Genomic DNA, 71,036 nt, shown 5'->3' on the forward strand with positions numbered 1-71,036 from the left:
TTTATCCTACTCCCTCTAGCCTCCATCTCTCTATTCACTCCCTATCTAAATGTCTCTGTTTAAACCCTTTAACGATCCTCTCCTCTCTCTATTCTCTCCTCCCTCCATCTTCTAGACTCTCCACCTGCCTGTCTCTCTCTCTCTCTCTCTTCACTTGCATGATCCTCTGTCTCGCTCCCTCTATATTCACCTCCCTGGTATCTCTGTGTCTCTCTCCCCCTCTATCCACTTGCCCGTCCGTCTGTCTCTCCCTACCCACCTGTCTCTCTCTCTCTCTCTCTTTCTTCCTCCCTCCCTCTGTCTACCTCCCTAGGACACCGCCTCCCTTTCCGACACGTGTTGCCAATGCAGTGGGAGAGACTGCATTTACCTGGGCGGTGCTTGACTTCGTGAGAAAAGAATGTATCTGTGTGTTGGGTAAGGGAGGTTGATGTGGTGGTGGGTGGGTGGGGGGCGGGGGGATTGGGGTCGGGGTGGGGGGGGGTGAGAGAGAGAGAAAGAGAGAGAGAGAAACTATTGAACGTCTCAGAAGTACCGAGCAATGGGAAGGCTGCAATTAATCAGACTCCAGCTACAGAACGGAGATTTCAAAGCACCTCCCTCTCTACCTGAGGAACTAATCTGTTAATCTGATTATTGGTTAACTCTGAGGTGAGGCTTTCTTTCTAACTGTGACAAATGTTTTGCTTTTGCTCTCTCTGGTCAACGTGGAGGCAGGTAAAAGCTCCAAAAGTATTTGCACAATGAAAGCTTGACTCGTTTTTCTCTCTCTCTCTCTCTCTGTGTCGAGGTAAAGCAATTCTGAAGAAATCTGCGAAAGAGAAATTTGTATCAGAACTTCCTCCTCCTGTTTGCTGTCAGTGATCTTGAACTGGTCGGTGTTTCGTTCAGCAAAACCTTGAAGGAAAAGATATTTCTTTCTTTCTCCTCTGACTATTTGGAGGACTCCTTTTTTTCCCTTGGGGGTAAAAAAAAACCAGATTCCTCCCACAGAAATCAGGAAGAGAAACTGGTTTCTGTGCAGTGTGTGCGTTCTCTACCCCAAGTTCAGACATGCACCTGCAGAAGACAGTGGAAATCAGAAATGCCAGTGCTACCTGCCTCGACTGCCTAAGCTTGGATTGGAAAACCTTCTAACCAGTGCCAGGGAATCTTTGCGACCTGCCAAGACTCCTTGACAGCGCCCAGGAGGCTGAGAGAGTTTCTTCATCGGCTCTGGAATTGTTTGAACCCTGCACCTCTCCTAGTTGGAAAAAAGAGGGGAGAATCTATGCTTGCATGAAGGCTCAGTCAGTCTGTGATCTGGTTCACGTCTACACACACAGCTCCCTGCAAACATCCATGCAGGGATCGACAGCATGGAGTTGAGGCTGAATCCAGGAATGTACAACACTCTCCTCTGCATTGGGATGGTCTATTTAGGAGCTGGGTAAGTCTCTCTCGCAGTCTTTTGTCAGTCATTTATCTGGGCAGCTCTGAGGACCATGTCCTTAATGTTAAAACAACCTCAAGAGAAAATAAAACACAGAGCTCCTTTTAAACTGACCCCATCAAACACTCCCAAGTCAGGGACAGAACAGGGTTAGATACAGAGTAAAGCTCCCTCTACACAATCCCCCATCAAACACTCCCAGGACATGCACAGCACATGTTAGACACATAGTAAAGCTCCCTCTACACTGTCCCCTAACAAACTGTCCCAAGACAAGGACAGCATGGGGTTAGATAGAGAGTGAAGCTCCCTCTACACTGTCCCCCATCAAACCCACATGGTTAGATATAAAGTAAAGCTCCTGCAGGATTTTGAAAAGGTGGTGTTGAAGGGCTAAGGAAATATGTGTGTCAGTGAGCAGAAAAGGGTGAACGGTTTTCAGTGAGAGTTAGGACACCAGTGAACAGAAGTAGTAGGGTTTGGGATGAGAAGAAGATTCCAGATGCTGGAATGTGCAAAATCAGCCCAGAGTAATTTGGAAAAGTTGCGTTTGGAGGAAACAAAGGCACAGACGAGGGGTTGAGCTGAGAGAAAGGCAGAGACAGATGGTATTAGAAAAGTGGAAATGTGTGATCTTATTGACGGTGGGGGTGTGAGTTCAGAAACTGGAAGTCAGTGCCAGAGCAAGCTGGTGACAGTAACTTCACTCCCTTATCGGACAGCGCAAGGGGACCATTGCTTGTGAATACAGGTTGGAGTAGAGCTTCAGCCTTCCATATATTTCACTGGAGGAATTTTCCTCAGTACTGGACATGAGAGAAGAAGGTGACCAGCTAGACATTGTAGAGAGGTAGAGGTAGCTTTACTCTCTATCTAACCCCATGCTGTCCATGTCCTGTAAGTGTTTGATAGAGACAGAGTAGAGGTAGCTTTACTCTCTATCTAACCCCATGCTGTCCATGTCCTGTAAGGGTTTGATAGGGGACAGAGTAGGGGGAGCTTTACTCTCTATCTAACCCCAAGCTGTCCATGTCCTGTGAGAGTTTGATAGAGACAGTGTAGAGGTAGCTTTACTGTAGATCTAACCCTGTGCCGTCTCTGTCCTGAGAGGGTTTGATAGGGGACAGAGTAGGGGAGCTTTACTCTGCATCTAACCCCATTCTGTCCCTGTCCCGTGAGTGTATGATCGGGGAGAGAATACGTTTCAATCTTTACCCCCTTGTCCAGAACAGGACCATCTAGCCTTTGTACTGAGTGACGTTAATCTGAACTCGCTAGTTGGCAGAGGAGGTTTTACATTTTTGCGTTCTCCGGCAGCTGCTGTCTAATTTATGGGTCTAGGATGTGGTAATTTTTTTTATTAAAAAAATCCCATGCAGCCTGTCAGGATTGGTTCCTGTGGGTGTACAGTGCCTGATACAAGGAGCTCGCCCACACATGCACTGTGTGAGCTACTGGTTCACATAGCTCACCCTTAACCACTGCCACAAGTGAATTCCTGAGCCCAGCGCCTTCTGTCCTATCTGACAGATTCTTCCTGCTTTCAAAGGGGGCATGAGGGTGGGAACCTGTGTTTGCTTGTTCACACAGACGTTTCAAGGACCTTTTACTCTTCATATTTGATCACCAAAAAATAGAATTCCTACAGTATGGAAGCAGGCCAGTGGCCCATCGAATCTACACCCACACCTCTACTCTATAACTCTGCATTCCCCATGGCTAATACACCTAACCTGCACATCCCTGGACACTTTTGGCAATTTAGCATGGCCAATCCACCCTAATCTGTATATCTCTGGACAATATGGGACAATTTAGCACGGCCAATCCACCCTAACCTGCACATCCCTGGGCACTACGGGACAATTTAGCACGGCCAATCCACCCTAACCTGCATTTCCCTGGACACTACGGGACAATTTAGCACGGCCAATCCACCCTAACCTGCACATCCCTTGGCACTATTGACAATTTAGGACGGTCAATCCACTCTAACCTGCACATCCCTGGACACTATGGGCAATTTAGCACGGGCAATGCACCTAACCTGCACATCCCTGGACATTATGGGACAATTTAGCTTGGCCAAACCACCCTAACCTGCACATCTCTGGACACTATGGGCAATTTAGCATGGCCAATCCACCCTAACCTGCACATCCCTGGACACTATGGGCAATTTAGCACGGCCAATGCACCTAACCTGCACATCCCTGGACAGTACAGGCAATTTAGCACAGCCATCCACCCTAGCCTGCAAATCTCTGGAAGAGGAGGGACAGGTTTGGAGGGGAATTGGCTCAGGTGTAGAGAGCTGCTTTGTCCTCAGTCTCTGCACTGGGTGCATTTTAGTGCTATAGAACATAGAACATTACAGCTCAGTACAAGTCCTTCGGCCCTCGATGTGAGGGCTGCCCTGTAAAACCAATCTGAAGCTCATCTAACTTACACTATTTCATTATCATCCATATGCCTTTCCAATGACCATTTAAATATCTGTAATGTTGGTGAGTCTATAACTGTTGCAGGCAGTACATTCCATACCCCAACTATTGAGTAAAAAAACTACCTGACACCTGTCCTACATCAATCACCCCTCAATTTGAAGCGAAGCCCCCTCATGCTAGCCATCACCATCCTCGTAAAAAAGGCTCTAACTGTCTACTTGATCTAACCCTCTGATTATCTTATATATCTCAATTAAGATCTTCCCTCCATTCCAGGCAACATCCTACTATCCTCCCTTTCCAAAGCCTCCACATCCGTCCTATGATGCAGTGATCAGAACTGCATGTAATACTCCAAGTGCAGCTGCACCAGAGTTTTGTACAGCTGCAGCGTGACCTCATGGTTCCAAAACTTGATCCCTGTACTAATAAAAGCTAACACACCATATGTCTTCTTAACAACCCTATCAGCCTGGGTGGCAATTTTGAGGGATCTATGTATATGGATACCAAGATCTCTCTGCTCATCCACACTACCAAGAATCTTACCATTCGCCCAGTACTCTGCATTCCTGTTACTCCTTCCAAAGTGAATCACATCACACTTTTCAGCATTAAACTCCATTTGCCACCTCTCAGCACAGCTCTGCAGCTTATCTATGTCCCTCTGTAACCTACAATATCCTTCAGCACTATCCACAACTATACCGACCTTAGTGTCGTCCACAAACGTATTAATGCATCCTTGTACGCCCTCATCCTGGGCAGTTATAAATTTGCATATAATAAACAGCAGTGGACCCAAATCAGATCCTTGCAGTACATCACTAGTAACTGAACTCCAGGATGAACATTTCCCATCAACCACCACTCTCTGTCTTCTTTCAGCTAGCCAATTTCTGGTCCAAACCACTAAATCGCCCTCAATCCCATGCATCTGCATTTTGTGCAGTAGCCTAATGTGGGGAACATTATCAAACGCCTTATTGAAATCCATATCCACCACATCAACCACTTTACCCTCATCCACCTGTTTGGTCATCTTCTCAAAGAACTCAATAAGGTTGGTGAGGCTCGACCTACCCTTCACAAAACTGTGTTGACTATCCCGAATCAACTTATTCCTCTTTAGATGATTATAACCTTTTCTAACACTTTACCCACAACCGAATTAAGGCTCACCAGTCTATAATTACTAGGGTTGTCTCTACTCCCCTTCTTGAACAAGGGGACAACATTTGCTATCCTCCAGTCTTCTGGCACTATTCCTGTAGACAATGATGACATAAAGATCAAAGCCAAAGGCTCAGCAATCTCCTCCCTGGCTTCACAAAGAATCCAAGGGATAAATCCCATCCAGCCCAGGGGATTTATCTATTTTCACACTTTTCAGAATTCCTAACACATCCTCCTTGTGAACCTCAACCCCATCTAGTCTAGTAGCCTGTTTCTCAGTATTCTCCTTGACAACATTGTCTTTTTCCAGTGTTAATACTGATGAAAAATATTCATTTCGCTCTTGCCCTATCTCCTCTGACTCTACGCACAACTTCCCACTACTGTCCTTGATCGGACCTAATCTTATTCTAGTCATTCTTTTATTCCTAATATACCTGTAGAAAGCTTTAGGGATATCACTGATCCTATCTGCCAAAGACTTCTCATGTTCCCTGCTTGGCTGTCTTAGCTCTCTCTTTAGACCTTGCCTGGCTTCCTTGTAACTCTCAATCGCCCTGAGCATTCACATCTCATTCTAACATAAGCCATCTTCTTCCTCTTGACAAGAGATTCAACTTCCTTAGTAAACCACAACTCCTGCACTTGACAGTTTCCTCACTGTCTGAGAGATACATACTTATCAAGGACATACAGTAACTGTTCCTTGAATAAGCTCCACATTTCTATTATGCTCATCCCCTGCAGTTTCCTTCCCCTATACACCCTGGAATTATGCCAACAATACCTCTACTGTTCTGAGCTGAATAAACCAATATCAAGGCAAGGGGCAGGAGGAAGCCCTTCAAGCCTGCTCTGCCATTCAATACAAATATTGGCTAATCCTCTAACTCAATCCCTAATTTCTCTTCCTGCTCCTTGATGCCTTTAAAATCTATAAATTTATCAATCTGTTTCTTGAGCTTTCTTAGTTACCTGGTCTCCACAGCTGTCTGTGTTAGAGGATCCTGTGGGTTACTACTCTTTGGGTGAAGAATATTTCCACACCTCAATCTTAAATGGTCAGCCCCATATCCTGGGACTGTGCCCCCTGGTTTTAGAGTCCTCAAACCAGATGAAACATACTCTCAGATGGTATGGTCCTGCTAGAACTGTATACGTTTCAATCAGCTCCTCCTCCCATCCCTAGCAATTCTAGTGAGTACAGGCCCAGTGGAACCAATGTCTCCTCATAAGATGGATCTGCCATTCCTGATGAAGGACTCCGGCCTGAAATGTTGATTTTCCTGCTCCTTGGATGCTGCCTGAGCTGCTGTGTTTTTCCAGCAACATACTCTCAACTGTCTCCATTCCCAGTACCAGCCTAGTGAACCTCCATTATACTTCCTTGGTGGCAAGGACATCTTTCTTAAGTAGCAAGCTGGAACCTGCACACACTTCTCCCGGAGTGCTCTCACTGAGGCCTGGCATAACTGCAGTGAGACATTCTAACTCCTGGACTCAAATCGAGTTGCAATGGAAGCTAATATATCATTTGCCTTCCTAACTGCATGTTGCACCTACCTTCATCGTATTAGGATATCCCTTTATACATCCACAATTCCCAAATATCACCGTTTAAATAATACACTATCTTTCTGTTTTTCACACCAAAGTCTGGAACATCCTCCACAAAAACAGAAATTGCTAGAAAAGCTCAGCAGGTCTGGCAGCATCTGTGGAGAGAAATCAGAGTTAACATTTTGAGTTGAGTGACCCTTTCTCAGAACTGGACCCGAAATGTTACCTTCCGATTTGTCTCCACAGATGCTGCCAGACCTGCTGAGCTTTTCCAGCAATTTCTGTTTTTGTTTCTGATTTACAGCATCCACAGTTCTGTTGGGTTTTATATAGAATTTCCTAATTAGCCACATTGTACAGCATCTGCCATGTGTTTGCCTACTCTCATAGCCTGTCTCAAACACTTTGAAGACTCCTGCATCTTCCAAGTCACAATCCCACCCAGTTATGTGTCGTTCAGAAATCTCTTCAACGTTTGCCAATGGTCTACTCATTCTCCACCCCCAACCCCAACTCACAGACACATTTTTGATCCATTCCCTGGCCTAAGCACCAGCCACACAGTCACCGATGAAAAAGCGAGAATTGTGGCAGTCTTTACAACTTGAGATACATAGAGGATAGACCTCCTCTATCCTTGTAAACTGAAATAAAGTTCCTGCTGCACTGTCTCCATCAAATATTCCCAGGACAGGGACAGCACAGAGTTAAATACAAAGTAAAGAATCCTCTACACTGTCCCCAACAAATACCCTCAGGACAGTGACGACACAGGGTTAGATACAGAATAAACCTTCACCATTAAACATTCCCAGGAGAGGGACAGCACAGGGTTAGATACAGAGTAAAGCTTCCTCCACACTATACATTGGGACTCCTGAACTCTGGTTAACACAATTTATTGGTAGGATATTGAATGAATTCAGGTGCAGTACAGTTCGCGTCAGACTGATAGAGATCCCAAATCTTACAGCAGAGTGGCTGGATTGCAGCTATTATCACCCTTTGGTGTGCACTGCTCAGTCGGCAATGTTATTTGAGGTTCATGTTTGTGACTTCGAGACTCCAACATGAGAAACTTAAACCCCATAATTTTGGGGCAAATCAGGTGCAGTATCAGTGCTGATGGACTGCCACACTGCTGAAGGATCAGCATTAAAGGAGCACTGAGGGAATGCTGCAATGTCAGACAGTCAGCGCTGAGGGACTGCCGCACTGTCGGACTGTCAGCGCTGAGGGAGTGCCGCACAGTGGGAGAGTCAGCGCTGAGGGAGTGCCGCACAGTGGGACAGTCAGTGCTGAGTGAGTGCTGCACTGTCAGACAGTCAGCGCTGAGGGACTGCCGCACTGTCGGACTGTCAGCGCTGAGGGAGTGCCGCACAGTGGGAGAGTCAGCGCTGAGGGAGTGCCGCACAGTGGGACAGTCAGTGCTGAGTGAGTGCTGCACTGTCAGACAGTCAGCGCTGAGGGACTGCCGCACTGTCGGACTGTCAGCGCTGAGGGAGTGCCGCACAGTGGGAGAGTCAGCGCTGAGGGAGTGCCGCACAGTGGGACAGTCAGTGCTGAGAAAGTGCCGCACTGTGGGAGAGTCAGCGCTGAGGGAGTGCTGCACAGTGGGACAGTCAGCGCTGAGGGAGTGCCGCACTGTGGGAAGGTCAGTGCTGAGGGACTGCCGCACTGTGGGAGGGTCAGTGCTGAGGGACTGCCGCACTGTGGGAGGGTCAGTGCTGAGGGACTGCCGCACTGTCAGATAGTCAGCGCTGAGGAACTGCCGCACTGTCGGACTGTCAGCGCTGAGGGAGTGCCGCACAGTGGGAGAGTCAGCGCTGAGGGAGTGCCGCACAGTGGGACAGTCAGTGCTGAGAAAGTGCCGCACTGTGGGAAGGTCAGTGCTGAGGGAGTGCCGCACTGTGGGAAGGTCAGTGCTGAGGGAGTGCCGCACAGTGGGAGAGTCAGCGCTGAGGGAGTGCCGCACTGTGGGAAGGTCAGTGCTGAGGGAGTGCCGCACAGTGGGAGGGTCATCGCTGCAGGAGTGGGCATTGTCAGAGGATCTGCACTGAGGGAGTGTCTCACTGTCGGAGGATCTGCGCTGAGGGGGCAATGCAATGTCAGAGGGTCAATGCTGAAGGAGTGGGCATTGTGAGGGTCAGTGTCAAGAATGTGGTGCTGGAAAAGCACAGCAGGGTCAGGCAGCATCCGAGGAGCTGCCTGACTTGCTGTGCTTTTCGTGCACCACATTCTCAACTCTAATCTCCAGCATCTGCAGTACTCACTTTCGCCCCATTTTGAAAGTCAGTGCTGACGGAATGTCACACTGCCGGATGGTCATCGCTGAGGGAGCGGGCACTGTCAAGGGTCTGCACTGATGGAGTGCCATGCTGTCAGAGAGTCTGTGCTGAGGGAGTGCCGCACTGTTGGAGGGTCAGTGCCGAGGAAGCATTACACTGTTGCATGCACCATCTCCTTAGAAGAGGCACTAAGCCTTGTTTACCCTCTCAGGCAGAGGCAAAAGGTCTCATGGCCATTACTGGTAGGAAAGGTAGGGTGGGAGGTAACAGAAGAACATTCGCATCTCTGTTATGGGTGGAGCTGTATCTCTCAACTCCACCAGCACCTGCCTGGACCTTTACAGGATGTCTCTGTCTATCTATCAAAGTGGTTAGGTTTGTGTTGGGTCATCAAGAGGATATTTAACAATAGAGAGGTCACAGTGAGATCCCATCAATCACACTAGCATGCAGCTCCCTTTGTGGTCAGGAATACTGAATGCCTTTCGCGCCAGAGGGGGAGTGCAGAGTTAATGCCCATCGACTGTACTTCAGCAGGGGGCAATGCTTTCTGGGATGGCACTGGAGAAACACAGGAGATGTTTGAATGGTTACAAACAATGCAACTCTGTGTTGCTCACCTCTTTGCCAGCAGTGAGGTGACAGTACGTTCACTCTACATCTGGGCCTTTAGGCACATTCATTCAGAATTTCCTCACCTCTATGTGTGCTCTACTCTGTCTCCCCTTGTCCTTGCTTCTCACTCTACCCTCACTGTGTCTGCCTTTCTCTCTTACACTGCCTCCCTATCCAGTACACTGACCTTCACATAGCCTCTCCATCGCTCTGTATCACTCCTTCTCGCCTTCTCGTTCTATGCCAGCTCTCCTTCACACCAATTCATCCATCTCTCCTCCACTCCCTCCTTCCCTGCCAATCCCCTCTCACTTGCCCCCATCCCCCTCCTTCCCCCCGTCTTTCTCCCACTCTCCCCATTTCTCCTCTCTTTCTCCCACTCTCTCTCCTTCCTCTCTCTCCCTCCTTCCCCCACTCTCCAGTTTCTCCCTCTCCTTCCCCCTCTCTCCCTCCTTCCCCCCTCCTTCCCCCACACTGAATCCTTACCCCCTTAACTCTTCCCCTCATCTCTCTCTACTTCCCCTTTTTCTCATTCCCCAATTCTCCCCATTCCGCCACCCTTCCTCCTCTCTCACAGAAACCCAGAACATTCTAACAGGACTAGACAGTGTAAACACAGGAAAGATATTCCTGATGACTGAGGAGTCCAGAACTAGGGTCTCATAGTCTAAGGATATGGGGCAGACCACTTAGGACTGAGCTGAGGAGAAATATTTTCACTCAGAGAGCGGAATCCTTTGCCATTGAAAGTGGTCGAGGCCAAAACATTGAATGTTTTTGAGGAGTTGAATATAGTTCTTGGGGCTAAAGGGATCAAAGGTTATGGGGTGGGGGCTAATGGGCTGAGCTGGGGGATGGTCACCAGGAATGGAGCAGGCTAGAAGGGCTGAATGGCCTACTGTCTCCCGAAGTTCTATGTTTCTGTCACATTCCCTCCTTTCTTTACACATAATTTTCTCTATCCAATCTCTCTCACTCTCAAGCAATTTTTCTTGTCTCCTCCATTTCTCTCTCTCTCTCCTTCTCTCCCAATCCACCCTTCTCCCTCTCCTTCCAGTTGCCTCACTAACTTTTCTCCTCCCTCCCTCGCTTTCCCTCTCTCGTTGTGTCCCATTTTCACTGTCTTGCTCTCTTGCCAACAGTGGTTTCCCGTCAGTGGTGGCTCTGGGTGCCAGCATCATTTGTAATAAGATGCCTGGCCTAGCCCCACGCCAGCGAGCCCTCTGCCAGAGTCGCCCAGATGCCATGATTGTGATTGGAGAGGGAGCACAGATGGGGCTCGATGAGTGTCAGCACCAGTTCAGGTACAACCGCTGGAACTGCACTTCGCTGGGCGAGAAGACAGTCTTCGGACATGAGATGAAAATAGGTGGGTGAGCGATCACATGCATGCATCCTGCAGTTGTGTGCCTCAGTCCAGAGACTGGGGCCGCAGAATCTACACCCGCCATGTCCACCACTGCCAGTACTGAGGGAGTGGTACCGTCAGAAGGTCAGCATTGAGACAATGCTGCACTGTTGAAGGGTTAACGCTGAGGGAGCACCACACTGTCGGAGGGTCAGTGCTGAAGGAGTGCTGCATTGTCAGAGGGTCGCTGTTAAGGGAGAGCTGCTCTGTTTGAGTGTCAGTGCCAAGGCAGCACTGCACTGTCGGAGGGTCAGCGCTAAGAGAGTTTGAACCATTACTATGGGGCCTGGAGTTACCTGTAGGCCAAGCCAGGGTAATGACAGCTGATTTCCCTTCTTGAAGGACATTAGTGAACCAGACAGGTTTATACAACAATCAATTACACAGCCAGGAGACTTAACAGGAGAAGGAAGCCATTCAGCCTATTGAGTTCATTCCGCCATTCAATTAGGTCATAGTTGATTTGATGATCCTCAACTCCACCTTCCTGCCTCTTTCCCATAACCCTTGAATCCCCCTTACTGATTAAAAATCTCCCGACCTCACCCTTTAATATACTCAATCACCCATTCCTCTTAGCCCTTTGCAGAAAAGAATTCCATAGGTTCACTCCCTTCCGACAGAAAAAATTGATCCTCATCTCTATCTTCAATGGACGACCCCCTATTCTGAGATGATGCCCCTCTGGTCTGAAGCTCTCCCACAAGGGGAAACAACCACTGCACAACTCTCTATCAAGCTCCCTGAGAATCCCAGCTCTTTCAATAAGGTAACCTCTTATGTATGATGGGAGCTGGCAGGTGAGATCAAGAGAACTGTTTCCCTCTGTTTTTTGGAGGGTTGAGGTGTGGGTGGAATGATGCCTTTTATCACCTTAAACCCCTTGAATAGATTGGCCCTTCATCCTCGATATGTGAGGAAAGACAAGCCCAGTCTATGTGACCTAACCTTGTAGGTTTAGCAGTGTGTGGCGTGCTGGTCAGTCAACAGTGCCTTCTCCAAAGTTGATACATTCCACTAGAAGGGACTGTCACTGAGTGCAGATGCCTAGGGTTTGGACAGGTTTAACCAGACTCTAAGCAGAGTTTTTGTAACAGGGCTATGTTTACAAACCCTGATCTTAGTCACTGCTCAGCATCATGCCTGTCAGCTCAACTGAGGCCCAGGGGGAGGCAGAGCCCACCTCTCAAATCCAAGAAGGTGAGCATTTACATCTCCAACTTCACACCAATACGCCATTTGGCCCCTCTAGCCTGCTCCTCCATTCGGTACAATCGTGGCTGATCCTGGACTCTGACTCCAACTTCCCTCTCGCTCTCCTTGATTTCCCGAAAGACCAAAACTCCATCGATCCCAGCCCAACGGTGGAACTTCCATAACCTTGGGGCTGCAGAATTCCAAAGATTCACAAGCCTCTGAGTGAAAAAACTTCTCTCCAGCTCACTCCTAATTTGCTGATCCCCTCATCCTGAGACTGTGTTCCCCTGAATCCCACGTTTTAGATTTCCCACCCAGTGAGTACAAGTCTGTCAGCCTTCCTCTCTCCGAGCCACTTCAGAATCTTCTGCGATGAGATTCCCCTTTCGTTCTTCTACCATCCAAAGAACATCAGCTCAAGTTACCCAGGCCCTTGGGGACCATGGGAACTATCACTGCGTCACCTGCAACACAAGGATATCCTTCCTGAAGATAGAAAAGGCACCCCATGTCCCGGCTGTGGTCTCACCGAAACTCTGTGCAAATGCAGTCCCATTTCTTTATTCCTGTCCCCCAGACCCTTAGCAATCAAGGCAAATGTGACATCTACCTTCTCAACAACTACATGCCAACCTTTGGTGCTCCATGCCCAGACATACAAACTCTCAATGAACACTTGCAAGTGTCATGTTTTTACAAAAGCATTCTGCCCATCTCATACAGCATGGAAAAAGACCCTTTGGTCCAACCAGTCCACGCCAACCATGTTTGCAACCTGAACTAGTCCCACTTGCCTGCAATTGGCCCACATTCTTCCAAACTTTCCTATTCATGTACTTATCCAAATGTCGTTTAAACATTGTAACTGTACCCGCATCGACCATTGCCACTGGCAGTTCATTCCACACATGAACCACTCTCTATGTAAAAACGTTGCCCCATGCCCTTTATAAATCTTTCTCTTCTCACTTTAAAAATATGCCCCCCCCCAGTTTTAAAGTCACCCAGCCTCGGGAAAAGACCCTTGCTATTCACCTTACTTATGCCCATGATTTTATAAATCTCTCTCAGGTCATCCCTCAACCTCCTACGGTCCAGTGAAAAATATCACAGCCTATTCAACCTCTCCTTAAAGCTCAAACCCACCATTCCTGGCAAATCTTTTCTGAGCTGAAAATGTGTTGCTGGAAAAGCGCAGCAGGTCAGGCAGCATCCAAGGAACAGGAGAATCAACGTTTCGGGCATAAGCCCTTCTTCAGGAACCCTCTTCACTTTAATAATTGACTTCCTAAAGCAGGGCCAACAAATTCAAGAACAGCTTCTTCCCCGTTTTATTAGACTTTGGAATAGACCTCTCAAATTTTAAATCTAATGGTGATCCCACTCTTTGTGCACATTCTCTGCAGCTGTCACTGTGTATTCCTCACTCTGTTCAATCACCCTGTAATCTTTGTATAATCTGCCTGAAATGCACACAAAACAAAACATTTCACTGTACCTAGGTACACGTGACAATCATAAATCAAAGCAAATTAAAGACCAAACTTGATGAGTAATGTCCTGGACAACAGGGAGAACCTCCCAGCTCTTCCTTGTATATCCACCTGAGTGGGGAGCGGACCCATGCTTACAACATTGCATCCAAAGGGGCACTACAGCAACATTTCATTAAAGTGATCCCTGGGATGGGGAAGTTATTCCACAAATAATTGGGTCTATTCCTACACAGAAGCGAATACAGTCACTCCACTACCCTTCTGCCAGTGCTTCTGGGAAATAGTACAGAAGAAAGACACTTACCTGAGGTACTTCTGGCCCTCTCTCTGTGTTGCTTCTAGCAAGTGTAAATGGGCCACATCTTGAGCTCAGCAAGTTGCCTCCAATCAGATTTGTTTTGGAACAGGAAAGGTTAGGGGGTGGAACCTGATAGTGGTTTAAGAGATTACGAGGGGCATGGACAGGGTGAATAGAAAGCAGCTGTTCCCCTCAGGCAGAGGGTCAATAACAAGGGCGGCATAATTTTAAAGTGAAAGGTTGGAGTTTAGAGGGGATTTGAAGAAAACGTTTTCACCCAGAGGGGATGGGGCTCTGGAATGTACTGCCTAGAAGGGGGGAAATCTCAAAGCCTTTAAAATGTCCTTGCATGAGCACTTGTCACAATGTTCAAGGCTACAGGCCTAGTGCAGGAAGGTGGGACTATAGTATTTTGGCAGTACAGACTTAATAGGCCGAAGGATCTCTTCTGTAGTGTAGGACTCTAGGTTTATTACTATAAGCACTCACGGGATTGCTGACCACTGTGGAATCACCTCTGACTGTAGATGCTTTTGTTAATTTGTTTGACATTTTGCATTCTGGCACTTATCTCGATCCTGAAAAACCTCCCTCCACCATCATCCCTTTCCCTACAGAAAGAAAACTGTGCTGAGGAATCATGGTGATGTGTTCTCTTCCCCAGGCAGTAAAGAGACAGCCTTTGCGTACAGCATCATGGCGGCGGGAGTGGCCCACGCGGTCACACAGGCCTGTAGCCAGGGCAACCTGTCGGACTGTGGCTGCGACCGGGCCAAGCACGGTTACTACGACCAAGAGAAGGGGTGGAAATGGGGCGGCTGCTCGGCTGACATTGAGCATGGCATCGCCTTCTCCCGCCGCTTCCTCAATGCCCGTGAGGTGAAGCGGCATGCCCGAAGGCTCATGAACCTGCACAACAATGAGGTGGGAAGGAAGGTCAGTGCAGCTGGCTTCATATCACGGCGTTGGTCAAAATGGGCGCGCGAGCGCAGGTGTGGGAGAAAACGGAGCGGCAAGGATTTCCAAAGACCCTCAACCCTCAGAGAAGAGTCCCCCTTCAGCCTGCTATGCTGTGGGACACGATTGTAGAATGGTCTCCTGCTGGCATGAAAAGATTTTATTTTATTTATTGTTATCACATGTACCTCAGTAAAGTGAAAAGAGAGAGGCGTGTGGTTGAAGCTTTTCACCATTAGGTCAAAATTCAAGTGCACTCAGCAATTTGTAAGATGCCTGCTGTTGGGATGTGGTTCCGTGATTGGGAAACACTTGCTAAACAATACCGAGTGTCACCAATTTAAAATAATCAGCTGAGCCAGTAACCTGGCTCTTGCTTGCTACAAGGAGTAGATATTCATACACAGAGATCCTTACTCTTCCAACAGAATTCAAGCCTTGTGCACGTTCTGAATTACCCTTTACTTCCCCCAGCTGCTTTCTCCTCAGCCAATCAGTGTCTACTTGACCACCAATCAATGCCCATTTCCTTCTGTCACAAAAATTGTTCTGACCGCCTGAAATTTGAAAGAATGAAAAGTGATATCATTGAGACATATCAGATTCATAAGGACCTTGACAGGGTGAATGCTGAGAAGATGTTTCCCCTCATGGGGGAGTCTAGGACCAGAAGCATTGTCTCAGAATAAAGGGATGCCAATTTAAGACTGTGATGTGGAGGAATTTCTTCTCTCAGAGAGTTGAGAATCTTTGGAACTGCTTGCCATAGAGTCCTTGTGTATATTAAGGCTAAGATAGATAGATTCTTGATCAGTCAGGGAATCAAGGAAAAAGCCAGGCAAGTAGATGTGAGGAATGATGAATCAGCCATGGACCTATTCAATGGCAGCGCAGGTTCAAGGGGTTGAATGGCTCAATCCTGTTGCTATTTGTTATTGTTGTATCGTTACTTAATGTTCAACTCCTTCAATCAATCAAAAATTCCTCTAACTTGGCTTTGAATATATTCAAACACTCCCACTGCTCTCTAGGGGAGATAATCCTACAGACTCACCACTCGCTGAGAAGAGAAATTCCTCCTCATCTCTATCTTAAAAGGGAGACCCCTTAGTCTGAAGCTGTGCTCTCTCCATTGATATTTGTTCATTGTTGTGTCTTGTGAAAGTTTGCACTTTGGCATCAGTTTTGATAGTGTAAAGTCTCTTCTAGCACACCAGCCCACTCCTGACCAATACCTTCAACACTCACCTCCTCCACCACCGACACATAGCGGCAAAAGTGTGTATCATCTACAAGATGCACTGCAGTGACTTGCCAAGGCTCCTCCTTCAGCACCTTCCAAACCCGTCACTTCTAGGTGGGAAGACGAGGGGCAGCAGACACATTTACAGCGCTTGTATTTCGGACTCCCCTACCCTTGCAAAAAGACCTTATCTATGCCCCTCATAATTTTATAAACCTCAATAATTCTAGGGATAAAAGTCCCAGCCTTTCCTTACAACTCAAACCCTGTAATCCCGGTCCTTCAAGCCTACTCCACTGTTCCATAAAATCGTGGGAGACCTGATTTTAACCTCTTCTTTCCATTTCTGTATATCTCCCGATAATCTTTCATCTCTTTGATAATCAAGAATTTATCTACAATTAAACAAAGGCCTACAGACGTGGGAAATCTGAAGCAAAAACAGAAATTGCTGGAGGAACCGAGTAGGTCTGGAAGCATCTTCACGGAGAAGGTTCTTTTCAACTCTAGTAACCCTATCAACCTCTGTTTTAATCCCCGTGTCTGCGTGGGTTTCCTCTGGGTGCTCCGGTTTCCTCCCACAGTCCAAAGATGTGCAGGCCAGGTGAATTGGTCATGCTAAATTGTCCATAGTGTTACGTACGTTAGTCAGCAGGAAATGGGTCTGGGTGGGTTACTCTTCAGAGGGTCGGTGTGGACTTGTTGGGCCGAAGGGCCTGTTTCCACACTGTAGGGAATCTAATCTAATCTAATCTAATCCTGCACTCAGTGCCTTTTGAGGAAGGGAATTTGAAACATACACACAAAAATAATTTCCATCACCTTTCCATTCTGAAGAAGAGTAATTTCAGAATCAAAACGTTAAGTCATGAAAATACTGAGGATGCCTTACATTTGGCTATATTGAATTACATTTGTCATTTATAATCACCTAGCAAGCACATTACTACCTTTGTGAGTATTTTTGTCATTTTCCACATTATTATCTGCACCCTTCAGTTTATTGTCATCTGCAAATTATGAGCAGCATAGGTAAGATGGATAGCAAGGTCTTTTCTGTAGGATGGGGGACTTCAAAACTAGGGGTATAATTTTTAAGGTGAGAGGAGAAAGTTTTAAAAAGGACATGAGGGGCAACTGTTTTACACAGAGAATGGTTGGTGTGTGGCATGAACTGCCAGAGGAAGTGGTGGATGCAGATACTGTTACAACATTTAAAAGACATTTGGATAAGTACATGAATAGGAAAGGTTTGGAAGGATATGGGCCAAACGCAGGCAGGTGGGACTAGTTTAGTTTGTGGTTATGTTCAGCATGGACTGCTTAGACTGAAAGGTCTGTTTCCAGCTGTATGGCTCTACGTGGGACAAGTTTATTTGTGAACATGGTCGCCGTGGATAAGTTGGACCAATGGGTCTGTTTCCGTGCTATGTGACTCTATGAGTCTATTTTTCTCTCTACAAATGATTCCAGACCCTGCTGGAATTCCTCCAGCAATTTCTATGTTTGATACAAGCAGAGAACTGCTCAAGCCGACACATAAGATTTTACTGCCTTCTTGGTTTTCAGGTTTTGAAGGACCGCATGCGAATGGAGTGCAAGTGCCACGGGGTTTCGGGGTCGTGCACCATCAAAACATGTTGGGTGACCCTGCCCGCATTCCGGGAGGTGGGCTTTGCCCTGAAGGACAAGTACGGGCAGGCAGTGCAGGTGGAGCCCATGCTGGCAGGCCGGGGACACCAGCCCACCTTCCTGAAGGTACGGATGACGCCCCACCTCAAGCCACTACCCACCGACCTGGTCTACATTGAGCGCTCGCCCGACTACTGTGAGAAGAACCCGGCCACAGGCAGCATAGGTACACAGGGACGTCGCTGTGAGCGAGCTGGCACAGAGAAACCAGGCAGCTGTGAGGTCCTCTGCTGTGGGCGTGGGTACAGCACTTTCCAGTATACCCGTACCTGGCAGTGTAACTGTAAGTTCCACTGGTGCTGTCAGGTCATGTGCAGCCAGTGCAGTGAGAGGACTCATGCCTACACCTGCAACTGAGGGACAGGGATGACCAGGAGCAATGGGATCTCTCTTCTCCCAGGGAACCACAGAGTGGCTCACAATTGCAGGACCCTTATGATTTCATCCTGCCTTGGGCTGACAACCTCCTTTCCAGGTTAAGCACAGCCTTACAATGAGGTGCTGTCAGTTCGGAATTGTATAAAAGGAGTGTTTTGTTGCTGGTATCATTCCGCTGTTAAAATTCAGCAACTGGGCTTTGATTGTCTGTAAGTGCGATTGGTCTCTGACTGCCCTCAAGTTACCTCTTTGTCATGACAGAGGCTCTTGGGAGAGGAGACCAGGATTCTGTCTGCACTAGGATTCTGGACTGACCATTCTGCTTTGGGTGAAAGCGAGGTCAGGCAGCATCTGAGGAGCAGGAAAAGTGACGTTACGGGCAAAATCCTTCATCAGGAATGAGGCTGGGAGCTTTGGGGGTGGAGAGCTAAATGGGAGGGGGGTGAGGTGAGGGGGAAAGTGGCTGAGGGTGTGATAGGTAGATGGGGGTAACGGTGATAGGTTGGAGGGGAGGGTGTAGCGGATAGGTGGGAAGGAATATGGACAGGTAGGACAGGTCATGAGGGCGGTGTTGAGCTGGAAGGTTGGAACTGGCATAAGGTGGAGGGTGGGGAAATGAGGAGACTGTTGAAGTCCACATTGATGCCTTGGAGTCCCAAGGCAGAACTTGAGGCGTTCTTTCACCAGGCATCAGGTGGTGAGGGAGTGGCGATGGAGTAGGCCCAGGACTTGCATGTCCTCGGCGGCGTGGGAGGAGGAGTTGAAGTGTTCAGTCTCGGGATAATGGGGCTGGTTGGTGCGGATGCCCCGGAGACACCTCCCACTCCACCGAAGACATGCAGGTCCTGGGCCTCCTCCAACGCCACTCCCTTACCACCTGTCACCTGGAGGAAGAACACCTCACCTTCATCCCTAGGATGCTCCAACCCCATGGCATCAATGTGAACTTCATCAGTTTCCTCATTTCCCCTCCCCCCCATCTTATCCTAGTTCCAACCTTCCAGCCCACCACCTCCCTCATGACCTGTCCATCTTCCTTCCCACCTATCCGCTACACCCTCCCCTCCAACCTATCACCAATGCCTCCACCTCCATCTACCTATTGCACTCTCAGTCACCTTCCCCCCACCTCCACCACCCCTCCCATTTATCTCTCCAGCCCCGAGGCTCCAGCCTCATTCCTGAAGAAGGGCTTATGCCCGAAACGCCGATTCTCCTGTTCCTTTGATGCTGCCTGACCTGCTGCGCTTTTCCAGCAACACATTTTTAAGCTCTGATTTCCAGCATCTGCAGTCCTCACTTTCTCCTCAGCATGGAGGGAGCTTTATTCTGTAACTAACCGTGTATTGTCCCTGTACTTGGAGTGTTTGAAGGAGGGGACAGTGAAGAGAGAGCTTTACTCTGTATCTAACCCTGTGCTGTCCCTGTCCTGGGAATGTTTGATGGGGGACAGTGTAGAGAGAACCTTACTCTGTATCTAACCCCGTGCTGTCCCTGTCCTGGGAGTGTTTGATGGGGGACAGTGTAGAGAGAGCTTTACTCTGTATCTAACCCTGTGCTGTCCCTGTCCTGGGAGTGTTTGATGGGGGGACAGTGTAGAGAGAGCTTTATTCTGTATCTAACCAGATGCTGTCCCTGTTATGGGATTGTTTTGATAGGGGTCAGTGTAGATGGAGCTTTACCCTGTATGTAACCCCGTGCTGTCCCTGTCCTGGGAATATTTGATGGGGCGACAGTGTAGAGGGAGCTTTACTCTGTAGCCAACCCCCTGCTGTACCTGTCCTGGGGATTTTCATTATTTTGTATTGTGTACTGTTGGAATGAATGAAATTAGATTTAGGTGCACTGGGATTGTGTAGAGTTGGAGTGAACAGGAAAGGGATCTGGGTCCATTGGGATTGTGTATAATCTCCATTTTTCTTTCTGTGTCATATCACTCTGTGTCTCTCCCTCTATGTTTCTGCCACTCTTTGATCTCTCTCTTTGTGTGCATGTCTCTCATGCTCTGTTTCTCTCTGCCCTTCTATTTCTCTCTCATTTCCTGTATGTATCACTCACACATGGGTTTCCTTTCTCTCGCTCGGTCATTGTGTTTGTATCCATATCCCTGTCTCCTTTCTCTCTGTCATTCCCTCCCTGTGAGTGTGCGCATGTCTCTAGAATTCTCTCTCTCACTCCCTATTTTTGTGTGTGAGTCAGTATCACTCACTGTTTCTCCCCTCTCTCTTTCACTGTATGTGGCATCTCCCTCTCTCTGTTTTTGTCATTCTCTCCATGTTTGTGTGTGTGTGTGTCTCTCTCTCTTTCTGCCATTCTCTCTCCCTCCATGTCAGTCTCTCTCTGTGTCATTTTCATCTCCACATGTGTGTGTCTAATTCCCTCTCTCCCTGTATCATTATCTCTCCCTCTGCATCAGTCTCTCTCTCTTTATTGTTCTCTAGGTGTGTGTGTGTGTGTGTCCCTCCCCCTCCCCCTCCCTGTGACTGCAGCGACATGTGGGGACATGTGGAAGACAGAAACAGGGGAATATATTACGGGGGAACAAAGAAATGGCAGAAGAGTTGAATTGGTACTTCAGATCTGTGATCACTGGGAAAGACACAAGCAATCTCCCTGAGGTAACAGTGGCTGAAGGACCTGAATTGAAGGGAATTTATATTTGCCAGGAATTGGTGTTGGAGAGACTGTTAGGTCTGAAGGCTGATAAGTCCCTGGGGCCTGATGGTCTACATCCCAGGGTACTGAAGGAGGTGGCCCTAGAAATTGTGGATGCATTGGTGATTATTTTCCAGAGTTCGATAGATTCGGGATCAGTTCCTGCAGATTGGAGGGTGGCTAACGTTGTTCCACTTTTTAAGAAAGGAGCGAGAGAAAAAGCAGGAAATTATAGACCAGTTAGTCTGACCTCAGTGGTGGGAAAGATGCTGGAGTCAATTATAAAGGATGAAATTACGACACATCTGGATAGTAGTAACAGGATAGGTCAGAGTCAGCATGGATTTATGAAGGGGAAATCATGGTTGACTAATCTTCTGGAATTTTTTGAGGATGTAACTCTGAAGATGGACAAGGGAGATCCAGTGGATGTAGTGTACCTGGACTTTCAGAAAGCCTTTGATAAAGTCCCATATAGGAGATTAGTGAGCAAAATTAGGGCGCATGGTATTGGGGGCAAAGTACTGACTTGGATTGAAAATTGGTTGGCTGACAGGAAACAGAGTAGTGATAAACGGCTCCATTTCGGAATGGCAGGCGGTGACCAGTGGGGTACCGCAGGGATCAGTGCTAGCACCGCAGCTTTTTACAATATATATTAATGATATAGAAGATGGTATTAATAGTAACATTAGCAAATTTGCTGATGATACAAAGCTGGGTGGCAGGGTGAAATGTGAGGAGGATGTTAGGAGATTACAGGGTGACCTGGACAGGTTAGGTGAGTGGACAGATGCATGGCAGATGCAGTTTAATGTGGATAAATGTATGGTTATCCACTTTGGTGGCAAGAACAGGAAGGCAGATTACCACCTAAATGGAGTCAAGTTAGGTAAAGGGGCAGTACAAAGACACCAGTCAAGGAAGGCAAGCATGCAGTACAGCAGGTAGTGAAGAAAGCTAATAGCTGGCCTTCATAACAAGAGGGATTGAGTATAGAAGCAAAGAGGATCTTCTGCAGCTGTACAGGGCCCTGGTGAGACCACACCTGGAATATTGTGTGCAGTTCTGGTCTCCAAATTTGAGAAAGACATTCTGGCTATTGAGGGAGAGCAGCGTAGGTTCATGAGGTCAATTCCTGGAATGGCGGTACTATCTTATGTTGAAAGATTGGAGCGACTGGGCTTGTATACCCTTGAGTTTAGAAGACTGAATGGTGGGTGTGTGGAATGCTCTGCCCCAGAAGGCAGTGGAGGCCCAGTCTCTGGATTCGTTTAAGAAAGAGTTGGATAGATCTCTGAAGGATTGTGGAATCAGAGGTTATGGAGATAAGGCAGGAACAGGATACTGATTGAGGATGATCAGCCATGATCATAATGAATGGTGGTGTAGGCTCGAAGGGCAGAATGGCCTACTCCTGCACCTATTGTCTATTGTCTATTGACTTGGGTACCTGAGAGTTTGCAGACTGAGTGATAGACTTTGTGGCTTTGCTTTTCTGGGGGTGAGGATTCATCGTGGAGGTGCACGAGTGATCTGGATGTTCCTTTCCTTTTGGTTGTTTCTTTTACTTCTGCTTCTGTTTTTAATCCTTCTTTTGTTTACCAAGATAGTGCTGGAGAATGGCAACCTTGTACACTTTTCTCTGTACTTCTGTACTCAAGTACACGTGACAATAAAATCTAAATCTCTCTCACCCTCTACCTTTCTACCCTACTTTCTCTCTGTGTTTGTGTGTGTGAAACCCCGTTCTATATAAGGTACCGTACACAGACAGACAGACATACACACACAATCAGACACACACATACAGGACAGGCACACTCACATACAGCCAGACAGACAGACACACACACATTCTCTCACACACACCCACAAGCTCTCAAGACTTTTTCCATTGCCCACACTGTGCTTGCATTCCATCCTGTCCAAGCCGATAGGACTGAAGAGCTCCCACCCTTTGAAGTTCCTTTGTCTGAGCTGGGAGCGAGCTGTAACAAACACTCCCACTGTTCAGTGATTTGCACACACCCATCTGACTGTGTTACACAACAATGGGGCCAGCGCCTTGTCTCAGGGTCTGTATGTCGCAGTCTATAATCCTCCCCATCATTGTAGGATTGAACTACACAGAGCTCAATAGCTCCTCAGTTCAAATCTCATGCCTCAGAGATAACTCCCAGAACACAGGTAGGGCCCTGAGAATGGGCTCCCAAACCAGATGCCCCCTTGGGAGATGCCTGCGCTCTTTATTGGAGCTACATCTCCGGCACATTCTGTTCCACACACATGCGCATACATACACACACAAACAGATGTGCACATACAGACACATACAGACTGACAAACAAATTCACACACACAGACACACACACATACAGACACATAGGCAGACAGACGTGCACACACAGACACATACACAGACAGACGTGCGCACACAGACACACACATACACAGACAGATGTGCACACACAGACACATAGACAGATGCGCACACAGACAGACACACAGACTGACAAACGCACACACACATACACACACACAGACTGACTGACAGACAGACAGACACATGCACACATCTGGGACACAGATTCGACCTTGCAAGAATGTGGTAACTGTCCTCACATAGCTGCTTGTGGGATCTTCCCAAGTACCCTGCTTTCCTGACATGTGTTGCGAAGTATTTCAAAGGGCTCTGTGGTGTTCTGGAAAGGTACTAAACCAACAATCCGGCACGGTGGCTCAGTGGTTAGCACTGCTGCCTCACAGCACCAGGGTCCCAGGTTTGATTCCAGCCTCGGGCAAATGTCTATGTGGAGTTTGCACACTCTCCCCGTGTCTCCTCCGGGTGCTCCGGTTTCCTCTCACAGTCCAAAGATATGCAGGTTAGGTGAATTGGCTATAATAAATTGCCCATAGTGTTAGGTGCATTAGTCAGAGGGAAATGGGTCTGGGTGGGTTACTCTTCAGAGGGTCGGTGTGGACTTGTTGAGCCGAAGGGCCTGTTTTCACACTGTAGGGAATCTAAACAAACAATCTATTTACTATTCTCAGTGGTTAGCATTACTGCCTCACAATGCTTGGGACGTGGATTTCTCCCATGGACCAAAGATATGCAGGTTAGGATGGATTAGCCATGGGAAATACAGGGTTATAGGATAGGGGTTGGAGTCTGGGTGGGATGCTCTTCAGAGGGTTGGTGTGGAGTCAATGGGCCAAATGGCGTGCTTCCACAAGACACAAGGCACTACAAGGCACTCATTGATGCTTAAAAGAGAAACCAAGTGTAATGTTTCAGGGAGGAAAGAGAAGGCATTATCAGAATGATCACTTGGAAAGCTTGCGCAGACATGAAGGGCTCATAGGCCTCTTCCTTCAGGCAGGCGAGCCAATAAATGTACCTGCATCTCCTACATTCCCCCTGAGACCAGCCCACTCAAACAACAATGGCCAGAACCTCTGTTAATTATCAATTTCACGTTACAATTCACTTGGCTCCTGTTTGAAAACTGTGCCATTCTGAATCCCATCCAGGTTAATAAACTCTCTCTCTCTCTCTCTTTCTCTCTCCCTGTCATTCTCGTTTGCTCATCAATGACAACCCAGCTCTCCCACAAAACCCCAGACCTTGCTGAAATGGCTTCACCCTCCTTTGCACTGGGGTAGTCCCATTCCCAAAGGTTGGAGATTAATGACCACTTGGCTGTTCGACCGTGAGCAGCCTCATGGTGAGGCCTGATACTGCCCTCATGGGTTGTGAAAAAGGGTGGACAGAGGGTTGGTGATGGGGTGGTGTGCTTAATCTGTTCAGCCCCTTCCTCGAGCCTGTTACACAGAACAGGGGCAACCCCATTTCCAAGCCTGTAACATTGGAAAAGGAGGCCATTCAGATCCCTCCTCAAGTCTATTCTGCCTTCCCATCTGATCTTTACCTTAATTCCTATGACTCAGCCTGCTTTTGTAACCCCTGAACTCCCTTATCCACAAATCTATCAGTCTGACCTCCAGGTCTGACACGTCTATGATGTGGAGGAAGTGAAGGGTAGGATAGACAGTTCACAGTCCTCCATTCTCCAGCGAACTGCTTCCTGACATCACCCTTAATGGCCTATCTCAACTTTTTGTGATTCTGTCCCCTTGTTCTGCAGTCTACCATCCTCACCAGAAGAAATATTTTATCTCTATCAGCCCTACTTAATTATCTTAAATCCCTCGATCAGATCTCCCCCTTAATCTCAGTTATTGAGGGGAATGTCAATCCAGTCTATCCTCAGAAGCTGCGGAAACTGCCTCCAGGCTGACATATTCTTCTAGAGATCTGGGGTCCAGAACTGAAGCTTGTTATCCCTATCTTTACAATTAATCTCGCATGGAGTCATACAGCTCAGAAACAGACCCTTCGGTCCAATTAGTCCAAGCTAGTCCCACCTGCCAGCATTTGGCCCATATTCCTCCAAACCTTTCCTACTTATGTACTTACCCAAATGTCTTCTACATGTTTTAACTGTACCTGCATCCACCACTTCCACTAGCAATTCATTCCACACATGAACCAATCTGTGTGTATAAAAATGTTGCTCCTCATGTCCTTCCTCCTCTCACCTTAAAAATATGCCCCTTAGTTTTGAACTACCCCACCCACACGAAAGCTATTCACCTTATCCATGCCCCTCATGTTTTTATAAATCTCTATAAGGTCATCATCGACCTCCTGTGCTCCAGTGAAAAAAGTCTCAGCTTCTCATAATTCAAAGTTTCCATTCTTGGCAACATCCTGGTAAATCTTTTCTGAATCTGCTCCAATTTGATGATATCTTTCCTATAACAGGGCGACCAGAACTACTTATAGTATTTCAGAAGAGGCCTCACCAATGTCCTGTACAACCTCAGCATGATATCCCAACTTCTATACTCATGCTGACCTCAATCCTAGATACAAAGGTACAGTCAGTTCTTCTACAATCTGATGGCTGCGATCCTGTGCAACCCCGCGAGAAGAATTGTACTTTAGAAACAGCACCTGAAGTGTTTGTGCTGTAATCATGTTACAGCCAAGACATGTTTTAAAAGTTTGCGCTGGAGAAACAGCACCCCAATTCGTCAATCACGTTAGAGCAAATTTGTGTTGACAAGACACGCATTGTAACAGAATGACCTGCACTGTAATTATTCCAGTCTGCGCAATTAGCTCCCAAGTGACATTGATCCCGGAACCTAACACAGTTATTCTCATTAGTACAATTAGTTTTTCAGTCACCTCAGAATCACAATTTAGATTAGTGTGGTGCTGGAAAAGCACAGCAGGTCAGGCAGCATCCAAGGAGCAGATTCACAATTGAACAGTCCTTCCTAATCGGTGCCTAACCAGACCTTTGTATCTATTTATGTTGCTGTATCCTTTACTCAGGGACCGTTGGTGAGGGACACAGATAACAACAGCAAGGGACTTATTGTAAACTTGAAGAATACTGTATACCAGCAGCCTCACCTGGAGTACTGCATCCAGTTCTGGGGCACGTAGTAAGTGGTTAGGATCTGGAATACACTGACTGAGAGTGTGGTATTGGTTGGTTCCATCATGGCTAATAATATGGAATTGGATGATTATCTGAGAAGGAAAATTGTGCAGTACTAGGGGCGAGGGCACCAAAATGGCACAAGGTGAATTGCTGCTATGGACAGACAACACAGGGACAATAGGCCAAATGGCTTCCGTCTACACAATAAAACTTCTGTGGGAAAGGATGTGACTGATCAGAGACTGAGATTAGTTTGGGACATCTCAGACTCTGTCAAATATATAATAAATTTTACATGTGAGCTCTTGTTGTAGAATGGTAAAACAGGTGAGGAAACCCATTGTGACATTGATGATATGCCATTTAATTAGTCCCATTCCCCTTGCTCGTGTTCCTGTTTGCATGAGCTGTTTCCGGAGATTTCTCCTAAATCTTTGCACCATACAAACCAAGCTGACATGCCACTAAAGTAATACTGCACTGTCAGAGGGTCAGTGCTGAGGGAGTGGGCACTGTCAGAGGGTCAGTGCTGAGGGAGTGGGCACTGTCAGAGGGTCAGTGCTGAGGGAGTGCCGCACTGTCAGAGGGTCAACGCTGAGGGAGTGTCGCACTGTCAGAGGGTCAGTGCTGAGGGAGCACCGCACTGTCAGAGGGTCAGTGCTGAGGGAGTGCGCACTGTCAGAGGGTCAGTGCTGAGGGAGCACCGCACAGTCAGAGGGTCAGTGCTGAGGGAGTGCTGCACAGTCAGAGGGTCAGTGCTGAGGGAGTGCGCACTGTCAGAGGGTCAGTGCTGAGGGAGCGGGCACTGTCAGAGGGTCAGTGCTGAGGGTACACTGCACTGTCAGAGGGTCAGTGCTGAGGGAGCACCGCACTGTCAGAGGGTCAGTGCTGAGGGTACACTGCACTGTCAGAGGGTCAGTGCTGAGGGAGCACCGCACTGTCAGAGGGTCAGTGCTGAGGGAGCACCGCACTGTCAGAGGGTCAGTGCTGAGGGTACACTGCACAGTCAGAGGGTCAGTGCTGAGGGAGCACCGCACTGTCAGAGGGTCAGTGCTGAGGGAGCACCACACTGTCAGAGGGTCAGTGCTGAGGGAGTGTCGCACTGTCAGAGGGTCAGTGCTGAGGGAGCACCGCACTGTCAGAGGGTCAGTGCTGAGGGAGCACCGCACTGTCAGAGGGTCAGTGCTGAGGGAGCACCGCACAGTCAGAGGGTCAGTGCTGAGGGAGCACCGCACTGTCAGAGGGTCAGCACTGAGGGAGCACCGCACTGTCGGAGGGTCAGTGCTGAGGGAGCACCGCACTATTGGAGGGTCAGTGCTGAGGGAGCACCACACTGTCAGAGGGTCAGTGCTGAGGGAGCACCACACTGTCAGAGGGTCAGTGCTGAGTGAGCACCACACTGTCAGAGGGTCAGTGCTGAGGGAGCACCACACTGTCAGAGGGTCAGTGCTGAGGGAGCACCACACTGTCAGAGGGTCAGTGTTGAGGGAGCACCACACTGTCAGAGGGTCAACGCTGAGTGAGCACCGCACTGTCAGAGGGTCAGTGCTGAGGGAGCACCACACTGTCAGAGGGTCAGTGCTGAGGGAGCACCACACTGTCAGAGGGTCAGTGCTGAGGGAGCACCACACTGTCAGAGGGTCAACGCTGAGTGAGCACCGCACTGTCAGAGGGTCAACGCTGAGGGAGCACCGCACTGTCAGAGGGTCAGCACTGAGGGAGCACCGCACTGTCAGAGGGTCAGTGCTGAGTGAGCACCGCACTGTCAGAGGGTCAGCACTGAGGGAGCACCGCACTGTCGGAGGGTCAGCACTGAGGGAGCACCGCACTGTCGGAGGGTCAGTGCTGAGGGAGTGTCGCACTGTTGGAGGGTCAGTGTTGAGGGAGCGCCGCACTATTGGAGGGTCAGTGCTGAGGGAGTGCTGCACTGTCAGAGGATCAGTGCTGAGGGAGTGCTGCACTGTCGGAGGGTCAGTGCTGAGGGAGTGCTGCACTGTCGGAGGGTCAGTGCTGAGGGAGTAAGCAGAGTCGGAGGGTCAGAGCTTTTCACTGACCCCTTCAAACACTCCCAGGACAGGGACACCACAGGGTTGGATACAGAGTAAAGCTCCCTCTAAACTGTCTCCCATTATACACTCCCAGGATGGCGACAGCACAGACTTAGATACAGGAGAAAGCTCCCTCTACACTGTCCACATCAAATCTAGAACCTGGAGGAAAGACTCTAGGTATTGAAAGACAGATCAGTTGTCACCTGATTGAATATTGAAACATTTGAGGGGCTGCAACACCTCCTCCTTTTTTTTGTTTTACAGGCATGTAGAGGATGCATGATCTCTTCCTGTTACTGTATAACAGGCTCAGAAGGGACTGTATGGTGCCTCCTCTTGTTCCTGTGCAAAAGGTTTGAGGAGGGGGCTGAATGGCCTCCTCCAGTTCCTGTCTAACAGGCTCAAGAAGGTGGGCTGAATGAACTTGACGTGTCACTGCAGTGCATCTTGTAGGTGGTACACACTGCTGTCCCTCTGCGTTGGTGGTGGAGGGGGTGTTGAAGGTGGAGTGGGAGTCAGCGTGTTGATTGAGCAGGAAGGGGGGAACTGCTTTATCCTGGACGGTGACCAATCTCTTGAGTGTTGTTGGAGCCGCACTTGTCCAGGCAAGTGGGGAGTACTCCATCATCCTCCTGACTTGTGCCTTGTCGACAGTGGGAGAGGCTGTGGGGAATCACTGCAATGCATCTTGTAGATGATACAAGGTACTTTTGCTGTGGGATGATAGGTACATGCACTTCAGCTGAGGGAAGCTGCTCTGATCTGGGTGGTGCTGAACCCTTGAGGGTATGTCACAGCCGATGTGCTCTCAGTGCCAAAGCCAGAACTATGTCATGTCTTTTTGTGATTGTTTCATGGAGCTGTTTTGTAACTGTGTTTAGTACTGTTTCTATCCCTTTTCTGGGCCTGAGTTTTGAGATTCTTTATATTTTTATAATAAATGAATTTTTAATTATATAACTTGCATGTGTTTTGTGTTTCCTCGGCCAATGACACTATCCAAAGCCCTACAAACTTTCCCAGACTGAGCCAGTCTGTTTGTAATCTGCATGCTGAATCTGACCCTCAGAGCACAGCTCCAAACTCGTGAAGGATCCCGATTCCCCCTTTTCTGTAACATCACCCCATTCCCTGCCAAGTGTCTGCTGATGAACCCCTTCTCCATGTCATCATTATCTCAGTCTTGATGAAGCTCTGGTCAGAACTGCGCAAAAACCTTCTTTGAACATTGCATTAGCGAGAGTCAGATTTAGCCCGAGGCAATTGCAGTTGTACATGGGGTACTTACCCCTATGAAGCACGAATGTGACAGTATGAACTGTCCCCTATTCCCATTCCATCCTCCCCACCCCCACCCTTTGGAAAACAATGGGGCTGGGTTTCAGGAGGTTGGATTTATGGAGACCGACGACCACCAAACGTTGAGTGGGTCCACATCTGATTTTGAAAATGTAGGCCTCTGTGTTTTTAGAAGGTGGGCAGTCCATAGCCGGAGATTCACCCTGTAGGTAACTCTATGATGCGACTTTCCTGGGGGGTTGGTAGATGGGAACAGTTGACGTGATGACCTATGATAGCCCTGAATCACCAATGGATGCATTGAACTTTGAATTATAGCATGCATTTTACAAAAAAAAAGGATACACTGCCAGAAAACGCTTGCTGATGTAAATTCAGTGGGCATTGGAAGAGGAATCCTGGAATATCTCGACGAAGGTGCACCGAGGGAACTTCGAAGAGCAACATTTCAAAGTGAGGCAAGGCAAGTCAAATCTAACTGGATTGGGGTCTCATGTGGCTACACAAGATAATGAGCAATTCACCACAATCCCACTCCATACTGTGTCAATTCCAGCAGAAAGCCATCTCCTGCAGATTATGTCCCAAACTACAGACATCTTGGTTATAGAGTCATAGATTCATACAGCATGTAAACACGCCATTCGGTCCAATTCGTCCCATGCTGACCATATTTCCCAAACTAAACCTGTCCCAATTGCCTGCATTTACCCCAAATCCCTCTAAACCTTTACTATTCAGGTACCTGTCTGGATGTCTCTGAAACGTTGTAATTGTACTTGCCTCTACCATTTCCTCTGGCAGTTCATTTCATATGTGAAACACTCTCTGTGTGAAAAGGTTGCCCCTTAAGTCCTTTCTAAATCTTTCTCCTCTCACCTTAAAAATACACCCCTGAGTTCTGAACTCCCTTAACCTTGGGAAAAAGAACTTCACTATTCACCTTATCTATGTCCCTCATGATTTTATAAACCTCTATAAGGTCATCCCTTAACCTCCTATGCTCCAGGGGAAAAAGGTCTTAGCCCATCCAGCCTCTCCTTATAAATAAAAGCCTCCAGTTCCGGCAACATCCTGGTAACTCTCTTCTGAATCCTCTCCAATGATCCCACAAGCAACGTTCAACTCTCCCCGTCTCAATCCTCATTTTCAAGGAGATGCAAGAACAGGAGTAAGAGTCCATTTCAACCTTGGCCTGTGTGTTTTAGTGAGCCAAGGTGGCACACATTGTGTTCCAGTGTGGATTTGCCCACAATTGTATCATGAAAGTCACAGAATAGGGTACACTAGTCACCTCTGCGTGGCTGGTAAATGCTTCGCTCTCTCTGCCAAAGGCAGGAAAGTAAGTGAAACTGCAGTTGAAAAGAATCATAAAAAAACCTCTCAGCAGATCAGCAAAGCCAAGAATCAAGAAATCAATTGCTCACATCAGCATGACCAACAAGACTGCTGCAACATTGCACCATCAACCGCTCAGGAACAATCCAGACAGTGATCTCACATAGATGTTTTAACTTTTCTTTGGACTGAGTTCTCATTTTTTGATCCGTGTGTCTACGTGTTGCATCATTTATCCGTCTTGCGTTTAGTCACTAATAAAGTCACTCTTTTGCTAACTCCAGATACTTTAGTAAAATTGGCTCATTTTAAAATTGAAATTCACTTGGTCTGGAAGAAAGGCACCCCAAAGGGAGGGGGTCCTTTTGAAATAGAATTTGTTGCGACCAACAGAGTTGGGGATGGGGGGGGGCAATAAATAAAGGTAGGGAGGCAGTTCATCCCTCCTCATCCAGGAACTTGACAATTTGGGATATCCTGTCTGGAGCTTTTATAAATTTACACAGTTTTGCGTGGTGAGCACTGCTCATAACATAGACAAGAGGAAGCTTTACACTGTATTTCATCTCATGCTGTCCCTGTTCTGGGAGTGTTTGATGGGAGACAGTGTAGAAAGAACTTAACTCTGTATCTAGCCCTGTGCTGTCCCTGTCCTGGGAATGATTGATGGGGATTGAGGAGAGAGAGCTTTACTCTGCATTTAACCTGGCGCCGTCTCTGTACCTGGGAGTGTCTGATGGGAGACAGTGTAGAAGGAACTTTATTCTGTATCTAACTCCGTGCTTTACCTGTCCTGGGAGTGTCTGATGGGAGACAGTGTAGAAAGAACTTAACTCTGTATCTAGCCCCGTGCTGTCCCTGTCCTGGGAGTGTTTGATGGGGATTGAGGAGCGGGGGTTCACTCTGTATCTAACCCTGTGCTGTCCCAGTCCTGGCAGTGTTTGATGGGAGACAGTGTAGAAGGAACTTTACCCTGTATCTAATCCCATGCTGTCCCAGTCCTGAGAGTGTTTGATGGGGATTGAGGAGCAGGGGTTTACCCTGTATCTAACCCTGTGCTGTCCCGGTCCTGGGAGTGTTTGATGGGGGGGACAGTGTAAAAATGGAGCTTTACTCTGTGTCTAATCCCATGCTGTCCCTGTCCTGGGAGTGTTTGATGGGGATTGAGGAGCAGGGGTTTACTCTGTATCTAACCCATGCCTGTTCTATTCATCCAGCTGCATCCTGAGACTTTCAGTTCTTTGTCTGCACTGAGAGAATTGTTTATTTTTTTCCATGTCCCTCCTACACATGCCATTGAGACTTGGAGACTGCCGCTCCAAGTTAATTATCAACGGCCTAGTGATGGGGACGGCTTGAAACCACAACAGGAGGGATGTCTGTCAGGCAGCTTGTGACTGATATCAAACCAGGGCAAGGGAAGCTAGGTGTGGCCTGAAAAGCGGAGGTGGTACAGATTAGAGGTAGCGGTCAGGAAGAAAGCCTCTTGCAATGTGTCACTGCATGACACGGCAATGTGTCAAGAGCCGTCTCTGCAGGCTATGAATTGGACATCACCGAGGTCCCTATGTACTGCAGGCATTAACCATCTACAGACCATTCACCGCCTCTTACAATTAACAATCAGCGTACTTTTTGGAGGGTCATTGTCGAGAGAGCACCACACTTCAGAGGGCACTGAGGGAGTGCCACACTGTCAGAGTCAGTACTGAGAGAGTGCCAAACATTCAGAGTCAGTGCTGAGGGAGTAAGGCATTGTTGCAGGGTTAGTGCTGAGGGAAAAGGCACTGTTGCAGGATCAGTACTGAGGGAGTGCCACACATTCAGAGTCAGTGCTGAGGGAGTATGGCACTGTTGCAGGGTCAGTGCTGAGGGAGTGCCACACTGTCAGAGTCAGTGCTGAGGGCGTACGGCACTGACGGAGGGTCAGTGCTGAAGGAGCGGGCACTGTTGCAGGGTCAGTGCTGAGGGAGAGCTGCACTGTCGGAGGGTCAGTGCTGACCGAGTGCCGCACTGTCAGAGGGTCAGTACTGAGGGAGAGCCGCACTGTCAGAGGGTCAGTACTGAGGGAGTGGGCACTGTCGGAGGGTCAGTGCTGATGGAGTGCCACACTGTCAGAGTCAGTGCTGAGGGCGTACGGCACTGTCGGAGGGTCAGTGCTGAGGGTGTGGTCACTGTCGGAGGGTCAGTGCTGAGGGTGTGGGCACTGTCGGAGGGTCAGTGCTGACGGAGAGCCGCACTGTCGGAGGGTCAGTGCTGAGGGAGTGCCGCACTGTCAGAGGGTCAGTACTGAGGGAGAACCGCAATGTCGGAGGGTCAGTGCTGAGGGAGTGCTGCACTGTCATAGTCAGTGCTGAGGGGGTATGGCACTGTTGCAGGTTCAGTGCTGAGGGAGTGCCACACTGTCAGAGTCAGTGCTGAGGGCGTACGGCACTGACGGAGGGTCAGTGCTGAAGGAGCGGGCACTGTTGCAGGGTCAGTGCTGAGGGAGAGCTGCACTGTCGGAGGGTTAGTGCTGAGGGAGTGCCGTACTGTCGGAGGGTCAGTGCTGACCGAGTGCCGCACTGTCAGAGGGTCAGTACTGAGGGAGAGCCGCACTGTCAGAGGGTCAGTACTGAGGGAGTGGGCACTGTCGGAGGGTCAGTGCTGACGGAGTGCCACACTGTCAGAGTCAGTGCTGAGGGCGTACGGCACTGTCGGAGGGTCAGTGCTGAGGGTGTGGGCACTGTCGGAGGGTCAGTGCTGAGGGTGTGGGCACTGTTGGAGGGTCAGTGCTGAGGGAGAGCCGCACTGTCGGAGGGTCAGTGCTGAGGGAGTGCCGCACTGTCAGAGGGTCAGTACTGAGGGAGAACCGCAATGTCGGAGGGTCAGTGTTGAGGGAGTGCTGCACTGTCGGAGTCAGTGCTGAGGGGGTATGGCACTGTTGCAGGGTCAGTGCTGAGGGAGTGCCACACTGTCAGAGTCAGTGCTGAGGGCGTACGGCACTGACGGAGGGTCAGTGCTGAAGGAGCGGGCACTGTTGCAGGGTCAGTGCTGAGGGAGAGCTGCACTGTCGGAGGGTTAGTGCTGAGGGAGTGCCGTACTGTCGGAGGGTCAGTGCTGACCGAGTGCCGCACTGTCAGAGGGTCAGTACTGAGGGAGAGCCGCGCTGTCAGAGGGTCAGTACTGAGGGAGTGGGCACTGTCGGAGGGTCAGTGCTGACGGAGTGCCACACTGTCAGAGTCAGTGCTGAGGGCGTACGGCACTGTCGGAGGGTCAGTGCTGAGGGTGTGGGCACTGTCGGTGGGTCAGTGCTGAGGGTGTGGGCACTGTCGGAGGGTCAGTGCTGAGGGAGAGCCGCACTGTCGGAGGGTCAGTGCTGAGGGAGTGCCGCACTGTCGGAGGGTCAGTACTGAGGGAGAACCGCAATGTCGGAGGGTCAGTGCTGAGGGAGTGCTGCACTGTCAGAGGGTCAGTGCTAAGGGAGTGCCACACTGTCGGAGGGTCAGTGCTGAGGGAGTGCCGCACTGTTGGAGGGTCAGTGCTGAGGGAGTGCCACACTGTCAGAGTCAGTGCTGAGGGTGTGGGCACTGTCGGAGGGTCAGTGCTGAGGGTGTTGGCACTGTCGGAGGGTCAGTGCCGAGGGAGTGCTGCACCGTCGGAGGGTCAGTGCTGAGGGAGTGCCACACTGTCGGAGGGTCAGTGCTGAGGGAGTGCTGCACTGTCAGAGGGTCAGTACTGAGGGAGAACTGCAATGTCGGAGGGTCAGTGCTGAGGGAGTGCCGCACTGTCAGAGGGTCAGTGCTGCGGGAGTGCCACACTGTCAGAGGGTCAGTGCTGCGGGAGTGCCACACTGTCAGAGGGTCAGTGCTGAGGGAGTGCCACACTGTCGGAGGGTCAGTGCTGAGGGAGTGCCGCACTGTCGGAGGGTCAGTGCTGAGGGAGTGCCACACTGTCAGAGGGTCAGTGCTAAGGGAGTGCCACACTGTCGGAGGGTCAGTGCTGAGGGAGTGCCGCACTGTTGGAGGGTCAGTGCTGAGGGAGTGTCGCACTGTCAGAGGGTCAGCGCTGAGGGAGCACCACACTATCAGATGGTCAGTGCTGACAGACCGGGCATGTTGGAGGGTCAGTGCTGAGGCAGCAGGCACTGTCAGAGGGTCAGTGCTGAGGGAGCGGGCACTGTTGGAGCGTCAGTGCTGAGGAAGCACCGCAACGTTGGAGGGTAAGTGCTGAGGGAGCACCGCACAGTCAGAGGGTCACTGCTGAGGGAGCGCTGCACTGTAGATGGGTCAGTGCTGAGAGACTGCCACATCATTAGAGGGCCAGCGCTGAGGGAGCAGGCACTGTCAGAGGGACAGTGCAATGGGCTCTGTCAGATGGTCAGCGCTGACAGAATACCGCAACTTTCATATTATGACATTTATCCTGACTCCCTATCTGCCACTCCCAGTCTAAGAAGAAGAATACAGTGACTGCTGAGTTCTCCCTCCGTGGAGATTGCAGGTGAACTAGGGGACCCCGGGCACTGAACCCCACTGTTAGTGGGAGCTTGCTGTGTACCTAGTGGCACCAATTCTCCCCACTGACAGCAGAGACTCCCCACCCAAACCATTTTGGCAAGGCCTCAGGTGATCGATTGGGAAGTCAGCCCTTTTCGTCTTGATACCACAATGTTCTTTGAAAGGTTTTGACCCAATTTCCTCTGGGAGCACTTGACAAATTCCTGGGATGCCGACACAGCCCATGTCCTTGAACAAGCGGCCGGTCCTGGGTGCTAACGTCTCGGCCTTTTGGCTTGGTGCCAGTTCCTCCTTCGGATTACAATCCTTGGACCTGGTTCCAGGTGACAGACTCCCAAGGAGCCATGACCAGCAGGGCGTGAGAACCTGGGCATCTTTAACGCACACTGTCTGTTGCTCCTGCACAGCGCCTGAAGAGCAGGTCAGGGAGGAACCCAGGATATAATCTGGAACCAACTCAGATCCTTTTGCAGGTATTGACTCAGCACGATCAACAGGGTCTCCCATAAACCAGGGACCCCTTCTAAGTACAGATCCACTGTCCCGGGACCCCCTGTAAATATAGGCCCACTCACTGGGTTTCTCTGTGTAAGTACAGGCCTACTGCCTCAGGACCCCCTGTAAATACAGGTCCATTCCCCCCAAAACATCCTGTAAATACAGGCCCACTCCCCTGGGGAGAAAGTGAGGTCTGCTGATGCTGGAGATCAGAGCTGAAAATGTGTTGCTGGAAAAGCGCAGCAGGTCAGACAGCATCCAAGGAGCAGGAGAATCGACGTTTCGGGCAAAAGCCCTTCTTCAGGAATGAGGAAAGTGTGTCCAGCAGGCTAAGATAAAAGGTAGGGAGGAGGGACTTGGGGGAGCCCCTCCTCCCTACCTTTTATCTTAGCCTGCTGGACACACTTTCCTCATTCCTGAAGGGCTTATGCCCGAAACGTCGATTCTCCTGTTCCTTTGATGCTGCCTGACCTGCTGTGCTTTTCCAGCAACACATTTTCAGCTCCACTCCCCTGGGGACCCACTGTAAATACAGGCCCACTACCCTGTGGACTATCTATAAATACAGGCTACTTCCCCCAGGGGCCCCCTGTAAATACAGACCTACCTTCCCTCCCCCCATCCCCGGGGACACCTGCAAATGCCAACACACTTTCCTCCTGAGTACCCTTGAAATCGTGACACACTCCCCTTTCGAGGACTCGCTGCAAATAATGACACACTCCCTGGGGACCCCAAATAAATACTGATATATTCCCTTATTAATAATGACAAGTTCTCCAGGGTGGGTGAAGGGGTTAATTGGGAATGTGTATTTAAGAGAGGCAGAGAGAGACAGAAAATGATTGGGTATGTATGAATATATGAGTGTGTGCGTGTGTGTCTGTGAGTGCATGTGTCTGCGTCCACGAGTGTGTGCGTGTCTGCATCTTTGTGTGTCTGTGAGTGCATGTGTCTGTGTCTGCAAGTGTGTGTGTCTGCATATGTGTGTGTGTGTGTCTGAGTGCATGTGTCTGTGAGTGTGTTCGTGTCTGTATCTGTGTGTGTCTGTGAGTGCATGTGTGTGTGCCTCCATCTGTGTGTGTGTCTGTGAGTGCATGTGTCTGTCTCTGCGTGTGTGTGTGTGTGTCTGCATCTCTGTGTGTGTCTGTGAGTGCATGTGTCCATGTCTGTGAGTTTGTGTGTGTGTGTCTGCATCTGTGTGTGTGTCTGTGTGTGTGAATGCGTGGTTATGAACGTAGCCTTTCTGCAGGTCCCTACATATCTGTACCTGCAGAAGTACAGCTCGTTCAGGACCTGGGGAACGAAGCTTATCAGTCAATCATCATAATTCCTGATGAGGGTGGTTACAAGAAAAGAGCAGATTGTTGCAATATTCGAATCCCCATGGCATTGAGTGACAGCTACAGAAATGTTTTGAGGAACCGTTCCTGCATAAACACGTCCTCAGCCTCAGTGAGAAGAATCTCACCTCTTGAAAGTTCGTAGTGAAAGCATGTTGTCTGTAAGTACGCCTGATCGAGGCTGAATAGAACCCAAACACTGGGAGCTTTTAAGGCTCTTCACTCTCAGATAATGGTCTGGTCAGAATGAGATGAGAGTCTGTATTATCGTCTGCACCCTGAGGACAAGCCAATGAAAACCTCACCACTAATGACACATGCTGTGAGGGACTTCCCTTGCCATGCCAGACACATGGCCATTGTATTGCGCACAGCAAGATTCCAAAGCCAACAAAGTGCTATATAAAAATAAACTGCAGATCCTGTAACGTCAGAAACAAAAACAGAAATTGCTGGAAAATCTCAGCAGGCCTGGCAGCACCCATGAAGAAAGCAAAATTTCTTCAGTGCGAAATAACCTGGCTCTTTTTTTTAAAGCATAGTTCGTCATCAGAGTGATGTGTGTGTGTGTGTGTGGTGTGCTGGGGGGTGTTTCCTCTATATCCAACTGAGAAGGCACACACACAGGGTCCCTGGGTTTGATGGCATCACCCGAAAGATAGAAACTCCAACGATGCTGTGCCCACTTAGCATAGATTCAACAAAGTAACATTAAAACAGTTAATGTAGTTAAATTCCAGATGGATGTGGGTGCAGAATACTTTTCCACATCACACACTCCCAAGGCCTCAAGGCAATACAGCACGTGGTTAAAGGTAAAGTAAGCTCCCTATCCACTGTTTCCAATCAAACACTCTTGGGAGAGGGACAGCTTAGGGGTAGATAAAGAGTAAAGCTCCCTCTACACTGTTCCCCATCAAACACTCCCAGGACAGGGAAAGCACAAGGTTAGATACAGAGTAAAGCTCCCTCTACACTGTCCCCCATCAAATGCTCCCAGGATAGGGATAGCACTGGGTTAGATACAGAGTAAAGCTCCCAATCCACTGTCACCCATCAAACACTCCCGGGGATAGGGACAGCATGGGATTAGATACAGAGTAAAGCACTCTCTACACTGTCCCCCATCAAACACTCCCGGGGACAGGGACAGCATGGGGTTAGATACAGAGTAAAGGTCTCTCTACACTATTCCCCCATCAAATGCTCCCAGGATAGGGATAGCACTGGGTTAGATACAGAGTAAAGATCCCTCTACACTGTCCCCTCACATCAAACACTCCCAGGACAGGCACAGCACGGGGTTAGGTACAGAGTAAAGCTCTCTTTACACTGACCCCCATCAAACACTCCCAGGACAGGGACAGCATGGGATTAGATACAGAGTAAAGCTCCCTCTGCACTGTCCCCCATCAAACACTCCCAGGGACAGGGAAAGTACAGGGTTAGATACAGAGTAAAGCTTCCTCTACACTGTCCCCTCACATCAAACACTCCCAGGACAGGCACAGCACGGGGTTAGGTACAGAGTACAGCTCTCTCTACACTGACCCCCATCAAACACTCCCAGGACAGGGACAGCATGGGATTAGATACAGAGTAAAGCTCCCTCTACACTGTCCCCCCATCAAACACTCCCAGGACAGGGACAGCACGGGTTAGATGCAGAGTAAAGCTCTCTCTACACTGTTCCCCCCATCAAACACTCCCAGGATAGGGACAGCATGGGGTTAGATACAGAGTAAAGCTCCCTCTACACTGTCCCTCCATTAAACACTCCCAGGATAGAGGCAGCATGGGGTTAGATACAGAGTAAAGCTCCCACTACACTGTCCCCCATCAAACATTCCCAGGACAGGGACAGCATGGGATTAGATACAGAGTAAAGCTCCCTCTACACTGTCCCCCATCAAACACTCCCAGGACAGGGACAGCACAGGGTTAGATACAGAGTAAAGCACCCTCTACACTGTCCCCCATCAAACACTCCCAGGACAGGGAAAGTACAGGGTTAGATGCAGAGTAAAGCTCCCTCTACATTGTCCCCCATCAAACACTCCCAGGACAGGGAAAGCACAAGTTTAGATACAGAGTAAAGCTCCCTCTACACTGTCCTCCCATCAAACTCTCGCAGGGACAGGGAAAGCACGGGGTTAGATACAGAGTAAAGCTCCCTCTACACTGTTACCCCCATCAAACACTCCCAGGACAGGGACAGCACGGGGTTAGATACAGAGTAAAGCTCCCTCTACACTGTCCCCCTTCAAACACTCCTAGGACAGGGAAAGCACGGGGTTAGATACAGAGAAAAGCTCTCTCTACACTGTCCCCCATCAAACACTCCCAGGACAGGGAAAGTACAGGGTTAGATGCAGAGTAAAGCTCCCTCTACACTGTCCCCCATCAAACACTCCCAGGACAGGGAAAGCACAAGGTTAGATACAGAGTAAAGCTCCCTCTACACTGTTCCCCCCATCAAACACTCCCAGGATAGGGACAGCATGGGGTTAGATACAGAGTAAAGCTCCCTCTACACTGTCCCTCCATCAAACACTCCCAGGATAGGGGCAGCATGGGGTTAGATACAGAGTAAAGCTCCCACTACACTGTCCCTATCAAACACTCCCAGGACAGGGACAGCACGGGGTTAGATACAGAGTAAAGCTCCCTTTACACTGTACCCCCATCAAACACTCCCAGGATAGGGACAGCACGGGGTTAGATACAGACTAAATCTCCCGCTACACTGTCCCTATCAAACACTCCCAGGACAGGGACAGCACGGGGTTAGATACAGAGTAAAGCTCTTTCAACACTGTCCCCCATCAAACACTCCCAGGACAGGGAAGACACAGGGTTAAAAACAGAGTAAAGCTTTCTCTACACTGTCCTCCACCAAACACTTCCAGGACAGGCGCAGCAGTGAGTCAGACATGGATGACACCAGTCTGTTCCTGAATTTCAAGCCCAGGAAAATTCCATTTCTTGCCAGGAAACCAGGAAACATTGATGAGAATTGAATGAGATCAGCAAGCTGAATCCGGCTAATGTATGCAACCTGGAGTGGGAAGGTTTTAAGTACAGATTGTGGGTTCCTGTTAAACAGGGGAGTTGAAACTCTGTAAAGCACCAGCACTATGAATCACTGTGTGGATTTCTGTTCGGCGACATTACATTTAATTGTGTTAATTAAGGTGTGCGGAGATGGTTGGAACCCATTTTTTTACCATACCCACAATGCTTAATTGCTTCGCAACAAATGTTTTGGATGTGGCTCACAGTTTCAGATCAATAGTGTGTAGCAAAGGATCAGCGCTGAGGTAGCGCTGCACTGTCAGCGCTGAGGGATGCCACATTGTCACAGGGCCAGTGCCGAAGGAGTACTGCACTGTCGCAGGGTCAACGCTGCACTGTCGCAGAGTCAGCACTGAGGAAATACTGCACTGTCTCAGGGTCAGTGTCAAGGGAATGGTGCCCTATTGGACAGTCAGCATTGAGGGAGCATTGCACTTTCAGAGGATTAGTCCTGACAGAACTGAGCACATTCCAGAATGCCATGCCAAGATTCAATGCTAAAACAGGGCACTCATCTGCTGTTTTACATGTACATAACAAATCCCATGGCCTCTTGCACATTCCAAAGTGATAACTTCACCACTTCAGATACAGGTACATAGTAACCAGTATTAAATAGCAAAAGACAGCCAACATGCACTGTGTCCCTGTACAGGAACACTTCCATCATTAGACTACTGATCCAGATCACCATGTAACAAAACCCTCTTTATGTGCCAGTAGTACCTCTGCGGATAACATATTGATCTACCACCACATAAGTCATATGCTGACATTCTGAGACCTGAGCAAAAAAATGCAGGCTGACCCACTCAAAGTTGTACTGTGGGTCAGTGGTGATGGATTGCCACACTGTGGGGGGGGGGGGGGGGTCAGTGCTGTGGTAGCAGGCACTGTGGGAGAGTCAGCACTGAGGGAGCAGACGCCGTCGGAGGGTCAGCACTGAAGGATCAACGGCACGGTCGGAAGGTCAGCGCTGAGGTAGTGCCACAATGTCAGAGGGTCAGCGCTGAGGGAGCATTGCAGGATTAGTGCCGAGGGAGCGCCGTACTGTCAAAGGGTCAATGTCGAGGGAGCACTGTTGCGTGCACAATCTCCAAATGAGACTTTTACTGAGGGGATGCTCAGCATCTGCCCTCTCAGGTAAAATACACCAAGAAAACTTTAGCTGAAAGAATAACCAGGGTGTCTTTATGGGCTCAGCACTTATGCACCTCTGGTGGATGGCTCATCAAATTACAGCTTTGGGATCTTGCTGCATGCAAAGTGTGTGCCGCTTTTCCTGCCTTAAACAGTGAGCACGCTTCAAAAATCAAACAAAACTCAATGGTAAGGCACTGTGGATGCAGCGACTGGTGCTTGGGGGGAAAACGCAAGTCCCTTCTTTCTGCCTTTAATTGCTTGGAATCCCAAAAATCCCAATCTGTTGTTTTGGATCGGGATGAGAGGGAGGGCTGGTGTACAAGGAGTGTCTTGGATTCTCATTTCATTAACCGATTCTGCCACTGCAAACAAGTAGAGGCACAGACCACAAGGGGGGGAGAAAAAACAGGGCAGAGATTAAACAAGCTGTCAGGAGACAGAAGAATCACATTCTCTCTATCGTCCCCAGGTATCTCAGCAAGTCTCAACTTCACTGCATCATCATTCGCCACGTGACTCATCCTCTTGTTGCCTGGGGCAAGGAAACAGTCACTAGGTACCACAGAGGTTGAACACTGGCGTAGTGGGAAAATGTAGCTTTGCATCTCGCACCTATCCAGACAGACATGAGTGGCAAATTTCAGAGCAGGTAACAATTTACACTCCACCAGGGTGATACCGACTGGGCAAGACCTTGTCATGGGGAATGTATCCAGAAACTGTCATCGACTGTGTTTTACATTTGTTTAAAAAGTAAACCGCAATGGCTGGATACGTTTCTTTTACATGCACAGGACAAGCTCTGACTAGGAACATATAGAGCTTCCAGTGGGCACAACTGAACCATATTTGTCTTGAAACTGTAAACCAGTTGTTCATATAACTCTGAACGCAATTGGAAGTGTTCCTCAAATGCTGTCTCATCAACCGTTTGACATTCCGATTACGGCGATTCTGCAGCATTCAAGATGAAAAGGCTCCTTGCAGCAATTAGTAACGGTTGTACTTCTATGATGCAGACTCCAAACAGGACCTCCTCCTCATATCAGCAGTTTGTTTGGGTGTGGGTAGAAGAAGAGGTGCACTGGGAAGATTAAGCAACAGCAACCCACCCAGACTCGCCCCCCAACTCTATCACTTTGCATTTCCCATTGCTAACCCAGCCAGCCTGCACACTATGGACAATTTAGCATGGCCAACCAACTCTAATCTGCACATTTTGGACTGTGGAGGAAACCTATGCAGACACAGTGAGAACGTGCAAACTCCACATAGACTCCAAGGTTGGAATTGAACCCAGACGCTGGTGCTGCAAGGCAGCAGTGCTAACTACTGAGCCACCATGCTGCTTTGCAGCAACCTAAAAATACACATCTGAAATGTACTCACTGTTCGAGATCAGAACCACAGCAACCACTTGGTTTGTAGAAATCTCCCAGAAAGAGATAGTTAGATGACTATTGATCCGGGACAAGGGGAGATTGTCACTCCAGTACTGGTACTGGAAGCTGACACATCCAGCTAAGAGGATCAACAGAATGGCATTCAGCATCTTGATTGAAAGGTGGCACATTTGACAGTGAAGTGCTCCCTTATTGCTGACCCTCCGACAGTGCGGCATTCACTCAGCACTGACCCTCCGACAATGCTGCGCTCCCTCAGTGTTGACCCTGACAGTGCCCGCTCTCTCAGTGCTGACTCTAACAATGCCCACTCTCTCAACGCTGAGGGTCCGACAGTGCCACGCTACCTCAGTACTGACAGTGCGGCGCTCCCTCAGCACTGACCCTCTGAGAGTGTGGCACTTCCTCAGCACTGACCCTCCGACAGTGCGGCATTCCCACAGTACTGACCCTCCGACAGTGCTCACTCCCACAGCACTGACCCTCCGACAGTGCTCACTCCCTCAGCACTGACCCTCCGACAGTGCGGCACTCCTTCAGCACTGACCCTCCGACAGTGCAGCGCTCCCTCAGCACTGACCCTCCGACAGTGCAGCGCTCCCTCAGCACTGATCCTCCGACAGTGCGACACTCCCTCAGCACTGACCCTCCGACAGTGTGGCACTCCCTCAGCACTGACCCTCCGACAGTGCAGCACTCCCTCAGCACTGACCCTCCGACAGTGCGGCACTCCCTCAGCACTGACCCTCCGACAGTGCGGCGCTCCCTCATCACTGACCCTCCCACAGTGCAACACTCCCTCAGCACTGACCCTCCCACAGTGCGGCATTCCCTTAACACTGATTGTCTGATAATGCGGTGCTCCCTCAGCACTGATTCTCTGACAGTGAGGTGCTCCCTCAGCACTGACCCTCCCACAGTGCAGCACTCCCTCGACGCTGACACTCCAACAGTGCGGTGCTTCCTCAGCCCTGACATTCCGACAGCACGGCACTCCCTCAGCCCTGACATTCCGACAATGCAGTGCTCCTGAAGTACAATTTCTCTGACAGCACAGTGCTCCCTCAGTACTAACTCTCCAACAGTAGACCACTCAACTGTATGCTGACTGGTATCTATCAACCTCCTCTCCCTCTGGGAGATATTTGCACAGCGACTCATATTTCTCTGTCATTTTTTTACACTGACTAGAGACTTTCAGTCCCAATTCTCTCTCAGTCAGATATCTGTACACTGACTGGTGTCTCTCAGTCCCTTAAACGAGTCTCTCTCTCTCTCTCTCTCAGGGAGATATCTGTATACTGACTGGTATCTCTCAGTTCCCCCCTCTCTCTCAGGGTGCTAGCTGTACATTGACTTGTGTCTTTCAGTCCCTCTCTCTCAGGGAGATAGCTGTACACTGACCTGAGTCTCTCAGCCCCTCTCTCTCAGGGAGATAACGGTATACTGAGTGTTATCTCTCAAGCTCCCCCCCCCCCACAGGAATATTTATGAACACTGACTGGTGTCTCTCAGCCCCTCTCTCTCTGGGATATATCTGTACGCTGACTGTTGCCTCTCAGTGCACCCCCCCAAGGTGTGTGTTACATTTTGAGATGTTACGCCCATACAACTACCATCAGCTCCCTAATATCATTAACCTCACTCTAACTTGGTCTGCATGAGTGTGAAGTACACCAAAGTGCTTAGTTTGCAGCCTCGAAGCAGCTCTGGAACGGCTCAAACTGAGCCATATTATATAACTGTATGAGCAGGCACTGTACTTGGAATTTGGGAGTGACTCCAGGACTTAAAGGGTTATCCAAGGATGGGTCGCACAGAATGGGATGGCATACCGTCCCCACACCATTGGAGATTGAGGGCTGATCTGATCGAAAGGTGCAAGCTGATTAAAGGATTCATTAGTTTTATCAGGATTTTTGACATTTGCTCACAGATGAGGCTGTCATTGGCTGGACCAGCGCGGATTGATCCTCTGACGCTGGTTATGGAACATATAACGGTACAGCACAGTACAGGTCCTTCGGCCCTCTATGTCGAGCCAACCTTTCATTCTACCCTAAGATCCGCCAAACTACATACTCTTTCTTGTAGTATCTTCCTTGTGCCTATCCAAGGGTCACTTAAACGTCCCTAATGTCTCTGACTCTACTACCACTGCTGGCAGTACATTCCACACAACCACCATTTTCTGTGTAAAGAACGTATCTCTGACAAATCCCCTAAACCTTCCTTCAATTACCTTAAAATCATGCCCCCTCATAGAACATTACAGTGCAATACAGGCTCTTCTGCCCTCATGATAGACATTTCCACCCTGGGAAAACATCTCTATCTATGCCTCTCAATATTTTGTACTCTGTCAAGTCACCTCTCATCCTTCTACACTCTAATAATAAAAGTCCTAGCTCCCTCAACCTTTCTTCATAAGACATGCCCTCCAGTCCAGGCAGCATCGTGGTAAATCTCTGCACTCTCCCTAAAGCTTCCACATCCTTCCTATAATGAGGCAACCAGAACTGAACGCAATATTCCAAGTATGGTCTAACCAGAGCTCTATAGAGCTGCAACATAACCTCACAGTTCTTAAATTCAATTCCCGCTGTTACTGAAAGCCAATACACCATAAGCCTTCTTAACAACACAATCAACCTGGGTGGCAACTTTGAGGGAATCTATGGACATGGACCCCAAGATCCCTTTGTTCCTCTACACTGCCAAGAATTCCACCTTTAATCCTGTATTCTGCATTCAAATTAGACCTTCCAACATGAATGACTTCACACTTTTCTAGGTTGAACTCCATCTGCCATTTATCAACCGAGCTCTGCATCCTGTCGTCTCATTATAACCTACAACAGCTCTCCATACTATCCACAACTCCACAAACCCCTCACGTCATTAGCAAACTTACTAACTCACCCTTCCACTTGCACATCCAAGTCATTTATAAAAATCACAAAGAGCAGAAGTCCCAAAACCGACCCCTACAGACCACCATTGATCACCGAGCTCCAGGCTGAATACTTTCCATCTACCACCACCCTCTGTCACCGAAATGCTCTCCAACCTAGAGATCTGACACCTGGCATGATTCATTGACAAGCAACAAATCCAATATGGCCTCCCCTCCAGTCGGCTTATCCACATATTGCATCAGGAACACTTCCTGGACATACCTGACAAAGACCGCTACATCCAAACAATTTGAACTAAGTAGGTTCCAATCAATATTAGGGAAGTTAAAGTCACCCTGTTACTTCTGCACCCTTCCCAAATCTGCCTCCTAATCTGCTCCTCATCTCTGTTGCTATTGGGGAGCCTGTGGTTAAGTATCAACCACATCACAATGTGGGGTCTTGAGTCACATGTAGGTCAGACCAGGCAAGGGCAGCAGGTTTCCTTCCCTAAATGACTTTAGTGAACCAGATTACTCCTCAAGAATCAACAATGGTTGTTTGACTTTTTATTGAAGATTTTATTGAATTAAAATTCCATCATCCAGTGTGGCAGGATTTGAATTCAGTCCCGAGAACATGGTCTCTTGATTGATATCCCACAGTAGCACTGCCAGACCACTGTCTCCATCTCCTTTGGTGAGGAGGTACAATGCAGAACTGGAGTTGGGTGGTAAGGGGTTGGTGATGGAAGAGACCCCTTAAGTATTCAGCCAGGATGTTCAGGGGTGATGTCAGACATCACTCACGCATGAGGAGTGAGAATCTGGAACTCCATCACCCACCCCTGGCCCTTGCCAAAACCAAGGTCCGTCAAGCCCAAAGGGTTCATTGTAAAATTCAAACCGGACCATGCTGGATTTGGGTTCACTCAAGAGGGAATTCTCAGTTATTTTACCAAGACTAGAAATCCACATGCACTGACGGGGTAAACAGTAATGAACAGGAGGAAGCAGCTTCTCAGACATTCCAGACAGATGATTTCAGCCAGCGCAGTGGACATGCTTTCTGGCCCCCAGGCAGGAACACTTCCATCATTACCGGAGTACTGACCCACATCAGCAGTCTCCCCCTGACTGGAAGAATGTGGCTGAGTAACTCTCATGTTTGTTAATCTGGAAATGGTGGGGTAGAAGGCAAGATTTGGAAAGTTGGGAGAATTTTGGGGGGTGCTCACCTGCCTGATGTTCACTTGGACAATGTAGTGAGAGCTTTATTCTGCCTGTAATCCCAAACCTGTCCCTGTCTTGGCAATGTTTGATGGGGACAGTGTCGGGCAGCTTTAATTTCAGTTTAAATGAATAGAGAGAGCTTTACTCTGTATTGAAGCCTGTGATGTCGCTGTCCTGGGAGTGTTTATGGGGGACATTGTCGAGACAGCTTTACTTTGTATCTAACCCCATGCTGAGCCTGCCCTGGCAGCATCTGATGGGGACGGTATAGGGGAAGCTGTATTCTGTATCTAATCCTGTACCATCCCTATCCAGGGAGTGTTTTTTGAGGGTCAATGTCGAGGGAGCTTTATGCTGTATCAACCCTGTGCTGTCCTTGTCCTGGGAGTGTTTGATGGGGGACCTTGTCGAGTGAGCTTTACTCTGTATTCAGCCCCATGCTGTCCCTGTCCTGGGAGCATTTGATGGGGGACAGTGTAGAAGGAGCTTTACTCTATGTCTAATCCTGTGCTCTCCTTGCTCTGGGAGTGTTTGATCGGCACAGTCTAGAGGTGGCCTTACTCTGTGTCTAACCCCGTGCTGTCCCTGTGCGGGAGTGTTTGATGGGAACAATGTTTACTACTTCATGTTAAGGAATCCAAAGTTCAGCGGGGAGGCAGTTAGTTCATTCTTCCCCGCTACCACAGCCTTCCAGGTGTCACTGCACACCTGCCCCAGTGCTGAAACTGTTAACATTGTGGTGCAGGTACAACTCAATCCTCGATAATCCAAGGTCCCTGGGGCCTCCGTTCCACTGTCCAGTGATCTTGAAGAACCACACAGAAAAGCACCTTTGTCACACAGATGGATATCACTGCCAATTGTGCAATGAATGGTACAATGGAGATATTGTTCGGGAGGTTTGTTAAGTCATTGTGTTGTGAAGACAGATATACTCCACTCCACCGCCCCCCCCCCAACCACCTCCGTCCTCACTCCCAACCCCTTTCGTATGCCTCGACCTCCTCCCTTTGAGCCTGAATCTGCTGTTGTATGATTTACAAACTTGCGATTAGTAACAGCTTCCAGGGAGTACGCAATTTTGAAATTAGGGGATTCCGCTTTTTTAAAAAAAGGTCTTCCATGTAAGTCACACATGAGAGGGAGTTCTCCTACTCCCAAGATCCGAGGGTCTGTGGAACTCTCCAGCCCAGAGAGAAAGGCTGGGCTGACTGATTATTCTATTAAGAGGGGACATAGAAAGCGATCCATGATTGATGGGGAAATTTAATGGGTACTGAGGGGGGGGGGGGGGGGGGGGGGCGGTGGGAGGTCAGATTGCAATCAGAGCAGCCACCATCTCACTGAATGGTGGAATAGGCTTCAGGGACTGAACGATCAGTTTTGCACCTATTTTGCATATTGTTATATACAGTATGTTAGATCGAAGTAACAGCTAGGGGCTAATCAATGGTATGGTGCAATATGTGATGGGTGCTGTCAGAGTTGAGATATTTCAGCCCCTGATCCCAGGCACAGAATGTTCCCATGCAAATCCCCCTTCCACCCACAAAGCCCACCAGCCCTGGTGGCTCACTGAGGTCTTGCCATATTGGGAGAAGGCCAGAACACACACTCCTTTAACATCTTTTGCCATCTCACAGGGTCCTAAAGGAGCGCACAGCAAGATCCCACTAGCAGGCAAGATGATGAATGGACCAGTAGGTTGAAGTGTCAATACCGGGCACTGGACATTGGGGAAATCTCCTGCTCGACACCCCCCTCACCTTTTCCAATCAGGCTATCAGAGTCATCAATAGCGTCTGAGGGGCAAGTGGCAATTGAGTGTGACACTGGAATGAAGGTGTATTCGACAAAGGAGAATTTTCTCTCTAAGGTAATGTGCTGTCTCTGTCCTGGGAGAATTTGATGGGGAACAGTGCAGAGGCAGCTTTACTCTGTATCTAGCCCCATGCTGTCCTAGTCCTGGGAGTGTTTGATGTGGGGACAGTGTAGGGCGAGTGTACAGTTTACTCTGTATCTAACCCCCTGTCTCTGTTTTGGGAGTGCCTGATAGTGTGGGAGAGTGGGGGGGGGGAGGGGGGGGGGAGGGGACAGTGTGTAGAGTGAGCTTTACACTGCAGTCAACCGTATTCTGTCCCCTTCCTGGGAGTGTTTCATTGGGACAGTCTGAAATGACTCCACAGAGGTTGGTAGCCCATCACCAGATCACCCCTTATTTACATGTGGAGAGCCCCTGACATTCGTCCAGCTCCCTCAGACCAGCTCACAGGGTGAATAGAACTTATGACACTCCTGTTTCTATCTGTCAGCCAGGGCTCCCTGATTGGATCAGATTAACAGCCCCAGCTAGGGAACCCATATTCTACGAGGTCCACCTAGCTGACCTCGTTACAATCACTACACACTATAGAAGGAACTTTACTCTCATCTAGATACGAACATATGAATTCAGAATAGGACGAGGCCACTTAGCCCCTCGAGTCTGCTCTCCTGTTCTAAAAGGTCTTGGCTGATCTGATTACTCCACATTCCTGCCTATTCCGATTAACCTTTCACCTTACCTTGGCTATCATGAATCTATCCCCCTCTGCCTTAAGAAAGCCCAAAGACTCTGGTTCTACGGCCTTTTCAGAAGCGTGTTCGAAGACTCGCAACATATTTGAGAAACAATTCTCCCCATTCTCGGCTTTGAAAAGGACCTGAGGGGCAACATTTTTACACAGAAGATGGTGTGTGTATGGAACGAGTTGCCAGAGGAAGTGGTGGAGACTGGGACAAATACAGCATTTAAAAGGCATCTGAATGAATACATGAATCAGAAGGGTTCAGAGGGATATGGGTCAAATGCTGGGAAATGGGACTAGATTAATTTAGGGGATCTGTTTGGCACGGACAGGTTGGACCAAAGGGTCTGTTTCCATGCTGTACAGCTTTAGGACTCTAGGTGGGAGACCCTTATTTTTAAACTGTGACATTCCCCACCTTGTTCTAGATCCTCTCACAGAGGAAAATATCCTCTCCACATTGCCACCCTGTCCCTTCCAGTCCATCCCTGTCAAGACCCCTCAGGATTTTATATATTTCAATCAAGTCTCCTCTGACCCTTCTAAACTCCAAACCCAATCTGCCTAATATTTCTTAAAAGACAACCTATCCCATTCCGGGGATTAGTCTGGGTAATGTTCCTTCGATCTGTTTTATCTGCTCAGTCATATCCTTCCATAAACAAGATAACCAACACAGCACTCAAATGTAACCTCACCTGTGCCTTATATCACTGAAACATAATCTCAGTGATAAAATCAGCTCACTTTGTAATAAAATCCCACTAGCTTTCCTGATTACTTGCTGTGTTTGCACACTAACCTTCTGTGACTCATGCACCAGGACACGTAGATGCCTCTGCATCTCAGAGCTCTGCAACCTCTTCCCATTTAGATATTTTTCAGGTTTCCTGCCAAAATGGACAATTATGTTGCGGCTGTACAGGACATTGGTTAGGCCACTGTTGGAATATTGCGTGCAATTCTGGTCTCCTTCCTATCTGAAAGATGTTGTGAAACTTGAAATGGTTCAGAAAAGATTGACAAGGATGTTGCCAGGGTTGGAAGATATGAGCTACAGGGAGAGGCTAAACAGGCTGGGGCTGTTTTCCCTGGAGCGTCGGAGGCTGAAAGGTGACCTTATAGAGGTTTACAAAATTATGAGGGGCATAGATAGGGTAAATAGGCAAAGTCTTTTCCCTGGGGTCGAGGAGTCCAGAACTAGAGGGCATAGGTGTAGGGTGAGAGGGGAAAGATATAAAAGAGATCTAAGGGGCAACCTTTTCACACACAGGGTGGTACGGGTATGGAATGAGCTGCCAGAGGAAGTGGTGGAGGCTGGTAAAATTGCAACATTTAAGAGGCATCTGGATGGGTATATGAATAGGAAGGGTTTGGAGGGATATAGGCCGGGTGCTGGCAGGTGGGACTAGATTGGGTTGGGATATCTGGTCGGCATGGACAAGTTGGACCGAAGGGTCTGTTTCCATGCTGTACATCTCTATGACTCTAATTGCACCCTTTCCTAAGTCCCAGATCTTTGCCCCCTCACTCGGTCTATCCCTATCCCTTTGCAGCCTCCTAACGTCCTCTTCATAACTCACTTCCAGAGTTCTCTTTGAATCAGCAGGAACTTTGGTGACAACGTTAGAACCCTTTTACCCAAAACATTTCTATAAATTGTAAAGAGATGAGGTCCCAGCACTGAGCCCTGTGGGACACCACACGAGACATCCTGCCCATTTATTGCTACTCTCTGCGTCCTGTTACCAACCTTCTACCGTGTCAGTCTATGACTCCCTACACCATGAGCTTATCTTTCACACAATAGCCTTTGATGTGGCATCTTATCACATTTTCTGGAACAATATATCCACTGGTTCTGCCTTATCTATAGCACAAATAGAGGGGAATGACGGGAGGTGGTGTGAGAACAGGAATGGGGAAAGTGTGAGAGAAGGGGGATGGGGAGGGTGTGAGAGGAGGGGGATGGGGAGGGTGTGAGAGGAGGGGGATGGGGAGGGTGTGAGAGAAGGGGGAGGGGAGGGTGTGAGAAGAGGGATGGGGAGAGTGTGAGAGAAGGGGGAGGGGAGGGTGTGAGAGAAGGGGGAGGGGAGGGTGTGAGAGGAGGGGGATGGGGAGGGTGTGAGAGGAGGGGGATGGGGAGGGTGTGAGAAGAGGGATGGGGAGAGTGTGAGAGGAGGGAGAGGGAAAGATGTTAAAGGAGTGGGAGGGGACGATGTGTGTCCCAAAGCCCATCGAGTGGACACAGAAACCCAGTTGAGATACTCCATTTTTCAGATGTTTGCCCTTCACTTAACCTATCTATATCCTCCTGTCACTCCTTTACATCGTCTTCACAATCCAGTTCCTACATTGTACAGTTTTAATATGTTGATTTATTGTTGTCACCTAAACCAAGGTACAGTGGAAAGTGTTGTTTTATGTGCTACATAGGCTGATCGAAGTGCATCAGGGTAGCAGAACAGTGTAGAACACAGTGTTACAGCTGCAGATAAGGTACAGAGAGATCAGAATTAACATTTGAGAAGTCAGTTCACAAGTCAGATAACTTTGGGGAAGAAGCTGTTCATGAATCTGTTTGTCCATGTCTTTTATGTCTTCTGCCCAACAGAAGAGGGTGGGAGAGAATATGACTGGGTGGGTCCTTTGATTAGGTCAGTTGCTTTCCCGAGGCACTGGGAACATAGATGGAGTCAGTGAATGGAAGGCTGCTTTGCGTGATTGACTGGGCTATGTTCATGACTTTCTGTAGTTTCCTGTGGTCTTGGGAACAGAAGTGATGCATCCAGACAGGATGCTTTCTAAGGTGCATTTATAAAAATTGGTAAGAGTCTTTATGAACATACTGAATTTCCTTAGTCGCACGGTGGGTGGCATGGTGGCTCTGCTGCCTCACAGCGCCAGGGACCCGGGTTCAATTCCCATCTCGGGCAAGTGTCTGTGTAGAGTTTGCAGATTCTCCCTGTGTCTGTGTGGGTTCTGGTTTCCTCCCACAGTACAAAGATGTGCAGGTTAGGTGAATTAGCCATGCTAAAATTGCCCATAGTGTTAGGTGCATCATTCAGGGGTGAATGTAGGGGAATGGTTCTGGGTGGGTTGCTCTTCAGAGGGTTGGTGTGGCCTGTTTCCACACTGTAAGGAATCTAAAAAAAAAACCTCCTGAGGAAGTAGAGATGCTGTGTTTTCTTGACCATCACTTCAATATGGGTGGACCAGGACACATTTTTGGTGATTATCACTCTGGGAACTTGACACTGTCAACCATCTCCACCTCAGGACCACTGATGCTGACAGGAACGTGCCCTCCACTCCGCCCCCTGAAGTCAATGACCATTTTGCTGATGCTGATGGAGAGATTGTTGTCGTTACACCATACCGCTAACCACTCCATCTCTTTCCTGTACTCTGTCTCATTGTTGTGTTGACACAGCCAATGAAAGGAACTAATCTCATTTGCCTGTGTCTGGCCCTTATCCTTATAGATCTTTCCTACCAATGTACCTGGGAGAAATGAGGACTGCAGAAGCTGAAGATCAGAGTTGAGAGTGTGGTGCTGGAAAAGCCCAGGTCAAGCAGCATCCAAGGAGCAGGAAAATTGACATTTCAGGCAATAAGCCCTTCAATAGGAATGAGGCTCATGGGCTGGGGGTGCTGGGAAATAAATGAGAGAGGGGTGTGGGGTTGGGGGGAAAGATAGCTCAGAATGCGACAGGTTGATGAAGGTGGAGAAGAAGGTGATAGGTCAGAGAAGAGGGTGGAGTGGATAGATGGGAAAGGTGATGGACAGGTCAGGAGGGCGGTGTCAAATTGGAGGTTTGGGATTGGGATAATGTCAGTAGGGCGGTAACATTATCCCAGTCCCAAGCCTCAACTCTGCTATTCACCTTATTTATGCCCCTCAAGTTTTTATAAATCTAATAAAGTCACCCCTCAGCCTCCTATATTCCAGGGGAAAAAAAGACCCAGCCTATCAGTCTCTTCTTATGACTCAAACCTTCCAGTCTCGGTAACATCCCTGTAAATTGTTTTTGTGCCCTTTCCAGTTTAATAGCATCCTTCCCTTTAGCAGGACAATCAGAATTGTACACAACACACCAAATGTGGTCTTACCAATGTCTTGTACAGCTGTAACATGACATGCCAACTCCTGTACTCAATGTTCTGGTCTATGAAGGCAAGTGTGCCAAACGCCTTCTTCACTACCCTGTCTACCTGTGTTGCCACTTTCAGTGAACTGTATACTTGCACCCTAGGTCTCTGTTTGATAATATTCCCCAGAGCCATACCATTAACTGTGCAAGTCCTGCCTTGGTTTGTTTTACCAAAATGCAACACCACTATCCCTTTTGGAACATGTGAGACAAACCAGGTAGGTGTCTGGGAATAGGTCAGCCAGTCAAGGCCTGGGAGTGAGAATGAAAGGAGAGCTTAACTGACTAAGTTCCTCGTCAATGACTCACACTCATGTCACAGTGACAAACAACATCACAAAGGCAGGGCAGGAAGAGACTTTTGCAATGACCTAGCCCTCCCTGTCTCAGTTCTGAGATGTGAAGGAGCCGGTGTTAAACGAGGGGGTGGACAAAGTTAGGAATCACCTGGTGTTGTGTGATTTTTAACTCAGTTCTGAGACACATCTGTGTCAGTCTGTGTCTGGTACTGCCATAGACACAGACCATATTGGGAAACCCTTCCTGTCCTCCTTTGTTCTTCAGAAGTTTTTAAAACGAAGAGGGGCATGGATAGGGTGAAAATTCAAGGTCTTTTACACAGGCTGAGGGGGTAAAAAAAAAAAACGAGAGGGCATACGCTTAAAGTGAAAAGGGAAACATTTAAAAGGGACCTAAGGGACAACAATTTCAAGCAGAGGTGGTAGTGAACTTATGGAATGAACCATCAGAGGAAGTGTTAGGGGCTGGTACAATGACAACATTTAAAAGGCAGCTGGATGGGTATATTAGTAGGAAAGGTTTAGACTGATATGGGCCAAATGCGGGCAAAATAACTAGGTTAATTTAGAATATCTGATTGGTATGGACCAAAAGGTCTATTTCTGTGCTGTAAATATCTATGACTCTATGAGATGTGAGCATCACTGGCTGGGCTGACATTTAGTTCACATCCCTAACTGCCCCCTTGAGCAGTTGTAGTACGTGTAAAGCAAGGGCATCCTAGTCACCATTAAGGGAGGGAGATCCAGGAATTTGACCCGGCGACAGTGAAGGAATGGCCTGTATGGTTTCAGTGCGTTTGTGCTGCTCATGGGAGAACGTGCAGACGGTGGTGTCCCCCAGAGTCCATTGCCCTCATGGCTACTAAGCATTTTCTATTTAATCAAATGCTTGCAGCTGAATCCAGGAAGGAAGGGTTTGCACTGGCCTGGCACCTTTCACCAGCTCCTGGTTCAGAAGTGCAGTCACTGTTGAGAAGTAGACAAGACAGCAATTCCTACAAGCTGCAATGCTTTAAGTGATCTGGATTATTCGCATGGGTTTGAGGGAATAAATATGGAGTATTATCCCTCACACACTGCTTCCACACTGACCCTGTATATCCCCCAAGGCTTCCCCCTCCTTCTGACAGTGGCAGAGGAGGGAGAATGCGGGGAAGGGTTAGAGATTTAACTATTCTCATCATGGCTCTGCTACTGTTTAGAGAGAAGAGTTAAAAGGTCAGGCAGAGGTAGCAAATTACACACTCCAAATTTCTACCTCACCCAGCATCGAAAGCAATTGGCCAATTAATCCAATTCTGTGCAGGAGTAAATCACCGCAGATGTTGGAATCTGTACTGAAAACAAAAAAATGCTGGAGATCACAGCAGGTCAGGCAGCATCCATGGAGAGAAAGCGGGCTAACGTTTTGAGTCGAGGTAACTCTTTGTCAGAAAGTCAGCTAAACTCGAAATATTAGCTTTCTTTCTCTACATGGATGCTGACTGACCCACCGTGATCTCCAGCATTATTAGTTTTCAGCCCTATTCAGTGCTGAGGGAGTGGGCATTGTCGGAGGGTCAGTGCTATGGGAGTGGGCACTGTCGAAGGGTCAGTGCTGAGGGAGTGTTGCATTATCGGAGGGTCAGTGCTATGGGAGTGGGCACTGTCGAAGGGTCAGTGCTGAGGGACTGTTGCATTATCGGAGGGTCAGTGCTGAGGGAGTGGGCACTGTCGAAGGGTCAGTGCTGAGGGAGTGTTGCATTGTCACAGGCCCCATCATTTGATCAGACTTCAAACCGAACCCAGGCATGCCTCCTCCACAACACACACCCACCAAGAAATAATTTAAAGGAAACAACTGTGTATATGAATAGGAAGGGTCTGGAGGGATATGGGGTGGGTGCTGGCAGGTGGGATTAGAGTGGGTTGGGATATCTGGTCGGTATGGACAGGTTGGACCAAAGGATCTGTTTCCATGCTGTACATCTCCACTAGTTGCTAACCAGCCTCAGTTAAACAGACAGAAGGGTTTTGTGATCAGTGGGGTTTTGCTGCCCCCTGCCAACAGGATAATGTCACAACAGTTTGATAACAGCTCATTTTGCACTTGGCACATATGTATCTGGCAAAACTCTGCCTTTGAAATTTAGTTTAATTTTAACTTTTAATATCTTTAAGCACATTACATTCGTGAAATGTTTACTCACCCACCTGTGGGTAAAAAAAGAGGGATGTTCATTCCTGACTCCTCAAACACTGACAAAAACACTGCAGCTGCCTGGCTTGCTGTGTTCTTCCAGCCTCCTGTCCATTTCCTCAGATACTGAAGAAGTTCACGTTCAACTGCCGAAGATCTGGACAATAACCAGCCTTGGGCTGACAAGCAGCGAGTAACATTCGCTTTACACAAATGCCAGGCAATGACCATTGTGACGATGCTGTTCCTGTAACAACGTTGTGTAGTCCTTGGTTTTTTTTCCCCGAAGTTTTACACGAAGCAGAGTTGTCGAAACGTCTGGCTTGATCTACCTGTAGAAGCTTTTAAGTTTAAAAAAATGCGTACAATGAAAGGGGAGTGGCCAGTTCTCCCAGCTCAGCTTTTCTCTGGTCTGGTTTGGTTTGGGTTTTTAGTATCTGGCTGTTCTGAGCAAGCAGTCAGTCAGTTTGTTGAGGCTGCTGGTCAATAACAGCTACATGGAAGGTGTTCCACGCTGAATCTCTCTGATATCTCTCCTGTCAGACCTTGTGCTTGATTTTACATTTTTGCCAAGGGGTGTTTATGGGGATTGTTGCAGGAATTTGGAAAGCATCATTAAGTTGGGCTTTTGGATAGATTAAGCTATTCTATATTCTGTCCTCTTTTGTTTCTATTTCATTCGGTAATCTTGCAAATAAATTCTGTTTTGCTTAAAACTAAGGGGTTGTGCCAGCTGCCATCACGACTGGAATATTCACTTTACACCTGATTAAAACAACTGGAAAAGTTAGGGTTTGGGCTACTTCGTTGAAATGTTTTGAGGGGCCTGGTCCGTAACGCTATCACCAGTAAGAGACAATCTAACCACCACCCCGTGACATTCAAAGGTGTTACCATCAATGAATTCCCCACTATCAATATCCTGGGGTTATCATTGACCAGAAACTCAACTGAACTTGTCACAGACACACTGCGGCAGGACTGTGATGGAATATTCCCCATTGGTCTAGAAGGGTGCAGCTCAAAACAACACTCAAGAAATTCGACTCCATCCAGGACAAAGCAGCCCACTTGATTAGCACCATATGCACAAACATCCACTCTCTCCACCACTGACGTGCAGTAGCAGCAGTGTGTACCATCTACACGATGTACTGAAGAAATTCATCAAAGATCCTTAAACTTCCAACCATAAGGACAAAGGCTGGATACATGGGAAACGACTTCCCCAGCACATTCCCCACCAAGGCGCTCACCATCCTGACTTGGAAATATATTGCCATTCCTTCACTGTTGCTGGGTCAAAATCCTGGAATTCCCTCCATAATGGGCATTATGGACTTACCTGCATGTGGACTGCATAATTCGAGGCAGCAGCATGCCACCACCATCTCAAAGGCGTCGAGGGACAAGCAATAAAATGCTGGACAGACAGCAGTCTCGAAGTCTGACAAGTGAATATAAAAAATATCCATTTCCAGAATTTTCTCAGAAAGGTGGCATCTCTGATAAGCACGGCACACCTGCAATGACAAATTACAACATCTCACATCATTTATTGTCCCCATTTCGCATGAACCAATCTCTTTGACAATTGGCTTACCTGTGATTGCATTACTGGGACACCAGAAATCTCAAATGAAAATGTGGGATGCTCTCGACTGGACCTGCAGAGAGACAAACAGAGCTACCACCACAGTTCCATAATTTTTTATCAGGACTGGTAATGTCCCAATAAGACATGTTTAGAATGCTACCAATGCTGTTTTTCACTTTTCCCCTTCTCTTATCTCATTCATCAACCGCCTCCTGATGCCTGGGGAGTACGGTGATGTAGTGGGTACGGTGATGTCACTGGGTTAGCAACCCTAACACTAACCCTAACCCCACCGTCCCGTGGCTGAACATTTCAACTCCCCCTCCCACTCTGCTGAGGACATGCAGGTCCTGAGCCTCCTCCACCGCCACTCCCTCACCACCCGACGCCTGGAGGAAGAACGTCTCATCTTCCGCCTCGGAACACTTCAACCCCAGGGCATCAATGTGGACTTCACCAGTTTCCTCATTCCTCCTCCCCCCACCTTACCCCAGTTCTAACCTGCCAGCTCAGCACTGTCCTCATGACCTGTCCTACCTGCCAATCTTCATTCCCACCTATCTGCTCCACCCTCCTCTCTGACCTATCACCTTTATCCCCACCTCCATCTACCTATTGCACTTTAAGCTAGCTTCTCCCCAGCCCCACCCCCCTCCCATTTATCTCTCTACTCCAGAGGCTCCCAGCCTCATTCCTGATGAAGGGCTTTTGCCCAAAATGTCAATTTTGCTGCCCCTCGGATGCTGCCTGAGCTGCTGAGCTTTTCCAGCACCACTCTAATCTTGAGTCCAGAAGCCCAGACTAATTCTCTGGGACAAAATCTTGCCCTGCCAGATAGTGAGGGATTAAATGCAATCGAGCACAATCTGGGATTAAACACTTTCACTGCAAACCCCAACCTTAACTTTCAGTTCCAGATTTTACTGAAAGCAGTGAAAATACTTGTCAGTTTTTATAAAATTCCACCTGGTTCATCAGTATCCCTTAAAGGTGAAGAGAAACTGTTGTTTGTGTTGGGGCTGGGGGAGATGACAGAGGTAGGGAGGGGATGTATGGGCTGGAGGAAGTGACAGAGACAGGGAGGGGGTGTAGGAGCTGGAGGAGGTGACAGAGAGGGGATGGGGTGTAAGGGCTAGAGGAGGGGAGAGAGATAGGGAGGGGGTAGGGGATGGAGGAGGTGACAGAGATAGGGAGGGGAGTAGGGGGCTAGAGGAGGGCACAGAGATAGGGAGGGGGTGTAGGGGCTGGAGAAGGTGTCAGAGATAGGGAGAGGGTGTGGGGGCTGGAAGAGGTGACAGAGATAGGGAGGGGGTGTAGGGGGCTGGAGGAGGTGACAGAGATAGGGAGGTGGTGTAGGGGCTGGAGGTGGTGACATGGATAGGGAGGGGGTGTAGGGGGCTAGAGGAGGGGACAGGGATAGGGAGGAGGTGTAGGGGCTGCAGGAGGTGACAGAGATAGGGAGGTGTGTGTAGAGGCTGGAGGTGGTGACAGGGATAGGGATGGGGTGTAGGGGGCTGGAGGAGGGGACAGAGATAGGGAGGAGGTGTAGGGGGCTGGCGGAGGGGACAGGGATAGGGAGGAGGTGTAGGGGGCTGGAGGAGGGGACAGAGATAGGGAGAGGGTGGGGGGGGGGCTGGAGGAGGGGACAGAGATAGGGAGAGGGTGGGGGGGGGGGCTGCAGGAGGTGACAGAGACAGGGAGGGGGTGTAGGGGGCTGGCGGAGGTGACAGAGTTAGGGAGGTGTGTGTAGAGGCGGGGGGATGCAGAGGCGGGGGTTGTAGGGGCAGGAGGAGGTGACAGAGACAGGGAGGGGAGAGTACTGGAACCAGTTGCTCAGGGAATGAGGTTAGGAGAGGATGCACAGAAGGGAACCGTTTGGCCCATTCTGTCCAGGCTATTCCCTTCCCACAACCCTCTTCCCCCTTCCAGTTTCCTTCAGAAAGCCTCATTTGAGCCCCGCCTCGGCCGCCCTCTCAGGGACTGCTAGCTGCGATGGAGCCATTTCTCCTTGACCTTCTTCCTTCACCTTGGCCTTTCGTGTCCTCTTCTGTTCTGGAACCTTCTGCCAATGGGACTCACTTCGGGACCAACCCCTTTGTCCAAGTTTTTTAAACAACTTTAACAAGTCTCTCGTCCAATGGTGCACCCTCCATCAGCACTTTCCCCCCCCCCTCCATTGGAGCCCATTTTGTTTCAGTTTTACAACATGTCCCCCCCCCCCCCTTGTTGTTGTTGTTGTTGTTGTTGTTGTTGTTGTTGGCTTCGTCTTCTTCGAGCACACGCGCTCTAATGGGAGGGAAACCGCGTCGAGCTGATTGGCTGCCCGGATGAAGTCCTCCTATTGGTCAATGGTGGATGGCCGTGACGCAAGCTGATTGGTCAAACCCTGGCGCTCAGCGGCGCGTTCCGCTGGATCGGCTTAGTCGCCGCGTTATGATTGGCGAGTCCCGGTTGCCAGGGCGGCCCTGCTATTGGCCGGCAGCAAGGGCCGCGTTATGATTGGCGGGACCGGTTTGCTAGGCTTGCCCTGCTATTGGTCAGTAGGAAGGGCCGCGTTATGATTGGTGGGTCCCGGTAACCCGGACGCCCTATGGTTGGTCAGAATACGCGCCACATTATGATTGGTGAGTCGCTGGAGCCAGGGACGTTCTATTATTGGTCAGAGGAAGCTACACGTCATAATGAAGCTTGAGCGGAACAGTGCTCCGATTGGTTCATACCGAGGTCGCTGTTAGGTGAAGCTCCGCCCCCTCCGCTGTGATTGGGCGGTCGGTCGGCAGCGGCGAAGGGGAGTGAGAGGTCAAGATGGCGCCCTTGCGGACAGTGAAGGTAAACGAGAAGGAGATGGATTAGGTGGGAGTGAGGGAAACACAATATTGACATCAATAATGCTTCAGCACTCCGGGTCTGCGAGAAGAGGAGAAGGATTGCCGCCGAAAGTGAAAGAAAAGTCGTCTCAAGGTGGTGGGTGTGCTAAACCTGGTCCCGAGGTCAAGGGTCAAAGGTCACAGGATGTCAACACAGGTCATTCTGTTGTGTCCAGGAGGTGAATTTTTCAACATCTAAATCTCCCAGAGACTCAAGGAAGGGGTTGAATGGCTTCCTGTTTCTGTGTTACAGACACCAAGAAGAGGGTGAATGGCCTCCTCCTGTTCCTGTGTAACAGGTGTGAGGCGGGGGCTGAATGGCCTCCTCTTGTTCCTGTGGGACAGGTGTGAGGCGGGGGCTGAATGGCCTCCTCTTGTTCCTGTGGGACAGGCGTGAGGCGGGGGCTGAATGGCCTCCTCTTGTTCCTGTGGGACAGGCGTGAGGCGGGGGCTGAATGGCCTCCTCTTGTTCCTGTGGGACAGGCGTGAGGCGGGGGCTGAATGGCCTCCTCTTGTTCCTGTGGGACAGGCGTGAGGCGGGGGCTGAATGGCCTCCTCTTGTTCCTGTGGGACAGGCGTGAGGCGGGGGCTGAATGGCCTCCTCTTGTTCCTGTGGGACAGGCGTGAGGCGGGGGCTGAATGGCCTCCTCTTGTTCCTGTGGGACAGGCGTGAGGCGGGGGCTGAATGGCCTCCTCTTGTTCCTGTGGGACAGGCGTGAGGCGGGGGCTGAATGGCCTCCTCTTGTTCCTGTGGGACAGGCGTGAGGCGGGGGCTGAATGGCCTCCTCTTGTTCCTGTGGGACAGGCGTGAGGCGGGGGCTGAATGGCCTCCTCTTGTTCCTGTGGGACAGGCGTGAGGCGGGGGCTGAATGGCCTCCTCTTGTTCCTGTGGGACAGGCGTGAGGCGGGGGCTGAATGGCCTCCTCTTGTTCCTGTGGGACAGGCGTGAGGCGGGGGCTGAATGGCCTCCTCTTGTTCCTGTGGGACAGGCGTGAGGCGGGGGCTGAATGGCCTCCTCTTGTTCCTGTGGGACAGGCGTGAGGCGGGGGCTGAATGGCCTCCTCTTGTTCCTGTGGGACAGGCGTGAGGCGGGGGCTGAATGGCCTCCTCTTGTTCCTGTGGGACAGGCGTGAGGCGGGGGCTGAATGGCCTCCTCTTGTTCCTGTGGGACAGGCGTGAGGCGGGGGCTGAATGGCCTCCTCTTGTTCCTGTGGGACAGGCGTGAGGCGGGGGCTGAATGGCCTCCTCTTGTTCCTGTGGGACAGGCGTGAGGCGGGGGCTGAATGGCCTCCTCTTGTTCCTGTGGGACAGGCGTGAGGCGGGGGCTGAATGGCCTCCTCTTGTTCCTGTGGGACAGGCGTGAGGCGGGGGCTGAATGGCCTCCTCTTGTTCCTGTGGGACAGGCGTGAGGCGGGGGCTGAATGGCCTCCTCTTGTTCCTGTGGGACAGGCGTGAGGCGGGGGCTGAATGGCCTCCTCTTGTTCCTGTGGAACAGGCGTGAGGCGGGGGCTGAATGGCCTCCTCTTGTTCCTGTGGAACAGGCGTGAGGCGGGGGCTGAATGGCCTCCTCTTGTTCCTGTGGAACAGGCGTGAGGCGGGGGCTGAATGGCCTCCTCTTGTTCCTGTGGAACAGGCGTGAGGCGGGGGCTGAATGGCCTCCTCTTGTTCCTGTGGAACAGGCGTGAGGCGGGGGCTGAATGGCCTCCTCTTGTTCCTGTGGAACAGGTGTGAGGCGGGGGCTGAATGGCCTCCTCTTGTTCCTGTGGAACAGGTGTGAGGCGGGGGCTGAATGGCCTCCTCTTGTTCCTGTGGAACAGGTGTGAGGCGGGGGCTGAATGGCCTCCTCTTGTTCCTGTGGAACAGTTGTGAGGCGGGGGCTGAATGGCCTCCTTCTGTTCCTGTGTAACAGGCGTGAGGCTGAATGGCCTCCTCCTGTTCCTGTGTAAGAGGTGTGAAGCGGGGGCTAGATTAGAGTGATGCTGGAAAAGCACAGCAGTTCAGGCAGCATCCGAGGTGCAGGAAAATCGATGTTTTGGGCAAAAGCCCTTCATCAGGAATAATGACCTCCTCCTGTTCCTGTATAACAGGCGTGAGGCGGGGGGCTGAATGGCTTCCTCCTGTTCCTGTATAACAGGCGTGAGGCGGGGGGCTGAATGGCTTCCTCCTGTTCCTGTATAACAGGCGTGAGGCGGGGGGCTGAATGGCTTCCTCCTGTTCCTGTATAACAGGCGTGAGGCGGGGGGCTGAATGGCTTCCTCCTGTTCCTGTATAACAGGCGTGAGGCGGGGGGCTGAATGGCTTCCTCCTGTTCCTTTGTAACAGGCGTGAGGTGAGGGCTGAATGGCTTCCTCCTGTTCCTGTGTAACAGGCGTGAGGTGGGGCTGTATGGCCTCCTCCTGTTCCTGTGTAACAGGCGTGAGGTGAGGGCTGAATGGCTTCCTCCTGTTCCTGTGTAACAGGCGTGAGGTGGGGCTGTATGGCCTCCTCCTGTTCCTGTGTAACAGGCGTGAGGTGAGGGCTGTATGGCCTCCTCCTGTTCCTGTGTAACAGGCGTGAGGTGAGGGCTGTATGGCCTCCTCCTGTTCCTGTGTAACAGGCGTGAGGCCATCGCTGCACATCTGTCACTTTTGGATGTTCAGCAGCCCTCAGCCTCTATTGGAATGAGAAAAAAGAAGAGTTAAGGTTTTCCTGTGTGTCCCCGGGTGGATATTCATCCTCAGCCGACATCCAGAATACAGTCGAGATGATTTGGTTGCTGTGATGTTGTTATTGTGTGATGATACTACGTATGTTTCAGCTATTGTCTTTCTGATAACAATGCTAAAGGCCAAAATAATTACTACTTTGGCTGTGACAAGCTTTGGAATAGAGCCTCGGGCTACTGGGAAGGGATTCAAACCTACAATCTTCTGTATGGGTGGTAGGAGTGAGACCCCAATGTCTGAGTAGAGGCACAGTAAGTATCGAAAGCTGTCGCTTAAAGTTGTGTTTCCACTGATCTTATTGGGTATTTTTGCCTTGTTCCACCCCCACAGGGTTTGGTCGGATTGGTGACAGGAGGGGCTTCTGGACTCGGCCGAGCAACTGTTGAGAGGCTGGTGCAGCAAGGAATGAGAGCCGTGATTGTGGACTTACCGACATCGGAAGGAGCCAGTGTAGCCCAGGCACTGGGCGAGAATTGTGCTTTTGCACCAACCGATGTAAGGACAGCAAGCACCCCCACCCCCTCCGGCTGATGGGGATTGACTCCATAAGAATGTTGGGAGGGTATTGTTATGAGTGTGATAGATGTGCACTCCGTGAGTAGAGTGTTCCATTAACACTGACCCCCTTCCTGACAGTGCGGCGCTCCCTCAGCACTGACCACCCCCGACGGTGCAGCGCTTCCTTGGCACTGACCCTCTGAGTTTGTTGTACAGACCCCTCGGGTCCCTTTTAAAACTTTGCCCTCCCACCTTTATCCGAAATCCGTAAAGCTCCGAAATTCGAAGGTTTATTGGTGAAATTTTTTTTCTCATTAACTAAGTTGTTTGGCGTGCAAACAGTTAACTCAACTCCACACCCACTCGATGTGTGTCACTCAGATGTGTGGGGGTGTGGCTCAGCACTGGCAGGCCTCAATTCTGTTTCAGGGCCCATTTTACTCTGTGCGTCCGCTGTTTTGGTAAGATTGTTTAAAATTTCACCATCAAACTGTCACTTGTTCTGAAATTAGAAAATTTCTGAATTTCAAAAGCCAGCTGGCGGCACGGTGGCACAGTGGTTAGCACTGCTGCCTCACAGCGCCAGAGACCCGGGTTCAATTCCCGCCTCAGGCGACTGACTGTGTGGAGTTTGCACGTTCTCCCCGTGTCTGCGTGGGTTTCCTCCGGGTGCTCCGGTTTCCTCCCACAATCCAAAGATGTGCAGGGTCAGGTGAATTGGCCGTACTAAATTGCCCGTAGTGTTAGATAAGGGGTAAATGTAGGGGTATGGGTGGGTTTCGCTTCGGCGGGTCGGTGTGGACTTGTTGGGCCGAAGGGCCTGTTTCCACACTGTAATCTAATCTAATCTACTCTGGTCCCGAGCATTTCGGGTAAAGGATTGTGCACTTGTACTCTCTGTTGTGTTGTCAGGGATTTGTGTAACTTGCTCCCCAGCACAGTCAGCAATATAGCTGGGCCAGTCAAGTGGTTAAAGGGCCCGAACGCTATGCTGGCTGGAGAAAGTCAATGCCTCACCCTGGTTTACATTGCCTTCCTCTCAGGTCACATCAGAGGCAGACGTCAAAAGTGCCGTGGCCCTAGCGAAGGAGAAATTTGGTCGCCTGGACATCGCAGTGAACTGCGCAGGCATTGCAGTGGCAGTGAAAACCTACAACTTCAAGAAGGACATTCCTCACAGTCTCGAGGACTTCCAGAGAGTGATCAATGTAAGCAGGGAATGATCAGAGGAGGAGTTAATATGTGGGGAATTCAAAGGGTGTGGGGAGCTGGGGGAGACGTTGGTTGGAATAGTCACAGATTTGTACAGCACAGAAACAGACCCTTTGGCCTGACTCGTCCATGCCAACCGGATATCCTAAATTAATCTAGTCCCATTTGCCAGCACTTGGCCCTACATCCCTGTAAACCCTTCCTGCTCTTATACCCACCCAGATGCCTTTTAAATGTTGTCATTGTACCAGCTTCCATCACTTCCTCTGGCAGCTCATTCCATACATGAACCATCCTCTGCGTGAAAAAGTTGCCCCTCAGATCCCTTTTAAAACTTTGCCCTGCCACCTTAAACCTATGTCCTCTAGTGTTGGACTGCCCCATCCCAGAGAAAATATCTTGTCTATTTACCCTGTCCTCATGATTTTATAAACCTCCTATAAGGTCACTCCTCAGTCTCCGATGCTTCAGAGAAAACAGCCCCAGCTTATTCAACCTCTCCCTATAGCTCAAAACCTCCACCCCTCGCAATGTCCTCGTAAATCTTTTCTGAACCTTTTCAAGTTTTACAACATCCTCCCTATAGGAGGGAGATCAGAATTGAATGCAGTATTCCAATAGTGGCCTAAGCAATGTCCTGTACAGTTCAACATGACTCTCAACTCCTACACTCAATTACTGTTCAATAAAGGAAAGTGTACCAAATGCGGCCTTCACTATCCTATCTACCTGCGACTCCTTTTTCAGGGAACTATGAACCTGCACTTCAAGGTCTCTTTTGTTCAGCAACACTGCCCAGCGCCTTACTATTAAGTAAATAAGTCTTGCCCTGATTTGCCTTTCCAAAATGCAGCACCTCACATTTTTCTGAATTAAACTCCATCTGCCACTCCTTGGCCCATCTGGTCAAGGTCCTATTGAACTCTGAGGTAACCTTCCGTACTGTCCATTACCTCCAGTTTTGGTGTTGTCCGAACTTACTAACCTTACCTCCTATGTTCTGATCCAAATCATTTACATAAAAGTTCAATCATTCGTGGACTCAGCACCAATCCTTGTGTCACACCACTGATCTCAGGCCTCCAAGCTGAAAAACAACCCTCCACCACCACCCTGTCTTCTACCTTTGAGCCAGTTGTGTATCCAAATGGCTAGTTCTCCCTGTATCCCATGTGGTCTAACCTTGCTAACCAGTCTCCCATGAGGACTTCTGTCAAATGCCTCACTGAAGTGCATATAGATCACGTCCACCACTCAGCTCTCATCAATCCTCTTTGTTACTTCTTATTAAAGGATGTGGGACGTGAAGAGAAGGGATTGAGATCATGCTGGGTGGGATGTGGGGAATGAAGAGGGAGACGTGAGATTACGCTGGGTGAGATATGAAAAAGTGTGGAGAGTGAGAGGGGAGAGTGAGGTTACGCTGGGTGGGATATTGAAGAGTGAGGGGGGAGAGTGAGGTTACGCTGGGTGGGATATTGAAGGGTGAGGGGGGAGAGTGCGGTTACGCTGGGTGGGATATTGAAGGGTGAGGGGGGAGAGTGAGGTTATGCTGGGTGGGATATTGAAGGGTGAGGGGAGTGAGGGGTGAAGAGAGTGAGATTACGCTGGGTGGGATATTGAAAAGTGTGGGGAGTGAGGGGGGGGAGAATGAGATGACGCTGGGTGGGGATATTGAAGGGTGTGGGGGGGAGAGTGAGATGACGCTGGGTGGGGATATTGAAGGGTGTGGGGGGGGAGAGTGAGATGACGCTGGGTGGGGATATTGAAGGGTGTGGGGGGGAGAGTGAGATGACGCTGGGTGGGGATATTGAAGGGTGTGGGGGGGAGAGTGAGATGACGCTGGGTGGGGATATTGAAGGGTGTGGGGGGGAGAGTGAGATGACGCTGGGTGGGGATATTGAAGGGTGTGGGGGGGAGAATGAGATGACGCTGGGTGGGGAGAGTGAGGGGGGAGATTGAGATGACGCTGGGTGGGGATATTGAAGGGTGTGGGGGGGAGGGTGAGATGACGTTGGGTGGGGATATTGAAGGGTGTGGGGGGGAGGGTGAGATGACGCTGGGTGGGGATATTGAAGGGTGTGGGGGGGAGGGTGAGATGACGCTGGGTGGGGATATTGAAGGGTGTGGGGGGGAGGGTGAGATGACGCTGGGTGGGGATATTGAAGAGTGTCGGGGGGAGGGTGAGATGACGCTGGGTGGGGATATTGAAGGGTGTGGGGGGGACAGTGAGATGACGCTGGGTGGGGATATTGAAGGGCTTTGGGGGAGAGCGAGATGACGCTGGGTGGGGATATTGAAGGGTGTGGGGGGAGAGTGAGATGATGCTGGGTGGGGATATTGAAGGGTGTGGGGGGAGAGTGAGATGATGCTGGGTGGGGATATTGAAGGGTGTGGGGATTGAGGGGGAGGGTGACGTTATGCTGGGTGGGATATTGAAGGATGTTGGGAGAGTGAGGGGGGAGAGTGAGATGACGCTGGGTGGGATATTGAAGGATGTTGGGAGAGTGAGGGGGGAGAGTGAGATGACGTTGGTGGGATATTGAAGGATGTTGGGAGAGTGAGGGGGGAGAGTGAGATGACGTTGGGTGGGATATTGAAGGATGTTGGGAGAGTGAGGGGGGAGAGTGAGATGACGTTGGTGGGATATTGAAGGATGTTGGGAGAGTGAGGGGGGAGAGTGAGATGACGTTGGGTGGGATATTGAAGGATGTTGGGAGAGTGAGGGGGGAGAGTGAGATGACGTTGGGTGGGATATTGAAGGATGTTGGGAGGGCCCTGGTGGCACAATGGAAGTGGCCCTATGTCTGACTGGTGAAATTTGGGTTCATGGCCCACCTGCTCCAGGTGTGTGTGAAACCACCTCTAATCGATCCGCCAGGCAGCATCGATATAGGAATGTGGAGCTGGGGGCAAGAGGAACAGCGACCGGATCGTAGGTGTGGTTTGGTGGCATTTGGTCTGAGTGCCGATTCAAACAGCTGTGTAAAACAGTGAACCCAACCGAGCCGTTTCACCGCCGGTTTCTCTTGTTCCCGGTCAGGTAAACATCGCAGGAACCTTTAATGTGATTCGCCTAGCTGTCGCCGAGATGGGCAGGAATGAACCAGATGCAGACGGTCAGCGGGGTGTAGTTGTGAACACAGCTAGTGTGGCCGCCTACGATGGACAGGTAACTTACCTTGATCCTCACTCCCAGCCCTTGCCTTTTCCTAGTCACCCATCGTGTATACCCTGGGTGCCTGCTGGCATTCAGGGCAACGGGGTAAAGGACACAGCATGAGCCCAGCCTGGTGGGCAACGACACAGGCTTGAGGGTTTATTCATTCACAGGATCTGGGCATTGCTGGCTGGGGCCCAGCATTTACTGTCCATCTCTAATTGCCCAGAGGGCAGTTAAGAGTCAAACACATAGCTGTGGGTCTGGAGTCGCGTGTAGGCCAGGCCGTGTAAGGATGATGGTTTCCTTCTGTAAAGGACGTTAGTGAACCTGATGGGTCTTTCCAACAATTGGCAATGAATTTGTCGTTATTTGATTTAATGACTGTGACGTGGACCTAGGATCCAGTGAAATGTTTTGCTTTGCGTGCAGTACAGGCGGATCATACCAGACAAAGTGGGTTAGGGAATTAGAACAGATTGAGGAACACAGTGTTACGGCCGCACAGGAGGTGCGCGAAGAGCACGATCAATACTTAAATCTGAAATTTGGGAGGTCCATTCAATTGTCTAATAACAGTGGGGAAGAAACCGTTCTTGAACCTGGTCGTCCGTACATTCAAACTTTTATATCTTCTGCCTGACAGAAGAGAGTGGAAGTGTGTATAACTGGGGTGGGAGGGGACTTGATTATGTTGGCTGCTTTCCCAAGGCGGCAGGAAATATAGTCGGTGTCATAGAACACTGGACTGGGCCGTGTTTGTGACTCTATAGTTTCCTGCGATCTTGGGAAGAACAGTAGCCGTACCATGCTGTGATGGATCCATAAAAAAAAATTGGCAGGAGTCCTTGTGGACACGCCGAATTTCCTTCGCCTCATGAGGAAGCAGAGACGTTGCTGTGCTTCAGCGTATCACCACGAGACTCTTAATTCCAGGCTTTTATCGAATCCACGTTCCACCATCTGTCGTGGTGGGATTCGAACCTGGGACCCAGAATGTCACTGGGTCTCTGGGTCAGTTGTCTGGTGATAATACCTCTAGACCATTGCCTCCCCTGTTAAAGAGAGATTAAGCAAAGGTACCAGCATGAACAGACTCCCAGCTGCCAGTGAACAGCATGTGGGATCTGGAGCCATCATTTTGCTAGGGACCAGTCAGACCAGAGCTGGGACCACAGCTTGGGGTCCCGTTATCGAAGGAATGATGTACCGTGGTACTTGGAGGCAGTCCAGAGAAGGTTCACTCGGCTGATCCTGGGGATGGAGGGACTACCTTGTGAGGAGAGGTTGAGTTGGTTGGGGCCTGTACTTGCTGTAGTTCAGAGGAATGAGAGGCTACCTTATTGAACCACACTTAGGGGACTTGGCAGGGGGGTTGTGAAGAGGTTGTTCCCCCTTGAGTGGGAGAGTCTAGGACAAGAGGGCCACCATCTCAGAGGAAGGCGTCGCCCATTGAAGACAGAGATGAGGAGTAATTTCTTCTCTCTCTGAGGAGAGTGAATCTGTGGAATTCTTTACTGCAGAGGGCTGTCGGTGCTGCGTCATTCAGTACATTCACGGCTGAGACAGACAGATTTTTAATCAGGAAGGGAATTGAGAGTTATTGGGGAAAAGGCAGCAAAGTGGAGTTGAGGATGATCTAATCACCCACGATCTCGTAGAATGGTGGACAGGCATGATGGGCTGAATGGCCTACTTCCACAATGCCACCCACACTGCACCCCAACCTCCCACCGCGCTACGCCTTCTGGTCTCAACTCGGTGACCAAAATGCGTACAAAATGATCCCATTGAGAGAAGGCAATTGTGATGCAGGTGGATTTGTTTGATGTGATGTGATTGAGGAGAATCTGTTTGAGCCCCCCCCCCTTGACTTCCTGTTCGGGGCCGCTCGGCATCCTGGAGATCCACGTCGGAGGGTAATCAGGGAGAGGAGCGGGCAGGGTCTCGGGCTTTTACCTGATCCTGAGGGGCACAGCCTCTGAGTTTGATATGTCAGGCCTACCAGTCCGCTGCGACGACTACCCACACTGAACTTGGTGGGGGGCTTTACCAAAACTGAACGTGGTGGGGTGTTAGGGGGAAACGTGACTGACCGACCTAGAGCGGCCGTCAGAAACGTTGCCTGTTCGTCTGTCTATCTGTGGATTGGAAGCATTTGACTCGAATTCTCTCTCTACTCCTCCCCCAAACCCCGGCTCCCCCCGATTCCAGGTCGGACAGGCAGCTTATTCAGCCTCTAAAGGTGGTATTGTGGGCATGACCCTTCCCATTGCCCGGGACTTGGCACCACAAGGGATCCGAGTGGTCACCATCGCACCAGGTACGCTCCACAGGTAGGGGCAGTAAAGGGTGCAACGCGGAGAAATGGTAACAATTGGTGAGAGTGGGATTAGACTGGGTGGGATATTAAAGGGAGCGGGGAGTGAGGGGGGAGAGTGGGATTAGACTGGGTGGGATATTAAAGGGAGTGGGGAGAGTGGGATTAGACTGGGTGGGATATTAAAGGGAGCGGGGAGTGAGGGGGGAGAGTGGGATTAGACTGGGTGGGATATTAAAGGGAGCGGGGAGAGTGGGATTAGACTGGGTGGGATATTAAAGGGAGCAGGGAGTGAGGGGGGAGAGTGGGATTAGACTGGGTGGGATATTAAAGGGA

At 49.6% G+C, this 71,036-nt stretch overlaps 2 protein-coding genes across 3 annotated transcripts; both read left to right on the top strand.

Annotated features, from left to right (window-relative positions):
* Nucleotides 1-539: 539 nt before the first annotated feature.
* LOC122542361 (protein Wnt-7b-like) lies at nucleotides 540-18,556 on the top strand. 2 transcript variants are annotated; one of them, XM_043680055.2, is made up of 4 exons: nucleotides 540-1,429; nucleotides 10,661-10,887; nucleotides 14,582-14,853; nucleotides 17,687-18,556. In XM_043680055.2, the coding sequence occupies exons 1-4, from the start codon at nucleotides 1,359-1,361 to the stop codon at nucleotides 18,164-18,166; spliced, it is 1,050 nt and encodes a 349-aa protein (XP_043535990.2). In that variant the 5' UTR covers nucleotides 540-1,358; the 3' UTR covers nucleotides 18,167-18,556. The 2 variants fall into 2 exon arrangements, with proteins under 2 accessions (XP_043535990.2, XP_087841408.1); XM_087985282.1 differs by having other exon boundaries at nucleotides 14,582-14,841.
* A 42,135-nt stretch (nucleotides 18,557-60,691) lies between these two features.
* Nucleotides 60,692-70,720, top strand: hsd17b10 (hydroxysteroid (17-beta) dehydrogenase 10). Its single transcript, XM_087985225.1, has 5 exons — nucleotides 60,692-60,767; nucleotides 63,841-64,005; nucleotides 65,052-65,216; nucleotides 68,264-68,392; nucleotides 70,595-70,720. The coding sequence occupies exons 1-5, from the start codon at nucleotides 60,744-60,746 to the stop codon at nucleotides 70,718-70,720; spliced, it is 609 nt and encodes a 202-aa protein (XP_087841351.1). The 5' UTR covers nucleotides 60,692-60,743.
* Nucleotides 70,721-71,036: the final 316 nt, after the last annotated feature.

Source organism: Chiloscyllium plagiosum, unplaced genomic scaffold (genome assembly GCF_037043375.1).
Source record: "Chiloscyllium plagiosum isolate Xiang-an unplaced genomic scaffold, Cpla_swu_hap1 HiC_scaffold_51, whole genome shotgun sequence".
NCBI classification, from domain to species: domain Eukaryota; kingdom Metazoa; phylum Chordata; class Chondrichthyes; order Orectolobiformes; family Hemiscylliidae; genus Chiloscyllium; species Chiloscyllium plagiosum.

What these genes read in the sequence shown, in the direction of transcription:
- LOC122542361 (XM_043680055.2), top strand. Translation starts at nt 1,359, where the DNA reads ATGGAGTTGAGGCTGAATCCAGGAATGTACAACACTCTCCTCTGCATT. An exon ending in CGGACATGAGATGAAAATAG is followed by an intron (nt 10,888 to 14,581) that starts GTGGGTGAGCGA and finishes TCTCTTCCCCAG; the next exon opens with GCAGTAAAGAGACAGCCTTT. An exon ending in ACAATGAGGTGGGAAGGAAG is followed by an intron (nt 14,854 to 17,686) that starts GTCAGTGCAGCT and finishes CTTGGTTTTCAG; the next exon opens with GTTTTGAAGGACCGCATGCG.
- hsd17b10 (XM_087985225.1), top strand. Translation starts at nt 60,744, where the DNA reads ATGGCGCCCTTGCGGACAGTGAAG. An exon ending in CGCCCTTGCGGACAGTGAAG is followed by an intron (nt 60,768 to 63,840) that starts GTAAACGAGAAG and finishes CCACCCCCACAG; the next exon opens with GGTTTGGTCGGATTGGTGAC. An exon ending in ACTTCCAGAGAGTGATCAAT is followed by an intron (nt 65,217 to 68,263) that starts GTAAGCAGGGAA and finishes GTTCCCGGTCAG; the next exon opens with GTAAACATCGCAGGAACCTT.